Here is a 72,089-nt window from a genome sequence, read left to right on the forward strand (position 1 = left end):
AAAGTCAAGGAAGCCATGTTCATGTGCAAAATTATTTTTAGGAGTAATTGTTTGGCTTTAGCCACCCTTGCCTTAGCCTCTTCTTGAGCTTGTTGGATTTGTTTCTTTGCGAGTTGGTTTTTTTTTGGTTTTAAGAGATGTTCTTGCAAGAGCATCTCTTGGGTTAGGGGTCCAAAATATTTTTTGAGTTTTCTCCCATTGACATAACCCTCCATCTATATGCCATCAATTGTCTCAATTCTAACCGACCCTTGAGGTGTGATCTCAAACACTCGGAAGGGTCCTAGGCCTCTGTATTTGAGTTTCTTTTTCCTGGTGCTTCCTACACCATACATGAGGACAAGGTTCCCCATTTCCAGTTCTTTTTGTTTTAAGTTTTTGTCGAACCAATGCTTTCTACATAGTTTCTCAACCATGAGTCCATGCAATACAATTAGTATGGTCTCATTAAGCTTCTCTAAATCGATTAGCCTTTCAGCTAATGTATTCTCTGTCAAACGTTCTTGCACTACAATCTTTAAGCTTGGAACTAGGTATTCCATAGGCATTACTACCTCAACACCATAAGCTAGACGGAAGGGAGTGTATCCCGTCGCTACCTTATATGATGTTCGTTATGCCGATAGGACTGCTGTCAGCAGCTTATGCTCCCAGTCCGTTTAACTTGCTTCCAAGGTTTTCGTTCAAGATAGTACACAAAATTTTGTTTGTACTCTCTGCTTAACCATTAGCCTATGGATAATAAGGTGATGATTTTCAATAGACTACTAAGAATTCGGAAAGTAAATGATCAATTACCTCATTAATGAAATGTGAGCCACGATCACTAACTAATTTTAATGGGCAGCTGAATCTCGAGATAATTTGCTCATATAAGAATTTTGTTGTTGTGCGTGCATCAACTCGCTTCGAGGCTCTAGCTTCTGTCCATTTGGTTAAATAGTCCGTGGCCACGATCGCATATCGAGCTTGTGAGGATGTGCCGCTGGACTAATAGGTCCAACAAAATCTACTCCCCATTTCTCGAAGGGTTGTCTTACAATAATAGGGTTGCCGCTGGACTAATAGGTCCAACAAAATCTACTCCCCATTTCTCGAAGGGTTGTCCTTACAATAATAGGGGTGAGCGACATCTTGTCCCTTTGTTATGGGATAGCAAATCGCTGACATTCCTTGCACCTTTTTGATAAATTCTATGGCATCCCCGAACAACATAGGCCACCATAATCCTGCTTGAATTACCTTGTGAGCCGTAATCTCTCCAGCAAAATGTCCTCCTACTATTCCTGAATAAGCTTCATCCAATATCGTGATGAACTCTTCTCTCACACATCTTCTTAGGACATTGTCTTTACCTAGCTTATATAGTTCTCCCCCAATTAATTGATAAGGTACAGCAATCTTGATAAGCCACCGCATTTTATCTTTGTTCAAGGGTGTTTCCTATACGGAAAACCATAAGCTAGTGCGCCAATTCATGTGTCTGCTTCAATCAATCGTATGCTTTCTGGCATTTCTCAGTCCATTTAAAGACAATGAGTAGCTTGTACAATGGCTTGGCGATTTCAACATAGAAAATTATGAAGCAGTGGTAATACCCAACGTGGCCCATAAATCTTTGCACACCTTTGTAATTAGTGGGTGGTGGCAGCTCCCAAGATCAACTTGACCTTACTGTCATCCATGGATATACCATTCTTTGAGACAATGTGTCCCAATATCACACCATGTTTGATCCAAAATTAGCACTTTAAAAGGTTAAGGGATATACGATATAATCGACATCGCTCAAACACCTTCCTTAAACAAGCCATATGGTCTGCCCATTGAGAGTGTACTCACAGACCGTCAATGAATGAATACTTCCAATCACTTCTGTAAGTAGTCCTTGAAGGCTGTGCACATCAATCGTTGGAATGTTGTTGGGGCATTGGTTGGACCAAAAGGCATGACTTTGTATGAAAATGTCCCCCAAAAGCTATCTTATGCTGGTCTTCTGATGCTATTGACACCTAATTGTAGCCTGAAAATCCGTCCAAGAAGCTCTAAGCTTCTTCACCAGCCACTCTCTCCAAAACATGTTCCGTATAGAGCAATGGATAATGATCTTTCCTAGTAGTCGTGTTGACCTTTTTAAGGTCGACATATACTCTAAGTTTTCCATTCTTTTTTGGCACTATTACGATTGGTGACAACCAAACCATGTGTTCTATCTCATAGATGAAATCCGTAGCAATGAGTTTATCTATTTCCTCCTTTACAATTGTCGTATACTTAGGATTCATCTTGTATGGTTTCTCCTTGGTTGGTCTTGATCCTTCCATGAATGGAATTGTATGTTGCACTACCTCAAGTGGTACACCCTTTATCTCCTTGTAATTCCAAGCAAAACAATCCTTAAATTCTTTAAGGAGAGTAACGAGCTCGTCTTCTTCAGCTGAAGTCAAGTCCTTAGCAATATATACGGGTCTGGCTTCCTCCCCTAGTCCCATAATATCCTTAAATTCTTTAAGGAGAGTAGCGAGCTCGTCTTCTTCAGCTGAAGTCAAGTCCTTAGCAATATATACGGGTCTGGCTTCCTCCCCTAGTCCCATAATATCAACTTCCTTAACTTTAGCCGAGCCATCGTATGATGTGGATAGCCCATTCTCCTTAACCCTTTTTGCCATCAGTCGGACCACTTTCCATTCGTCAACAATGTAGGTTTTGAAGTGGTCTGGTACTGAGAGCAAGTCTGGTTTCTTCTCATTCTCACTTTTTGTTTTAGCCATGACTTTTCTAGCCTCACACTCGGCTTCTACCAGAGCCTTGTTCCGTTTTCAACACCTAGCTTTTATAAGCTTAGGTGTTTCTAGCTCTTGAAGGATAACTTTCTCCTTATGTTTTCTCTCTAGTGATATCTTACTTAATTCCTCACGCCAATCCTTAGAAAACTCATCGTGTACCTTAGTGGCTTCGAGGTATCTCAGCCAGTGGGTATCCGTGGGTTTTCTTTGTAATAGGGCATTTCGTCGGGCAATATACCATTTCTGTTTTCGCCATCTTCTGAGGCGTTGAGCGTTGGTACAACCTTGTGTTACAGTCCCTTCTATGCTAGAGGCCTCCTCTTCTGAATTTTCATCAATGGTTTGCCAATTAACCATGCAAATAGAGATCGTAGGGATATTTCCAAATTCCATATATTGGGTCCCCCTGGGTTACATCACATCTATGGTAGCTAGCACATGCATTTCATTTTCACTGAAATTCGGAGGAGAAAGTGATGTATACATTTCCGTTTTCTCTTCCTCTGCAATTTTCCATCGTGGGCTGGCATATTTATACGGATGTGGTCCGCTCCGTTTGTGACCGAATCATTACTGAACAGCTGCCCTTCCATGGGGTGTGCTCTCCACCGTGGGCTGGCATATTTATACAGATGTGGTCCGCTCCGTTTGTGACCGAATCATTACTGAACAGCTGCCCTTCCATGGGGTGTGCTCTCCACATTCTCAGATCTATCTTTGAATTTTGTGAATCCCCCTACACACATACACGTGATCTAATCCCCAAATCGTGCACCAATTTGGACTCCCTCATGAAGGGTCTTCCCAATATTATGTCATGTGAGTCGGGTTGGCGCAAGAAGTCCATTACCAAAAATGTATGATGGTAGCAAAACGTAAAGAGATTGAGTTTCACATTCTCCAAAAGTCCAATGGGTCTTGAAGATGTTTCGTCTGCTATTTTAACGATTAGATCTGCTCTTTTTAGATCGGGTTTTCCCTAGTTTTCCCAGCAACGTTTTGTGATGATGCTAACCTCTGCCCCACCATCCAGGATAGCCAATGCCTGTGGTACCCATTCATCATGATGAATCGGATTTGTAGCATTTGTTTCGTCACTTTCGTAATAACGTCCCAATTGATTAACTAGTATCTTGACGACTTGGATTTCCCTTGTGGTGGCAGAACCTCCTCTGTAGTGTCGGCGGGTGGCCTTAGTTCGCCTTCTACCCATTCCTTTATGTCTGTCCATAGGGTTGGTGAATTGTGTAGCAGTTTCCCCAATGGCATTTGCATAGGCATGGACAATATAGCCGTGAGGCTTCCTATGTCCCCTGGGTTCTCTGGGGGGGGTGACTGAGGGTTCCCTCCATGTGTGTGTCTCGTATTCATCCCTAGGGAAGGAATGGATGGACTCACTCTGTGCATTTTCCTCAAACATCCTGGTCATTGTGTTTGCTTGAGATCCCTCTTCCATTTCTTATGGAATTGGAGTAGGTACATTTAATTCTCTTTCCCTTGTTGGCTCGTTTCTTAGATACATTGTATCCCTAGCCCTTAGCTTGGCTTCCTATAGCCGTTGTCATTCTTCTACTAAGGCTCTAGTGTCTTTGAGCTTCCTTATCTCCTCTTCGGCATTTGGACACTCACCAACTCCTTTAGGGGTTGACGATCTTTCCCTTTGCTCCTCTAGATCAGGCTCTTTGTTGTGATTGATCGCTTGATCCCCTTCTTCTCTCGATTGGGTGGATCCGGTGTCGATCGTATCTTCTTCGGATCCATCTTGGATTGTAACCCTTGTGTCACCCTTACCTACTTTTTTCACTCTTCTCCTGCGGGGCCAGTTATGGAAATGGTCACATCTGCTCGGTCCTTCCCCTTGTCTTCCAATTGGGCCTAGACTCGTGTCAAGACATTGAGTGGTGTGATATTTCTAGGCTGCACACTAATGGTTTGGATGGTGGCTTGATTAGAAATGGAAGTCAAACCCCTTGCACGGTATGGACAATCCTTGATCAAATGATCAATACCACATTTAGTACAAGTGGGTACTAGCATGTCATTGGGCGAAGCAGTCAAATGTTGGGGTTGTGCATATGAACCACATTCTTGTTTGGGCACTCAGCGATTCAATGCGGCCCACCACACAGCCAAAACATTGTAACGGTCCTCTCCTCATGTTTGAGTTCATGTCCTTACCCTTCCATTGTACCGTGGTTTGAAACACAATTACTGGCATGTTATTTTATAGGACAGAGAATTCAGGTGTGACCTCCGCAGCTTCCTCATAGTACTCTCCACTAAGTTCTACTTCACGTACCAAATCAATATATTATGATGACTCTTCAATCAATACTTGGTTGATTTTAGCATGTGGTGGTTGTGGTGGTAGAACAGGTGGTGGTAGAGGTGAAGTGTCCTGTACTCGGAACATCCCCCTAGGCAAATAAGAAGAAGAGTTGGGTTGTCCTACAGCTGCAGTGATTTGTCTAGGTGGTGCTAGTAAGGCCAATAGAGTTCTAGGTACCGGCAGCTATGCAACTATTTGGAATCTTGGATATTTGCACATTGAAGTGTCATAATTCCCTAATTTTACAAAGTGTGTGCACAATAGAGCAGTGGCCTTGCTCTTATAACTATGGACATTCAGTGGTAGTGTGATTCAATCTGCACATGGAGCACCACACCAATTCCCTACTACAGGGGTAAAGATGGTTATTCCCATGCCCAGATGTTTCTCTTCCCTCCTTTACCTTTAATTTCTCTAGTATTGCGTTATTGAGCTCATCCACAGTCATGTTTCTGACTTGCTTGCTCCGAGTTCCAATCTCTTGGTGACTCAAAACACGCGAAGTAATGGTTCTAAAGATATTTTGACATCTTCCAGTTGTGGCAATTCAAGCATATTATCTTCATATTCAATTGCCAGTTTGCAACATGCATCTAGAGTGGCTAGTCGGGCTAGTACCAGATAATCATGCACTTGGTGGTCCCTAACTCCCCTCTAAAAGCAAGGCAAGAACTGATCTCGTCAGTTAACCTCTCCCGTAGTTTGCACCTTGAATTTAGGTGCTTTAATCAAGACACATAGTCTCTCATCGACTCCATTTACTTTTGTTTGATATTGTGCAGCTGTGCCACAGGGCTCCATCTGTCATCACCACTTCTAGGGCAAAGCTGGGCACAAACACATTCTTGAGTCATGTGAAGTTAACCTTATCCTCGGGTTCAAGGGTTCGAAACCATTGATGCGCTTTCCCTTCTAGGGTCAGTGAGAAAGCATGAATCATTGTCACATCACCGACCAGCCTGCAGGTTTCGCATGTGGATTCAAAAATCTTTACATGTTGAATAGGATCCCCGTCCCCATAGAATTTTTGGATGAGCTTAGAAATGATGTGTGGCTTCATCTGGGAGGGCCGGGATTCTAGAGTAGTGCCTAGTTCCCTGACCATTCCTCGGTCCATTTCTGCGGCCATATTCAATAGATCCGTCCTTGTGGTTGTATTAAGATCAATAGTTGGATCCACCCTTGGTCTTTGAGGAATTGCTCCCCCCATCCTCTTCCTATGTTGGATCTCCTAGGTATCTCCAGTCCTTGGGATGGTCTTGCCATTGCACCTTGGAATGGCTCATCATTAGTTGCCTCTGTATGCCTTTGTAGAATTAAAAGTTCCATGTCCTGCAGGAACGTAAGATGATTGATCATCTACTCGATGTTCTTTTTGGTGTACAGACGATCCTCCACTTCACCCACCGCTCTTGCTAGATTATCCTCTTCTTCTAGGGTTACAAACCCTTCCTCAGCTCTGGGCTCTTCATTTATGGGTTCTAAGTTTGGAATTTCTCCCTCATTTCTTCGTATGACTGTTTTCGGCTCCTTACCTCGTGATTGGAGTAAGTTTAAACTTCCCATATCCTTTTGTTCAGCTCTTGCCCTTCGAGCATCACGCTCTTGTTTCCTTAAGCTCAACTCTCGTAGTAGCTGTCGTTCCACCTCGATCCTTTTTAGATCTAACTCTAGTACCTCTGAGGTGGGGAAGAATACTTGACCTATCTTGGCCGCACTTTCCATGCCCTATCTCATTCGGGGGGTGCCGGTGTTTGACAGAATCAAATTTGACGTTTGGATGGGCACTTCTTGCCTTGGACCAAGTCCAGCGCTGGTTGACAAACCCATGCCTGTAGATTATGCTTCTTTATCACTCAAAACTAGTTTGGAGACCAAAAAATCCCCAGGCGATATCAATAATACCACTAGATCTGGTTGAGGAGGGTGGTTTCTCCTCTTCCCAAACCCAGAGTATGTCAGCCCTTCTTCCATGGATTCTTCACTACTAGTTTCAACGGTGGTCAGATTCCTTATTAAGACACTCAAGTGAGTGCTTACTAAGTGGCCTGAACCCACACTTTTTGATAGGAAGATCTTGGGTGATTTGATGCACTATCTTCAGGTGTAAGATCGTCTCCGATGAGCTTTCCAGACCTTAAGTGCATGTATGTATGATTTGATAAGCTATTTTAATGTCCCAATTAATTTTTGATCAGATTCTGTCGACCTATTTCTAAGGCTGTGAGATTACAGAGAACAGTTCATGGCATGAAGTGTCAAAAAACAGTTCACGTCGTGAACTATTTTCTGCACTTTCACGTGCTTAATTTTTTTTGCTCTTGGGATTAGAACTCCACGTTACCTTATTATGGATGTCAATTTTTTCAAGACTTCCTTAGCCTTCATATGACTATACCAAGTTTGTGAGTTAGATTTGATTAAGGCGTGAGATTGTAGAAAAAGTTCACGTCGTGAAGAGATAAGGTTTCACGTCGTGAAAAATAATGGGTTCACGTTGTGAACAAAAAATGGTTCACGCCGTGAAGGTTTCTAAAATGGTTCACACCGTGAAGAGTTCTGAAATAGTTCACGTCGTCGTGAACGTATTTCTACACGTTCACGATTCTTAATTTTGTCAGACCTCGTGGTGTTAGAGGTGTCAGGATAAAGCTACTTATTTTTTGCAAGGTAATCCCGCGAATTGCGACGTTAATCGCGGCGTTGATGTCAGGAGTGATTCACATCGTAAAGTTGTAGAAAACGGTTCACGACGTGAACGATTTTCCTGCAGTTTCACGTGGGAACTTCCCTTGTCGACTAATATGATTCTGGGTGCAAAATACTTATCTAACTGTTTCCAAAATGATTGTGCCACGCCTAAGGCGTGTAATACAAGTTCAAGGCACAATCAATGGCTCATTATTTTTTCGATTTTTGTGAATTTTTGAAAAGAAAAAAAACTAAGCACCAACCTGCTCGTTCACATTGATGATTCCAGTGATGTAAATATCAAAATTAACTAGAAAAAACAGTGAAGCTCTCTTCCAAGACCACTCCACCACACACATACACAACGAACACAACCAATTTCTCATGATTTTTTACTACCACACAAATCTTATTCATTCATTTCATACACAACGCACTACCAGAATGCAAAGGCAATCATGAATCTTATGTAATGGGAGTGAAACTCCAAGAGAAAGGAAGAAACAAACGTGTTTCCCCGGCAGGGCGGTGCCAAAAATGTTATGGGTTACCACACCTCCAAGAGGGAACTCAATGCATTCACCTAACGGAAGAGCAATAGAACACAACTGTCATAGGGAACTTACTAATTCTTTGAACTTGAGTCCCTTGAGGCCTCCAAGCTCACTTATTAAGCTCCAAACCTCCGAACTCCACCTCCACGTTGTCACCGTAGAGTCGCTCACACCGTCGCATAAGGAAATCACTCTCTCTCACTCTCCCACACAAGCATGAATCATACAAGCATAGAAGAGGCACAAATGCTAGAATGCTCTCTCTCAATCTCTCTCAAGACACAAAGAAGAGCTCTCAATAGCACAAAGAAGAGCTCTCTCAATCTCTCTCAAGACACAAAGAAGAGCTCTCAATAGCACAAAGAAGAGCTCTCTCAATCTCTCTCAAGACACAAAGAAGAGATCTCAATAGCACAAAGGGGGATTGTGTCTTTTCATTATGAGAAAATGCCTTATATACAATTGGCCCTTATTCACACTTGGACGCCCAAAAACGTACTTAACTAAGGCCTTGGGTGGCCAATATTTAATAATGTACAACTTTTATAGTGCCTTTTCATGACACTTATTAATATCCTCAATTGGAGGAGCATACTTGTTAATCCAAAATGGGATTAACATCAACTGTTTGATGTGCTCCTGCATCATCGAAGACTTTGCAGGATTCATCACCCGCATCTTCACTTCCAAGGAAATCCGCTTCATAGGTGATACCCTGGTATATAGAGAAGCTAAATGCTACCAAATCCCTCTGGCCAACGTCATATGTTTAATATGATTAATCACCTATGGTGTGCAATTAAGGAAGATGAAAGAATACACACGGGCATTGACACGATCCCATAACTATTCCTAAGCTTCCCGTTCTTTCCCCCAAGTAGAGGGTAAAATCTCCCCGTCCTCCAACTTCGACCGTGGAACACCAACCACAATGAAATCAGCCAAGTCATAAGAGTTCAAGACAAACTCCATCATTACCTTCCAGATGCCATAGTTGGTCTCGTCCAACTGTCGATCCACCAGGAATGTGGGGAGAGTAGGGATCTTCATGTGCTTCTCAGCCATCTCAAGCAAATCTGCCATCTCAAGGGTTCACAACGTCTTGTGAAGGGAGGGTGGGAAAAATAAAGAAGAGGCTACAAACAATATGTAAGGTGGCTATCCAATGGTGATGGCCGCCTTCTTCTACCCGATCTCCAAGTCCTGATGAATAGCACCACAAATAAGCAAACTCTCAAGCTCCCACTGTCTCCAAGCTTCAAGCAACCTAGGGCTCTGATACCATGTTGGAATGCATAGCGGAAAAATAAGACAACTGCTATAGAGAACAAAACGTGGAAGTGTAGAGAGAGAGAGAGAAGCTGTATAAACTCTGCTATATACACATGAAACTGATACAAAAATAGGTGTGGGGGCAAGGGTAGTATTTATACCACCCTCCAATACTAGTCGGTCAGGTCAAAACAGTCGACAGGCAGTCTGAGATGTCCACGATTGAAGATGTAGTCGGTCAGCAAAAAATCAAGTCGACTAAAACAAAAATCTAGTCAGCCAAGACAAGTGCAGTCGGCCAGAGAAATACAACCCCCATAACCAAAAAAATAGGGAGAAATATGGAAAAATGGGAAAAAATAGAAAAGGCTCCTGGGCAAGCACACCCACAATAAAGGCCGTCACTGTACAGACAGGAGATGGCTACTAACAGAATATGTGGCTACCAAAGAAGACTGTGAGCTAGTAGAAGAGAAGGATGAGCTTGCAGAAGATAATGTATGTGGAAGATATAATCACATATGGAGGATGACTATCTACTGTTTTTTAGGACCACCCTTAATTAACTAAAGTGCGGCTAGGAATCTCTTGATTTCTAGACTTTTACTTGGAGAGGTGTGGATCTTCCTTTGATATGTTATCTAGTAGCTCCAGGCTCAATTGGTCTATGTATCTTACTTAGTTGTTGTTCCTTCTGATCTCAATTTGTGTGTCATGTGTAAATTATACCTGGTTTGATGCATCTTCCTATATTACCATGTTTGGTTTGGTCTTTGATGTATGCTACGTATCTACATGTATCTGCATGTTGACACATAGTTGTCTATAGAATTTTCTTGTTCCTTTGCACATCAACTCCATTCAAATGCATCATGTCGTCAGAGTTTGTATATTGATTCTTTTTTATGTTGTTGTTTGAAGCCTTACATTTGTTTGGTTTTTTTGATGGCTTTATGGCTTTAGTGAGCCAAGAGGGAAATGATCCTACAACAACAGAGAATTTGAAAGAGAACAAACACTCTATACATGGTATTTTGGTATGTTTAAGAGCCAAGCACTGAAGTTGGGTTGTATTAGGTTTCTTCTTATGGTTTTGTTAAATGGATTCTTCTCCTATGGGTGAGCCCAAGAGCGATGGATCTAGCTATGCAATATACGAAACATTTTTTCTTGCAAGAGAGGCTCGAGGTACTTTACCCCTTCTTGTGATGTGTTGAACCCCTCTCCCCTCTCCCCCCTCCCCTCTCTCTCCCCCCCCTTAACTAATGTACTCGTCACATGAGTTGCTTCTATTGGTCCCATAGACCTCGAGCAGAGGAAATCAATCAATCACTCAATCAATCTCCTCCGTCGCTCTATGTATCAAATTTTCCTCGGGATTTTAACTTTGAGAGTCGGTATCATCTAATCACTAAAAATAGGATGCATTGTGATTGTACAATAGTAGTTTCTCTACATGAAACCCTATTGTATCATTTAATCACTAAAAATAGGATGCATTGTAGTAGTTTCTCTACATGAAACCCTATTGTATCATTTAATCACTAAAAATCGGACGCATTGTGATTGTATAGTAGTTTATGTACACGAAACCCTATCGTGCGGCTACACTTAGCTTCACTTTTTGTCTTAAAAAAACGGCTACCCAAGCACGGTAGGTGTTCATGTTCCATCGCACAGGGGATGGATCCGTTGGTTCGAAGCTGTCGGTGATCTCGCGCAACAGACAATTATCGTACAAAAGTCGATCGATCTAACCGTGTAGCATGGGTCACCATGTGGAGTGGTTGCTGCTTCTACTACTGTGTCTCCTGGGGAGCAGCGGCATAGGATCGCGCAGCCTGGAGCCTGATCAGGGGAGCCGAGATTCCGCCGTTGAGCTAGATGCCACCGCTTTCAACTCCACTCTGTTGGCAGCTCCTGCTCGATGGGCCATCGTGGAGTTTTATGCGCACTGGTTAGTGGCTCTTTTGAACTACAACTTGCAAGGACAATTGTGGATTCCAGGCTTTACGATGAGCGACTGCAACTTGTACTCTTAAAATGTAAAAGATCACTATTACAACTCACTGCATTCAATTATAGAGTGGAAAACCAGCCTTAACTGTAAAAAAAAGGATTTTATGCATGATTATCCTTTGTTAGGCATCCGTTGCACTACTTGATGAACCTCAGGTTTACAACCGCCTCTACTTCTGGTCAGCAAGTGAATGTGCTTATCCTGAAATGCTTATTGCGAGCCAGAAAGTGTGCTTATTGTTCTGAAATTGCTCATTGTGCTTTAGATCCTAGCAAAACACTCCATAAATATTATCAGGCGTAAGAGTTTCCCAGCAGTGGATCTAGAATACCTTTTAAGGCTTAATTGCAGTGATGTGTGCCATTTTGTTGGGCAGCCTACTCCTACCCATTTTGGGCAACCCTACCTCACAGTTATAGCCTCTGTTGTTCCTTTATAGATTAGTGCTAACAACGGGTCTATATTTGAGCTGAACACTAAACATGAGACATATCTAAGTGCTGGAGCTGATGCATGTGGCATCCCATCCTACTTATCTTGAGATCACTCCAATGCTCCTCATAGGTCTTGCTGGTTGGTGTGTGCTACTCCAACAATAGGAGGGTATGGATTTGGTTATGATTATAGATTGGAAAATTTGCTGGTGGTATTACTCAAATTTCTTGTGCTTTTCTTACTTCCAAAACAAAAGTAGAATGGATTGATCTTGTCAGAGCTATTATTGCTAACCAATTTGACAAGATGTGAATGGACTTGGTGGAGAAAGATCTTGGGTAAAAGAAATGGTTGCACTTGTCTTTAGTGACAGTGCATGCAGGTATACTAGGCCCCTTGTGGCACTTTCTAGCCTCTAGCTGGAACATAGTGTCTACTAAGGGGATCATGTAACGTCAGCTATCATAGCGTCTACTAAGGGGATCATGTAACGTCAGCTATCAAATGTCATGTGCATCTCACACTTGGATGCCGTGGACACGAGTGTTCAGGAAAGTGTCCAGCCACACCACGTGTAAGCCCTGTGGTGTGGCTGGACACCTGGTCCCTTGTGGGCCCTTGTCCAAGGACATGTTAGCCAGTGTGCCATCATAGGAACATCAAGGTCATATGTGCACGTCCGACGCAAGTCAATCTGGGCACAAGTCAATCATGCTTGTCTTGCACACTGATGTAACCCTCTTGAATGATGTATTGATGTTCCGGGCACTTACTAGGCTAGTAGCCGGGTGTCCTATGATGTGCATGCCTGTGCCATGGCTAATCTTCAGCATGAACTGGCTTAATCCCTGATTTATTCAAGCATTTAGCCTCAATAATCATCAGCATCAGTATTAGAACTAGCATCATCATCAACATCAGCAGCATCCACATCATCTTCATCCCAAGGAGGGCATGAGCTCTGTTGGCAGCCAGCATAAACCAGTTGGCAGCTGTTCCAGCAGGCAGGCGACAATATCTAGGTGAAGGCCACTTGGTATGGGGAAGACAATACAAAAAGCGCAGCAATAAAAGCATTAAAAACAGTAGTTCCCATGACCAGGCCTGGCCGACAGCATTGGCTACTGGTGGCAGACACAAAGTATCGTGCACCTCCAAGTGAATTCACAGGCATAGTGCAGACATCAGAATGTACTAAATCAAGAACATGCAATTTGCGAGCGACACCAGAGGAATAAGAGAAATTCACTTGCTTTCCATAGATACAATCATTACAAAAGTCAAGGCCAGGGCCTTTTACATCAAATTTCCCCAAAGAGGAGAGAACATCAAGCCCTTTTTCACTCATATGGCTAAGTCTTATGTGCCAAAGTTCCTTTTGAGAGTGAACCTCAGCCACAGCCAAAAACTTGCCAGGTCCAAGAGCCACCACCAAAGATAGTGGAGTAACCCTTGACATCTAGCTGCCCAACTGAAAGTAGACTTTTCTTGAGAGTCAACAACAAGTGCATCATCCATATCAACAATCTCTTCAATAACCACATTAGAAGCAATGTTTACCTTGGGAACTTCCTTGGAAGAAGAGTCATGGTCATCACTTTTAGCATCATTAGCATCCTTTTTCTTCTTACCCTGCTGTTTCTTTCTTTCAAGTTCTTGCTTGTAGTACCTGCAATCGGGCTTTTTATGGCCTTTGCGTCCACATTGATAGCATGTAACATCCTGGGACTTACCCCTGCTCTTGCTCCTGTTCTTGCCTCTATTATTTGCATTATTCTTCTTTTCAGACCTGCCTCTAACATTATATGCTGACCCGCTGCTTTCACCACTGGTCTTTCTTCTAATCTCTTCATTTAGAATATAACCACGTACACCATCAAAGGTCAAAGCAGCATTGCTGCTCAAAGAAACAACCAAGGCTTCCCAGCTATCAGGCAAAGTCATCAACAAGAAAATAGCCTTTAGCTTGTCACTAAAAGGCTGCAAACCAGAGTCTTGCAACTGACTCAAGATACCTGTGAAAGCACTCAAATGTTCAGATGCAGGCTTAGACTCATCCAACTCCATGTTTACAAGCTTACGCATAAGGTGCACTTGATTCACAGGAGTTGTATTCTCATACGTATCTGTCAGTTTCTTCCAGACATTGTATGCAGTGTCAAGACGCTTAATGTCTGTGAGCACCTCATCAGACACAGCCATCTTGATGTAAGCAATAGCTTTCTTATTAAGCCTAGCGGCTAGCCCAATCATCATCTGACAAACATGTAGGTTTCTCTTCCAAAAGTGCATCATCACAATCTTTCAGAAATAAGATTCCCTGCATTCTATCCTTCCACAAGTCAAAGCCAGAGCCGTCAAACCTCTTGATTTCAAGAAGAGACTTTGACTCACCACTCGTAGACGCATTAGAGGCCATTTTGGTGCAAAAGGACCAAAAAATACACTGCTGTAATTTTTGACAGCAGGCTGCAAACTGAGATTTCAGCCTCTTACAAGCTCAAAACTCAGTGTAGAAGAGCAAGAAGTAGTAACACTGCGTTACCGGCACTTTATCCCAAGTGTTCATCAGCAATAAAAAAGGATAAATTTCAACAATAAAAGCTGAAATTTCAGCACACAAACAGGGCATACATCCCTTGCATAAATACTCCCACTTCAGCAGTAAAACCAAAGTGCATATGCAACAACCTCAAATCTGCAAATGGATTAAAAGCTGCTGCACAATGTATGCAATACATCAACTCAATGGCGAGTATTCCGCATATAAGATACATAAATGTGTGCCACATAAATTTCTTGATGCATATAACACCTGCGTTTTCTTGTAATTTCTTGAAAAATTCAAGAATAAAGGTCAAATTCTCTGCTCAATCAGTCCACAAATTGCAATACATTCACGAATGTCTGTAAATTATTGAAATTTCAGCAAAAGCCCCAAATTTTGGCGGTCCAATTTCTGAAATTTCTGCAAATAAAACAAAACCCCCAATTTCTCTCAACCTGTAAGTGCAATTTGAGCTTGTAAGGACTCAATGTGCTGTAAAAATGCTGAAATTTCAGCCACCTGTAACTTTCCCTTTTCTCCTGTAGTCGATTTTGCCTGCTAATCCCTGCTATGTCGCAAATGGGAGACTCTCACAGCCTCAAGCTTTAAAGAAAGGGCATGGGCTGTAGTGAGAGGAGAGAGAAAACATGTGGGCTGAAAATTGAAGAGAGAGAAAGAGCAGGACTGAAGTCGAAGAGAGAGAAAACACCTGCTGTAGGCTGCAAGGAGTGTAGGCGAGTACCTGGACCAGCTCTGATACCAGTTTGAAGGGCGCAGGATGCAGGCGATGGAGGTTCGAAGTGGAGTTGTGTAGAGAAGCAGAGAACGCGATATTTCTTGTGTGCTCAATACACACGAAAAATTCACACACTATTATTATGTTTAGGGTACAAAAGTTATAAGGGCCATTTAAATGGCCTTAGGGGTGGTTCACACCCAGCATATGAATAATGTACAAGTGAGGGCCTTTAGACCCAACAAGCTGGATACTCAGCCGACGTACGGTCTTCCTCGTCGTTGTTTTGGGCATTCATATCATTTGTACTCAGCATTGTACTGCATTTCTCCAAAGAATAATATAAACAAATGCTCCTGCTTGCAGGGGGGGCCTTTAGTGGGTATTGGGACCCAATACTGTGTCGTCTTCCACATTCTCATTCTCTCCTCTCACTCTCTACTCTCTAAAGTTGATGCTAAAGATTCTCACCACATAAAGGTATAAAGAAGGCCCTGTTGTGTGTTATCACGATCAACCTCAGTGCATGTAACATTGGTATCAGAGCATTAGGTTGGTAACCCAACTCGGCTAGCTAAAGAAGTGAGAGCATCCGGTGGATGGTTAAATTGCGGTCCGGAAAAGAAACCCAGGCCTCCACCATGTCAGGAGAGACATCACATCAAGAAGAAAGCTAGCAGGAAGGAATGGAGGCACAAAGCTTCCAAACAGAAAAAACGCTTCCGCCAAGCACAGAAGAGCACCTGAGAACAATGATGGAGCAAATAAGTTCTCTGAAGATGCAGCTTGCCGTTGAAAAAGAGAAGTCCAAAGAAGGCATCTTAGATCTGGCACAGGTCCTCCTACTTATTGAAGAACAGAGACGAAAAGACGATGAAGCAAAAAGAAAAGCAGATGAAGAAAAAGAACTGAGACGTGCGGAGGAACAGAGGGATAGGAAAGCCACACACAAACATGAGTAAGACCAACGCCGCAGAGAGAGAGCCGACCAAGAGTTCTAGCAAAGAATCAACTGGGAGGCTGTGCAAATCCAGAATCAGTAAACGACAGCACAAATTCTGGCAGCTCCACCTCAGCTTGCTCCGAGTTCCTCGTCCTCCACGGCCGCGACCACCACCGTCATATGCACCTCTCCAAATTTTAGTAAGTATGATGGTAAGTGTGATCATGCTGCAGTTACTCAATTTATTCATCAATTTGAAGCACATTTTCCATTAGCTAAAATCACAAATCCACAAGACAAAGTCCATGTGGCAACACCCCAACTCACTGGGGAAGCCGTCACTTGGTGGTAGCATTGGTCACAACTTCACACAGACCCCATCACAGGCCAATTCCGTTTTCATTGGAACACCGTTGTGGCTGACCTTGAAAAAGCCCGTTTTCTTCTCCCCCGGAGTACAGGACCAATCTTGAGGATGAGTTTTACAAACTCACTCAGGGTGGTTCCCCTGTTGACCTGTTGCAATAAGGTCATTACAATGGCCCAGCAGTTGGGCATATTGGAAGAAGATAAGCTCAAGCAGTTTATTCGAGGTTTAGACACGACCATTAGTGAGGAATTTTGAGCCTTAGACTTATGCATGGGCATTGACCCTCGCTCAGAATCAGGAGCTGATGTTGAACGGAAGTAAGCTCAAGCAGGTACAGTCTACCCCAAAGCCCCAACAATAGGCACCTACCCAGCAGTCATCTACCTAGAGTAAGGGGGCTTAGAACAACAAAGACCGAAAGGAGCAAAAGAAAAATTATTTGGGTCCACCGGGCAATAAGAAAGATTCTACGCCCAAGAAGACTCTTGAGGAAAAAGCTAAGGAGGGCATCACTGGGGGTTATCTCGAGCTCGATGAACAGACACGGTACATGGCAGAGAACCGTTGTTTCTTCTGTCACACTGTGGGACATGGGAAGAAAGATTGCACTAAGTTTCAAGCTGAAAAGTCTGCTAAGGCATCCACTTCCACAGAAGCAACCGTAGCATCATCATCCACACCTCCACCATTAGCCTCAAATGCTGTTCAGCTTTTACCCTCTTTGAATTCAGTGCCACCAGTGGTATTTGATGATAAGCAGGAGGGTGAGGTTGAGGGCAAGACAAAGGCTCTCATCCGTGCCTATGGCACTGCAAAGGGACAACTGTTCCTTGTCCTCTTTGACATGGGCAGTTCTGAGGATGCCATCTCTCCGTAGTTGGCCACCAAGATGAGCTGTACCTTGGTTCATTATCATTTAGATGTGGACGGGTTTTCCGCTAGTCTACGTACACACCACTCATAAAGCTCAGCGATTTGAGTTTCAACTTCAGCGGGCCACATTCCAACGTGATTTCATTGTCTCCCCTCTTTTAGGGTATGACATGATCCTCGGGATCCAATTGTTTCTATAGTATGCACTCATTCCTGATTGGAAGCAAGACACTTTCACCATCGTTGAAGGCTTTCTTGAGCCTCATTTGCGGGGATCGGAGCATTCTTGGCATTCCGCTCTTGGTCTTTCGTCTCAATATAGCAACATCATGCTACGAGACGACCTCCCACCTACTCTCCCACCGAGTAGACCTGAGGATCATCGCATAGAGTTGGTTCCTGGTTCAAAACCTCCCAGCAAGTTCCCCTATTGCCTTTCTAAGGCATTGGAGAGTGAGCTGGAGGAGCAGTTAGCCCAACTCCTTCGATCTGGATTTATCCGACCATCTTCCTCACCTTTTGCCGCTCTCATTCTGTTTGTCGAGAAGAAAGATAAGTCCGCATGCTTATGTGTGGATTACAGGGTGCTCAATAAGCTAATAGTGAAGAATAGGTTTCCCATGCTCATAATAGAGTACATCCTAGAACGACCCAATGGTGCAAGGATTTTTTCTAAGATAGATCTTAAGAGTGGCTACTATCAGGTTCGGATCTTTGAGGCCGACCTTCCAAAAATGGCCTTTAGGACCAAGCGTGGCCACTACGAATTTGTGGTGATGCCCTTTGGTCTCACCAATGCACCAACGACGTTCAACAAAATGATGTCTCGGGTTTTTTGGGATCTCATTGGCAAATGCATCTTCGTCTTCTTAGATAATATTCTCATCTTCTCAGGGATTGCAGAGCGGACAGGATTAGTGCCCTCTTGGCACGCCTTTGCCCTTGCACGGATTGTGATTATTTCCTGTCTAAATCCTTGCCCAAGACTCTTCGAGTGGAGGGCAGTTGCCATTTCTGCTAGTGCCGCATCACATCGAGATTGATATGCAGATTGTTTCATGGAACATTTAGGGTTTAGGGGGGCCTCAATGCTTTCATAGATGAGGCGTCCTATGTGGCGAGCTTCAAAGGGCCATAGTGGGGGGACCCATAGATATTCTGTTCCTCCAAGAGGGGCGCACCTGTAGATGCGAGAAAATTCTTCTAGGCAGGAGTCACATTTTCTGGTCCCCATCCTTTGGCCCCTCAGGGACGCAGGGAGGCGTAGCTGCTGCCGGCAGTGATTGGCTCAGGAGTCATTGTCTCCGTACATGCGTAGTGGATTACCATTACTATTGGAGAGGATAGTGTTGGCTTCCTCAATGTTTACGCTCCGAACGCTTTTGCAGGTAGAGCCCTCTTTTGGTTCTCAGTACGGCAGGCCCTCCCTTAGGCTGATTTTTGGTACTTGGGCGATGACTTTAAAACGATAGAGGTAGCAGAGGATAGACTTGGAGGTGGCACGGCCACGATTTCAGGGGCAGAGTACTAAGCCTGGGAGGAGATGATTCTTGCAGTCAGGGGACAGGACCCTTGGCATCTTCCAGAGTTTGGGCATAGCCCCGGGAGCCTTTGCTTCTGGAGGTTGGATAGGAGCACCAGCCCAACCTCTCCACACTTGACAGATTTTATGTTGATGAGTGGGCTTGTAGTCGAGGGGTATGATTGATACTTTGGCAGACACTTCATTTTCAGACCATGCCCTAGTTATTTTGTCCTTAGAGGACCCCTGGAGACATGACAGGCATGTGAGCTCGAGGATTCCGAACAGCCTCATTGAAGACCTCGAGATTTGCAGCAAGATAGAGCATATATGGACAAGATTGGATTTTCTTTCAGGCTCTATTGCGCGCACATTCTGGACAACATCTTTATCTTCTGGGAGGCAACAGCTTCAGCCAGGATGTGGCAGCAGGACCTCATTGTCCTACTCCTAGACTTTGAGAAAGCTTATGATAGAGTGGATTGCAGTTTTCTGGAGGGTACTATGTGTCGGATGGGATTCCCCATGGAGTGGATTTGTGGAGTCTCAGGACTTTACTCAGCCTCACACAGCCAGGTTCTCATTCAGGGAGCTCGTGGCGACAGATTCCCCCTCACCCGCTCAGTTAGACAGGGCTGTCCTCTGGCACCTTACCTCTTCCTATTCGTCGTCGAGGCCATGAGTAGTTTTCTCTCTGCCCAAGAGACGGGGCTTCAGGGATTGCGTCTTCCCCTCCGCATGCAGGAGGAGCTGCTGGACTCAGAGTTTGCAGACAACACAGCAGCTTTCTTGGTAGGAGATGTGGGAAATCTACAGAGATTTGCGGAGGTGATTGAGGTTTTCTGCCTCGCATCAGGAGCACAGATCAACTGGCACAAGTCGTGTGGTTTTTGGGTGGCTCAGCACCAGCCCTGACTTGGCGATGAGTTGAGGATTTCTAGTGGATCCCGAGGGGCACTCCAGTTTGATATTTTGGCTGCCAGGTTGGCATTGATATCTCTCCCGAGCAGCAGCTTGCCCCGCTTCTTCTAAGTATTCGGAAGAAGCTTCTTTATTGGAGCTCGGCGAGGCTATCCCAGCAGGCCGGGTGGTGGTGGCGAACCAGGTACTTCCGGCCACCATGTGGTACATCACTTCGTGCTAGGCCTTTTCTCGGGCTTGTATTGGCCAGGTACAACGATTTATTCAGAATTTCTTATGGGCCGGAAGTGATGGGAGGCCAACTAGGGCCAAGGTTGAATGGAGGTTGATTATTTAGCCTTGTCGCCGTAGAGGGGGGCTAGGCCTCATTGACCCGGCTATTCAGAGCCCCGCCCTGCTAGGTAAGTTGATTGTTAGAGGCCTCCTTTGTGGTGGTGAGCCTCTGAAGGATTTTCTGTTGGCTCGGATTTCAGCCCGCACCTTGAGTCTTGGGCGCCCTTGGCCGTAGAGTACCCGATGGATCTTGATAGAGATGCGAGCCTGTGGTTTTAGCGTGGCTTTTGAGGACAGATTTGCAGCTAGCTTACTTCGTGCTTGGGAGCACCTTAGGCCTGCCCTCAAACAGATAGCTCCAGTTGCATCAGAGGAGTGGCTTCGGCAGCCTTTGGTCTGGAACTCCTTCATCCGCTTCTTGAGCATGGGACCAGCCAGGTCTCTTGGAGATTGGATTGCCCACAGACAGTTACCCCCGAAGGTGTAGAGAGGCCTGACAGGGATCTGGGGCAGAGATAGGCTCAGCATTGACATCGACTCACCTATCCCTCAGGAGTGGCTGACTCCCCTAGACCCGACTCCCCCAGTGTGGCTAGGCGTGTTTACCCGTCATGATATCCTAGTGGTGGTCCATGGAGCAGATGAGGACAGTGGTCTGCTCACTTTCTCGTTTGGATCCCATGGCAGACCAGAGAGATCTGAGCTTCCTTTGGAGGAATTTAGTGACTGCACCTTGTTGCAAGAGAATGGCATATTGATCCAGCACCGGCCAAGGTGGCCACGGAGAGATTATGGTGGCTATGGATATGGGAGTGCTGCCCTCTCACGCGCGTGCAGTGGGATTCGGGAGAGTGGACTTGGCATGATCCAGCGGATCGGGAGGAGACTCTAGGTGTCCCCTTGTGTTTAATGTGGTTGATCACTTGGGGTGTGCAATTAAGGAAGATGAAAGAACGCACACAGGCATTGACACGATCCCACAACTGTGCCTGAGTCTCCCGCTCCTTCCTCTAGTAGATAGTGAAAACTCCTCCAATTTTGGTCGTGGAACTCCAACCACAATGAAATCAGCGAGATCATAAGACTCTAAGACAGACTTCATCATTACCTTCTAGATGCCATAGTTGGTCCCGTCCAACTGTCGGTCCACCGGGAATGTCGGGAGGGTGGGGATCTTCACATGCTTCTCAGCCATCTTGAGCAAATCTGCCATCTCGGGGGTTCACAAGGTGTTGTGAAGGGAGGCTGGGTGGGAAAAAAAATGAACAAGAGGCTGCAACAACCATGCAAGATGGCTGTCTAGCAATGATGGCCGTCTTCTACCTGCTTCTCCACGTCCCGAACAGCCTAGAAATTCTCCAATCAGCACCAAAAGACAGAAAACCCTCAAGCTCTCACTGTCTCCAAGCTTCAAGCCTCCTGGGGCTGTGATACCATGTCGGAACGGGCAGCGGAAATGAGACAAACTGTTGTGAGAAAGAAACGTAGAACTATAGGAGAGAGAGAGAAGCTGTATAAACTCTACTATATACACAAGATCCGATACAAAATGGTGTGGGGGGCAAGACATGCTATATATACTATCTGGGGCAGCCAGTCGGCTAGTAGTAACTGGGCTGATAGCCCCCAAATGGGCCCACGACTGGATAACAACTAGCCAGCCAGTATAAAATGGCAGTCAGACTCATAAATATTGTAGGGGCATTGGTCAACTCGAATGGCATGACCAGGTACTCGTAATGACCATATTTTGTGCGAAAAGATCACCTTCGCGAATGCGAATCTAATGATGAGGCTTCCATCGCGAAGAAATACTGAAGGCAAGGGTATTTAATCATTTATTATGATTTCTAGCCATTGTACTTGTTGTACCAGCATTTATACTTGTTGTACCAGTCCTTGTATTGATTGTACCAGCTTCTGTACTTGTTGTACCACACATTGTACCGGTTGTACCAGCTTTTGTACTTGTTGTACTTGATGTACCAGCCATCGTACCGACTATACCAGCCACCGTACTTGCTGCACCAACCATTGTACCTGCTGTACCGGCTGAATGGAGAGTTGTACTTGCTGTACCAGCTCTATTGCATGAAGACCCGTGGTTTTTGGAGAAGAATCAGTACCCACACGGAGGTATATGGATTATATTGTTGGCTCGGCATTTCTACAGCCTATGTTCCGGCTTGGTTGCCTTGTGTTGGGTTGTGTTATGGCATTTGTATAGGGATAATCCGGCATCTCCCGTGGGGATAGTAAGGCCCCTCAAAGCTTGTACATGATATTATTCTCCTTGGGTAATAAAATACTCCAAGGGGGGGTCGTCCCATTCCGGTCTCTATGTGGTGTCACATGTGCAAGATCCATTTTCAGCATTTGTGGATGTTTTGTTCAGCTTTTATGTTTTATGCAAAGTGATGATGGATGTGTTAAGGCTATGGCCATGTTTAAGTGTTTTAATATGCATTGATGGTATCAACAAGTGTGTAAAAGGTCCTAGTTCCCCGGGCACCCGCCGCGAGTTACATTGGTATCAGAGCATAGGCTTTCTTGGAAGCAGAGGCTTCTTTCTATCAATAAGGAAGAGAAAAGATCTCAAGTGGGGACCACACTTACCATCATTGCTATTAAGCATGGCCAGCCACTTCAGAGCCTATGAAGCAAGAGCATGAGCAATAGACAGCTTGGTCTAAGGATTTATGAATTCACAAAATTTATCTTGGAAGTATGGAGTTGGCTTTATGTGCACACGTTTAGCACTCTTTCCATATGGATATTATGGATTATATTATCAAGCTTACAGGCAAGCTATATGGAGATATATCTTAGGATATCTTAAGGATATGGTGATGAGATATTTTTTTTGGCTTCATGACCAACTTGGCAAAGAAAAGCTAAGTATACTTTGAGTTTGCAAAGTTAGTGCTTTTGCTATGAAGTGTTTTTGATGTTCACTAACCCTTGTATAGCTATGCAAGGAGAAAGGTGTTATTGTTTGCCTTGAAATGGTTTTAGGGAAACATTGTTTATGGCTCCCTTTATTGGGATGGATTATATCTATGGAGATTTCTTTCTTGGACGAGATTTATATAGATATTGGGCTTCACAAGCAATTTCTATGGAGGAATCTGTCCGAGTTTATAGAGAAGAAATCTTTGGATATCTCATGGATATGATGCTTTTATAGATAAAGTCCACCTCTACTCCAAAGTGTTGGTTTGCACGGAGTATGTGGTAAGAGGTATGGTATACAGGTCTATGGATTCCTGGACTTCTTTTCTAGGGATTTGAATTCATCCTCAGGTTTATGGATTATGTTTATGATTCTCTTTTACTGGGATGGATTATTCTTTTTGAATCCCTTTATTTGGGATGCATTGGACTTATGGAACTCATGGTTCACATACCTTGTGTTCTCTTGTCCTACGTGCTCTCTTGAAGATTGTTTCTACCATGTGAGGGTGGAACAATAGAGAGCAGATGGAAGGGAACATGGGCACTTCAAAGGGTAGTGACAAGCACAACATACCCTGTGTAGTGTTCTCTTGTCCTACGTGCTCTCTTGAAGATTGTTTCTACCATGTGTGGGTGGAACAATAGAGAGCAGATGGAAGGGAAATGGGCTCTTGAGAGGGTAGTGTGAGTTGGTGGCCGAAATGCCTACAAACTATTGGTGGTCGAAATGCCTAAAAACTATGTGTAGCAGAAATGCTTATGGAACACCAGGTTATCTATGTCTGCGAGTAATTGTTTTATCTTGTTACTTGAGCCCACCTCTCATCCAAGGTGTGTGGTCAGAGTACCAACACGGAGTGCAAGTGGTAAAGTGGACATGACGGGACTTATGTCTATGCCAAGGGTCATGTGGACCGATGTCTTGTTGGCAAGAGACTTATTTTGTCGCACCCATTTACTTGGGACATGGATTATGATATCTAGACTTATGGGACTGTTTTGTCTCGCCCATTTACTTGGGACATGGATTATGATATCTGGACTTATGGGCCTGTTTTGTCTCGCCCATTTACTTGGGACATGATTATGATATCTGGACTTATGGGACTGTTTTTAGTCTCGCCCATTTATCTTGGGACATGATTTTGATATTGGTATTATGGAGACTTATTTAGTCTCGCCCATTTCTTTGGGACATGGATTCTTCAGTTATATTGGATTTTTGAGACTGTCTCGTCTCGCCGACTCGATGGAACATGATTATATCTTGAAGCTTAAAGTTGCGGACAACTTTTAAGAAGCTGGGGAGGATGTCACCAGCCTGGACATTTCCCAGTCTGAAAGGGGTCTGGTGGACTCTAGGATGTTTAAATATTTGGAAAGTACAAGCTTTGGGAATGGGGGATTATCCTAGAATACAACGGACCACACTCCTAAAATTTAGGAGAGTTGCTATTTTTGGCCCGACTCTGATGGGAATTCTGTACGCGTCATCACATGTGGAATTGAGCAGATACCAAGAGTTGGCAAAGTGCCTATGACAGAATGTCTACTAGTTGGGATATTTTTAGAGGTAAAGATTATGGAAGCACTCATCTCTTAGATTGGGACATGTGGCAAGAAAGTGGACCAAAGTGAGACAAGTGGCCTGACATTTGTTAGAAAGTGGATCAAAGTGAGACAAGTGGCCTCACACTTGTCACTTCAGCTATTGTGTGGCTCTCCACTTGTCATTGTAGCCTTCTCTTGCCATTTTAGCTCATGGGAGGCCCAAATCTATAAATTGGAGCCCTCTCTCTTCATTAATGGAGGCTCTCTTGCTGCACACTAGCCTCTAACACCGTTACAGGCTTCCCTAATGATGGCTACTCTCTTTCTCTCTCACTTGAAGGCTGCCTATGAAGAATACCGGCTGTTGGGGACTGTTTTGGAGGCTTCCATCGTGAAGAAATACTGAAGGCAAGGGTATTTAATCATTTATTATGATTTCTAGCCATTGTACTTGTTGTACCAGCATTTGTACTTGCTGTACCAACCCTTGTACTGGCTGTACCAGCTTCTATACTTACTGTACCACCCATTGTATCGGCTGTACCAGCTTCTGTACTTGCTGTGCCAGCCACCGTACCGGTTGTACCAACCACTGTACATGCTGTACCAGCCATTGTACCTACTGTACCGGCTGAATGGAGAGTTGTACTTGCTGTACCAGCTCTATTGCATGAAGACTTGTGGTTTTTGGGGAAGAATCAGCACCCACACGGAGGTATATGGATTATATTGTTGGCTCGGCATTTCTACAGCCTATGTTCCAGCTTGGTTGCCTTGTGTTGGGCTGTGTTATGGCATTTGTATAGGGATAATCCGGCATCTCCCGTGGGGAGAGTAAGGTCCCTCAAAGCTTGTACATGATATTATTCTCCTTGGGTAATAAAATACTTCAAGGGGGGGGTCGGCCCATTCCGGCCTCTATGTGGTGTCACATTTGCAAGATCCATTTTCAGCATTTGTGGATGTTTTGTTCAGCTTTTATGTTTTATGCAAAGTGATGATGGATGTGTTAAGGCTATGGCCATGTTTAAGTGTTTTAATATGCATTGATGGTATCAACAAGTGTGTAAAAGGCCCTAGTTCCCTGGGCACCCGCTGCGAGTTACACCACCAGTGCCTGCCCACAGGGGCCCTCGGCAAGACTACCCGTGATCTGCCACATCCATGGCTTGAGTAAGCCTCTTGGTCCAAGTCCAGACCACAATGAATCAATAATAATCCAGGAGTCACTTATATAGTGCTTATTGTTGCTATACATAACAGTCTAGTCATAAATAGGCGGATTAATTAAATCTGAACCCTAGCCACGTGAATCGGCATGCTTTCTCTAATCCCAAGGTTCCCCTAACCGTGCTGGATTAGTCCTTGGACTCCGCACTGATGCTTCCTAGTCCAGGGTTACCCAGACATCTAACTTAACCATTATAAACCACAATTAACATCAGATGAAAGATGAAAGGGTACCAACACATTTAAACAGTCATAATAAATATACATTATATTATGAAGTCTTGCCGAGTTACAAAAAATAGAGCTGGGATCACAAAATGACCCTGCAAAATGCTTGAGTATCTTCCATTACAAAGGACAAATCATGACCCTTTCAATCTACATGGACGCATAACTTTGAATATATATCGGTAACTCAGACACAGACTTGTTCCAGATCTGTCCAAGTCCCGCCACCAGGTTCACACGATACACGTGATCACTCGGTTGCATCTTGAGTCCTAGCTTTTGCATTAATGAAGGTGTGAGTGCAGCCAAGGTCAAAAAAGGATGTGCACAGTCTTCCGCATGCTAATTGATTTTTTCAGGGCTTTATTGAGATAATTTTTTTTCTTAGAGAAACGAAGTCTAAAACTGGCTCTCTAGAGGAACTCATTTGTTTGAAAGTTGCATCCACTCAAGTAAAGAAGGCAACATATTCTTTTATTTAACCATTGATTTATTTTGTGTGTAACAGGTGCCCAGCATGCAGGAATTATAAAGTAAGCATGTTGTGTAAAATTAGCCAAATCTTCATTCCCTTTTTTTAAAAGATAAAGAGTTTGTGTCCACTCAGAGCACTGGTTCTTTGGTTTTTGCAGCCACAGTACGAGCGTGTGGCAAGGCTTTTTAATGGTCAAGATGCCGCACATCCTGGTATTGTCTTCATGGCAAAGGTTGACTGTGCTTCGAAGGTGATTGCAAACTTGCTTTCAGGAGAAAGTCACTCACATCCTAGTAAACGTGTTACTGGTTTCATGACAATTTTCATTTGGTACTTCAACACGTTTTGCTGTTATTGGATGGTCACGCAGGTAAACACTCCGCTCTGTGACCAATTCAAAATTGAGCAGTACCCCACCTTACTATGGGCTCCACCCTCAAACTTGGCATGGGTCTCGGGGGAGCATGCTGGTTGGGAAGTGATTCAAAATGGCCGCAAAGCAGAACTGCTGCTTCAATTTATCAACAATAAGATTGGCAAGTATGGCTGTTTTTTGCCACTCTTTTCACAATTTGATAGTGATTTGTATTGTCAAAGGAGCGATTCTTTCATGTTACTGGTGATGAAATGCAAGCCTTATATTGCTTTTGGACAGAGCTTACACATTGGAGGATTCAGTGTCTTTTGAGGATCATTTATTGCAGGGGGATGAACTTGACTTCGGACAGGTTTGTAGAAAAGGTTACTTGCTCTAGGTCTTATTTTGATGCTTATTCGGTAGATGAAGATAGTGGGTTTGTGATGCTCCCCAAAAGGCCACAGTTTTGACAGCATTTGTCCCATGAATTGGGTCTGTGGTAGAGAAGGTGGCTATTTCCAATTATGACATTGAAGAAGCAACTGCAAAAGCAATGGATATTATTTTGATTGAAAAGGTTAGTGCCATTTGTATCGAAAGTAAAGAGAAGTCAAAATTGTAACTTTGCACTTTGTCTTATGTATTTGTCTTCTACAACTGATTTCTCTCTCTCTCTCTCTCTCTCTCTCTCTCTCTCTCTCTCTCTCTTTCTCTCTCTCAGAGTATGACCACTTGAATGCATCTTAATTTCTTTGTTTCTGTTTTTGCTTCGCAATTTTTGTCTCTGTTTTTGCATATCCTTTTGACCTTTTATGGGGTGCTGCTGGCTGTATTGTAGCTCCTAAATCAGAAAACTCGGTCTTCCTTTATTCAATTCTTACAGCTGCTGGTGGTTCATCACCCATCAAGAAAGTGAGTTTTTCTTTGATGCATATTGGTTCTAGGCTGATTGCGGTGGATGCTTTTGTTTTGGGGGTAACCATTTTTGCCTGTGTTTGTTCTCAATCAGCTGCCGAAAAGGCATTGCAGATCTGCTAATGAACCTTGAAGAATTGTGGCCATCTTTTCCAAGACAGGCAGATGTGAAAGTGCAGGAAATTGATAATGATGCGGGTATCCAAGAGCCTGATTTTAAAGCATTAGAAAGCTTCCACATTTGTGGTGATCACATACCTCGCGGATATTGGGTCTGTTGCTTATCCAAAATTTTGAAGTTATTGAGGTGGATGAAGTACTTGGTTTGGATTTCCCTTAGAACGATGGGTGATGTTGCTTGTACATTAAAGTGTGCTTAAATTTTGAATGTGATACAAGTATGACTTTCGTACTTTGGAGGTATGCTAGATGAATTCTTCTTGTTTTCTAAAACAATACTCTTTAGACATTGTTTTATCTTTAGATGTTTCACAAGGTCTTTTTGTGGTTCATTCAGCAATGTTTGCGAGGACTGCATTAAGTCTTCTTCATGATGATGAATAGGTTTGACCCAACATTAAAATTGTGTGTGTGTGTGAGGGAAGGGGGGAGGGGGGGGGCGGACTGGGTAGGGTTGTATGCCCTCCTAGATCTCTGATCTCTGGCAGTGTAAAGATCCTGGTGGGGGGTGGACTAGGTAAGGTTGTATGCCCTCCCAGATCTTTGGCAGTGTAAACAAATCCTATATCCTATGGGACACAGATAACCAAACCCTTGATAGGGGTTTGTTTTGAAATGTAAGGAATTTGGACACACGAAGTTTTCTTTAAGCTTAAATGGGAAAATTTTGTGGGTGCCTGTTTTACTTGTAAGAAGCTTTGGCATATGCAATCAGAATGTCCGTCGCTTTTATTGCGGCCGCCTATTACAGATATGCCCCCTCTTTAAGTTGCTCCTACCCCTTGAGTGCAAACTCAAAAGGGAAAGAATGTAACTCACTTGTAGCATGCAGGTCTGGATAAAGGGAAAGCAAAAGTTGCCACAACAAGCTCTCATGCAGAAAATACGAAAGATAAAGATAGACTTGATTTTGATGCATGGCAGTCTCCCAAAAAAACAATAACCCCTAGATAGTGGCCTATGGTCTCTCGTAATTGGACAGAGGGAGCTTCTACAGCTGGATCGACTACTTTGGTGCCTGACACTTTAGGTAGCATTACAGGAGTAGGTAGGATGTGGGCTGTAGTAGTGAGAGGTGATTCTTTGTTTGCTCATGGTGCAGAAACCTCATTGCGTACAAATATTGTTGATGTTCAAGCTGCAGAACACACTTTACATGGTGACATAGGCAATCAGGTTGTCATGCAAGTTGAGGTGTAGTCTTTCTTTTCACTTGTATCGTAATATTTTCATACTAATCAAGTGCTTTACTTACAATATACAAGGCCTATGTGATGTAAATAAATGGAGGCTTTTTTGTTCATATGCAAATACTATGCGTCCCCATGTGGTTCGTTTGCAGGAACATAACTAGCACAGTTTTGCTAGAAGACAAGGGGTCTTCTCTAGATATCATGTTTTCTGTGCGGGAAACCCAAGCTTTTTTTGACACTCTCATTATAATGGTTGAGCATGAGTTGCAGCCTGTACTGGCTTACAATGATCCAAATGGTCGTTGGCTTGTGGTGCAATGTATGATTGCAGGAGAGCTGCATGAATTTGCAAGTGTATATGCATCGCAAACTTCTGAATATAGAGTTGCGATGTGGCGCTCCTTACGAACATATCCATGGATTTCAAATGCTTTTATTATAGGGGATTTCAATAATTCGCCCAACTTTCATGATAACACCTCTCACTGCTCTCACATGAGAATTCTGCAAAGCACGATTGGGCCCAGACAGTGAGTTCTTTAGATGCATGCGATTTGTGTACACAGCTCATGCCACATTCAAAGGGTTATACTTTTCATCATAATGTTCTTTTGCATTAATGGGCATGCTTAGACAGATGATATCTTCTCAATGTTGCTCGGTATGATGCTTACACATGTAAAATGCGGATTGATCACACACTGCGCCTCTGAGATCTTTCGCCGGTATGGCTTGGCTTGTACTTTGGCATGGCTAACAATGATTGTCCGTTACATCACAAAAGGCTACTTATGATTAACAACAGTTATTTGTTACATGCTCATTTCACTGATTTGGTACGTACAACTGCACATCCCCTTGTCATGCATATGCAAGCAGAGATATTGCTTGGTTCAATTTTGTCCAGCGGTTGTAGGCTGTGATACAGGACTATGGAAAATGGTATATGGGAGAGAATAGAAGACAAGTAGAACAAGACAAAATTGCAGTGCAAGAGTACACTGAAATTAGCTAGTTTAGAGAGCTGAAAGGTCTAGGCAAGTGGAAGTCTCCAAGCTGGGATGGCTTGACTGTGGAGTTCTTTAAAATGTTTTGGAATATTTTGATATCGCCAATTTTACTTCTGGTAAATCATTGTTGGAATGTTGGACAATTACCATGCTCATGGAAAGGTGGTTTGCTGAAATTACTGCCCAAAAAACAACTCAGTGAAGCTATATCAGAATTGGTGTCCTATCTCCTTAATGCCTATCATATATAAATTGGTCATCCAGATGCTTGTTAATAGAATAAAGGGTGTCCTACATGCAGGTTTACATCCAGTGCAATATGGATTTGTCCCTAGAAGGAAAATCATTGATAATATAGCAGATGCATACATAGGCATTGAATATGCCAAGTATACGGAGCAGGATGTTTTGAAGATCTTTGACATAGTGCATTGGGACTTTGTAGCTTAGGTAATGGACATAATGGGCTTTGGGCCAAGAATGAAAAATGTGATTTTTTGGCTTTATCAAGAGGGAACAACTAAATGGGGCACCCACTTGTGGGCCAAGGTGGGGAGGGAAACCCCACACTTAACCCCTTAAGTGTGTGGGGGTGGGTGCATGGCCACCTACCCACACCACACCATGAAGCTGGCCGCCCCCATGCAAACGTGGGGAGCCGGCCAGCTGTGATCGATTAACTCCCCTCCAACATCTACAAAAAAAGGGACCACCCTTCTGCTCACACACACATGATCGTGCGCCTCCATCTCCTCAGGCTGCTCCTCCGCGCCTCTTCCTCTACAGGCTGCAGCCAGGCGGTTTCAGCATCACAGCAGGCGGCTGTGGCTTCTGTACGTGGTTGCGTTGGTTCTCCAGCAGGCTGCCCTCTCCTCTGCAGGCGGCTGTGCTCCTGCAGCCAGGCGGCCGTGCACTGCAGCCAGACGGCTGCTGTACTTTCAGTTGGCGGCTGTGTTGGCTCTGTCCAGCAGGTTGCGCCATCTCCACCTCCTCTGCTGACGGCTGCTCCCTCTGTCAAGCTGCGCCATCTTCACAAGCAGATAGCTGCGCATACTCTCTACAGGCGGCTGTACCTCTTTTCCATCGGCGGCTGCTCCTCTTCCCATACAAGCGGCTGTGTCCTGCTCAACAGTTGGTTGTGCTCCTCCGCAGGCGGTTGCACCTCCCTCCATAGGCGGCTACACCTTCTACACAGGCAGCTCCTCCTCCTCGACAGGCTGCTGTGCCCTGGTGTCCCTCTCAAGTAGCTGCTTACAAACACCTCGGGTATTTGTCTTCCATTTGCGAGCTACAAGTAAGTGAATTCAGATTTAAAGAACTTTGTTATAAATCTGAAAAAGGATTCTATCTACGGCTAACACCCGTTCGTGCCGGGTAGTCCAAGCTTTTGGAGAACCACAGTCCAAAGGTGCCGAGATCGGGAGAGCCAGGCGTTAGTGCGGGAGCGCCTGTTTGTGCGTGGTCTAGGAACACCAGTGGGGCGCTCTCTGCGGATTCCAGTGAAGGCACAGGATCGTAGAGACTGGACCACTCAAGTGGTTGCTCTCCTTCTAACATCTACTTCGAGTCTCTTGTTTAGTACTGCATTCATTTGTACATGGACATCATCTGGTTCATTAAACCCATGGAGCATTGTATTTGTTAAATACTCCCAATAATATATCATATATTGAGGGGGGGTCGGCCCGTTCCGGCCCCAGTGCTGGTGTCCATCTATTTCATTTCAATTTGCAGTTGTTATTTAGTTGTCCATTTCAAATTGTGATATTAAGTTGTGCTATTACGCGTGTGGGTGTCCAACGGAGTCTATTCCCACTTGACGGGATCGGTTTCATTGGTATCAGAGCACGGTTGTTTCCCTCTTCTTAGTGGGGAAACGAACTTGTGTATTGGACACCCCGCTTCTACCACACTTAACACAATGGACAGCCAAGGCAACCCTTTGGAAGTGCCTAATTCGAGAGGCCCATCAAGTGCCTCACGTGGTTCTGATGCTCTACAAGGAAGGCACAAGCCCCTTGAAAGGGTAAATGATAGGGATTCAAAGGGACAACTGTCTCGAGGAAAGACAGTCATGCTAGAAGAAGAGCCTGATGCAATGAGGGCTGAAATGGAGCATATGAGAAAGCTTTTGCAGGCACAAGAGCAAGAGCTAAAATTTTTGCATGAAGATCCCCATGTGCGAAGTGCCATTGAAGCAAGGAAAGCCGATGCAATGGTAGATGTGACTTTTGAGTCCATGGCACGGGAAGTGGACAAGAAGCCAAGGGAGTTGGCACTTTCTTACCTCCTTCGCAAAGGTGACATCAAAGAGGGGGAAGATGGAGAGCTGAAATTCAGAAATCCACCTCGCTTGAAGCATGGAGACCCCGCATCTCAAAGGTTGAGGTCTTTTATGCAAAAGGAAAAGGTGACAATCACCTCTCGTCATGCATTTTCTCCACAAGGCACAAAGCCTGACAGATATATGTATGCTAGTGCTCATGGAGGGCATGATGGTCACATGCATTCAAGACATGTATCCCATGGTAGGGGTGACAAGTCTGCCACTAGAAGAGCTTTGCCTTCTGAGTTGTCTCATGGAGAGACATTGCCTTATGCAAGAAAGTCACATGCATCCGATTCTCAAGTTCGTGGAGCACATGCCACCGTGCTTCATGAAACTTCCATGATGGCCCATGAAGCCCATGCAGATAGGGCTGTCCCGTTGGATAAGGGGAAAAGAAAAAGAGAGGACCATGAGCCTCATGCCAGAAAGCTCAAGGAATTTAAAGCAGGTGACAAGTCTGTTAAGTTTGATGTTTTTCATGGAGAGCATGATGCTTCCAAAGTGTGAGCGTTTGTGGCACAGTTTGACATTGCTTTTAGCGAGGATTCTAAACCTCTTTTGAAAATAGTGGTAAAGGAGATCAACTTCATGATGTATTGGGTTGTCTATAGAGAATCTTAATTCCATGATATTGAAATGAGGGATTCTAAACCTCTTTTGAAAATAGTGGTAAAGGTGATACCTTAAATTAGCACACTCAACACATGCTGGAAGAGGAAATCACAATTTTAATAGCTTTACGCCCTCCATTAGAATGAGAATAACTTCTTTCTTGCTTATTTATTTTAAGATTTTTTTATGTATACATAGCTTGGTTCTATATCTATCCATCTCAAGTGATGCACAATGGAAATGTTACAAATTTCCATCCTAATGGCAATTTTGATCTACATCCGATTTTAAGGGATTTGAGTTTTAATATTGATAAAAACCTTCAAATTTTAGGAAAAAAACTACAAAAAATTTTAGGAGAGCCAAAGGGGTGTGAAAATGCTAGCATGTTTTTGAAAGGGACCGCTGCTCATTGGTGGATCACTGAAAAGATCACCAAAGATTCCATTTGCACCTGGAAGGCGTTTAAGGACAGATTCTATGCTCAGTTCTTGCCACCAAATGCGGAGCAAACTCTCACCCAAAAGTGGGATAGACTTGAGCAAAGAGATAATGAAAGTGTGCAACAGTATGTCAACAAGTTTTGGAAAGTGTTGCTGGAGGTAACTCCTTTTATGCAAATCACTGAGGATGAAAGAAAGAGGAAGTTTTGCTCCGGATTGCAACCAGCTTATCGTTCGGGCATTGAATTGCACCCGAAACATACTTTGCAACAGCTCACAGCCTTTGCTCTTGCTACGGAGCAATTGGTGCTCAAAATTAAGCAGGATCAAGGCGGTTCAAAGGGGAAAGACAAGGCTGTCCCAAATCTGCAAAAAGGTGGACAGCCACCTAAAAAGAACTTCCGGGAGACCCACAAGGGAGGTAAAGCTGAAAATACCTCATCTAAAGATCAGGGCCCAAAGAAGAACAAATTTGGCTTGACCCCGGAGCAAAGAGAGCAATATGCCAAGGAGGAAAAATGTTTTTCTTGTGGTAGCAAAGAGCACATGTTTTGACAATGCCCTGACCGCAAACCAAAGCACGAGGACAAGCAAACCAAGGCTAATGTACATGCAGTTCTCGATGTGCAGGGAAACACAAATCATGATGCAAAAGAGCGGATGGTATGCAAAGCTTGGGGTCAAATCAAGGATCAGTCCGCCTTATTCATGTTTGATGACTGTGCAACCGATAACTTCATCTCTATACAAATGGCAGCTGATTGAAGCCGAAGCTGCTTTTGTTGGTAAAGAGGTGCAAGTTACCCCACTGATAGGGAAGTTGCGCATACAAATCCAGGGCTACCTTGATAATGAACATTTCTTAGTTGCATCATTAAATGGATGTGATGTATTGTTGGGCAAGCCATGGCATCATAGGCTTGAGCCCCGCAAAGAGTACAAGACCAACATGATTTCTTTTATGCATAAAGGCCGCATGCATTTCATTGATGCTGGCAAAGAAGGGGATTCCATCCCACTTGTATCTCACATCCAAATTAATAAAGCAATGAAAAAGAGTCTTTCCGCGTACTTGGTTTTTGTTTGTGATAGCATTGTACCAAGTCATCAAAATGTGGATGCTATGACTTATGATAGGCTGAATTTTCTTCATGCATTCAACGACTGTTTTGCTTTATGCATTGCCAGGTGAATTACCTCCCCAAAAGGGGAGGATCATCGCATAGATCTTGTGCCAGGTAGTTCTCCACCTAACAAACCGGCATACCGTGTGAGTGCCACACAACAAGAAGAGATCATGAAGCAGGTAAATGAGCTTTTAGAGAAAGGTTTGGTTCAGCATAGTTCCTCATCTTATTGCTCTCCTGTACTTCTTGTTCAAAAGAAAGACGGCTCATTCCCCATGTGTGTGGACTATAGAGCTTTAAACAAGCTTACCATCAAGAACAGATTCCCAATTACGCGTATTGATGACATTTTGGATAAGCTTGATGGTTCGGCTTGTTTCAACCGTCTTGATTTGAAGAGTGGTTACTCTGAGACTGCAGCTACATAAGGCCTCTTGGATAATGCATCTGCCACTACATTTTTCTTTCCTGGAGTATGCACGATCTGAAAACGAAACATGGAAAGAAAGTTTGCCATTCTCATCTGCTTCTTCGAAAGCTTTGTTTGAGATAAAAAGTATCTCAAGCTTTAATGATCTGTCTTGACTACAAATTCAGTCCCAGGAAGATAATGTTTCCATATCTTTAAGACATGAATTACAGCCAAGAGCTCTTTCTCATAGATATCCATATGAAGCTCAGCATCATGCAAACGACGGCTCTCATATGCAACGGCATGCCCTTCTTGATTTAGGACAGCTCCTATACAATCGCCACAAGCATCACAATCTACTACGAATCACCTTTGCAAGTCAGGAACAATCAATACGGGTCCACATATGATAGCATGCTTGGGCTGCAAGAAAGCATCCTGTTCTTTTGAAGTCCATTTGAAAGTGGTTTCCTTTTTTGTGAGATCATGTAGAGGGGTGGCTATCATGGCAAAATGCCTTATGAAATGCCTATAATATGAACATAATCCTAGAAAACTACGTACTTGATGTACGTTTTGCAATTCTGGCCAATTCCGAATGGTCTCTATCTTTGCAGGATCCATTGTTACTCCATCCTTGGATACAATGTGACCCAGATAATGTATCTCTCAAAGGAAGAACTCACTTTTCTTGGCATTAATGAAAAGTTTATCCTTCCGCAACTCTTCGAACACTGTGACCAAATGAGTTATGTGTTCCTGCTCATTCTTGGAGAAAACCAAGATATCATCAAAGAATACTCCTGTAAATTTGCGATGGGGTCGGAATATCCTATCCATCATACGATTAAATGTGGCAGGAGCATTGGTGAGACCAAAAGGATTACCAAAAATTCATATAATCCAAAGGCTGTCCTGAATGCAGTTTTATGGACATCTTGTTGCACCACTCGTATTTGGTGTGTACGTGCATGTATTACTTGCCAGAAGGTGAAATTTGACAGGCCAAAACCTCCAGGTTTACTTCAGCCATTGCCTATTCTCTCGCAACCTTGGGAAAGTATTACTATGGATTTTATTATAAACTTGCCTAGATCCCAGCATGGCAATGATGCTATTTGGACCATTGTGGACAGGTTTAGCAAGCAAGCTCATTTCTTGCCCGTCAAGAAAACCATTAAAGTTGATCATATGGTAAAGCTTTTTCTTGCTAATATTTTCAAGCATCATGCCTGGGTACTAAACTTGAGTTTTCATCAGCTTATCATCCCCAAACTGATGGCCAAAGTGAAGCTGCAAATTCAGCCGTGTTGGATTTGTTGAAGTGTTATGTGGCAGATTAAAAGACTCCATGGGAGAGGTATCTTCCACTTGTTGAGTTTGCTTACAATAATACGATCCATGCCTCCATGGGAAAGGCTCCGTTTGAGATTATTTACGGTAGAGTGGTTTTGCCACCCATCCTTCGTACAAAGGATGAGATTTTTGCAGCTGATGAATACGTTCGTGACTTGGATGTAGCCTTTGCTCAGGTACGGACAGCCATTGCAAGGTCTCAAGATAAGCATAAAATGGCTGCTGACAAGCATAGAAGAGACATGCAAGTCAAAGAAGATGATTGGGTTTTGCTGAAATTTGAGAAGGCTAGGCTTTGGAAGAGGCCAGGACGAGAAGGATCATACCCTAAGCTTTCTCCTCGCTATTATGGACCCTTCAAGGTGATTCAAAAGATCAATGAAGTGTCATACAGGCTTGCTTTACCTAGTCATTGGAAGATTCACAATGCATTTCATGTGAGTCTTTTTCGGAAATATGTGGGGCCAACGGTTTTAGGGGTAGCCAACCAAGGTGGCTAGGCCCACCGAAGTCAAGCGTACAAGGCCGCATAGCCAGAGTGGTGGAGCCATGTAGGCCATGGGCATGCCAGGTGCATAGAGGTGGCCATGGGCCAGCCAAGCAAGCCTCTGCTAGACGCGCAGGAGGCGGCCATGGGTAAGTAATGGCTAGGCACAGAGGGGCCTTTGCGCACAATCCGACAGGCACAACCCGGCCCGCGTAGAGAGAGAGAGAGCGCCTGTGCCGAGTGAAAAAAGAAGAGGGCAGATGTATGTGTGTATGGGACACTCGCACAACAGGTGAGAGCATGCCACATTGGTGTCCCAAGACAAAAACACGCTGTGCTTTTTTTTAGAAAAGCACGAAAGGATGTTTTTTTTAAAGGGACAAAAAAGTGGGCAAAGGCTTAAAAAAGCCTTAGTTTGCCTTTTTTTTTTTTCACAAAAATCCAACACCCGCCTTACTCTAAAGCAACATGACTGTTGTAGCTTTTTCTCCCCTCTTCCGACCTCCTCCTTCCTATCTGCAGGTATTTTCATGAGCAAGGGTTTCACACAACCCCTCACCCTCATTCTCCTTCTTCGCATCACGAAGCTTTGCCTTGCCGTGAACCTTCTCATCTACCCTGCCTACCTTTTCTTTAAACTTTCACTACCTTTACAATGGTGAATGAAATGGCTCCTTCTACTCCTATCTCGACGGCCATGGCATCCGTTTCAAATGACAACAACTCCGGTTCCTTGGACCCTAACATGACTATATCCTTCACTGTTAGGCATTAGCAGAGGATGGATAATATTTTGAATGCCCTCAATTCACGTCTCATAGCCCTTGAAACTAGGCTTCAAAACTGGATTCGATTCAAGCGCAACAGGCTACGATGCAGTTTCAAGGTGTTCCCTTTTCCGGAGAGAAATGTGAGTGGGTTTTAGCAGGCTGTGCATTTCTTATTAAAAATCAAGGGGAAGGGGAAAGGTGAAGCATTTGAACACCTTCAAGACGGATGTGGGGGCTTTTGAATGATGCAAAAATGCTAGTGGTATGTTACTGCAGATGGGTGCGTTTACTTGCTGTGGATGCTTTTCGCTGGACTGGTATAAGCCAAGCACTGTTATGGTGTGCAGTCTATGAATGAAGCTTGTGAGATGTTTTGCTTGAGGACTTCTGAATGTTGTATGGGAATTGGTTGGACCAGTGGACTACTTATTTTGAGTTGATTGGTGCACCGATGATCATAGGATACCTAGGTCCAAATGTTCTTAAAGAACAAGGCTTATATCTGGTGGCAGGACGTACAACCGAAGCTGGTGACGTGGGAAGAGTTTGTAGATGCGTCATGTAAGTAGGTTGCGGTGATAGACACTATGGTGGCCTATTGAAACTGCACAAAAATAACATGAAGAGTGAGATCTGAGCTATCTTATGGTTCATCTTGTTCCTATGAGCTCATTCTTGGAGCACAATTGTTTTTAAAGAACTTACATCCGCTGAGTGTCAAGGACAGAAATATTGCAAGGTAAATTGTAATATCTCCAAAAGGGATGCATTCAGCCAAGCAAGTACTTTGGGAGATATACCAGTGGCTCTAAAATCTATCAACCAATCTATACACCACACCCAAGCACAAGTATCCCATACACTAGTACCCACTATCCAAGTGTCCAACTAGTGATTTTTTGAGACATGCCAATCCCTAGAGATCAATCCCCACTGCAAATCCATAATATATAAAAGCCAAATTATCTCGCATCCCTAGATACCAAGGTCATGGTTTGTCATGACTCATTGAAGTAAACCTTCCTTGCCAAGCCTTAGACACTAAGTATGTGAACATGCCAAACACCAAAATCCATTCCAAGAAAGGCAAGTTGGTCTTCCTCTTCCCTACCAAAAAAGTGAATCGGACTTCCACTTGCACCCAAAGCAAAAATATATTCCAAAAAAGCCAATCTAGCATTAAGATATCAGCCATCATGTTTAAAGATTATTTTTATAACGTGTGTCCACAAAAAATTCGATCAACACACCTTTCCAACCTCAAGGTTTAGAAGCCGTGCAAAAATACAATAAGTCAGTAATTATCTACTCAGGAATTATCTACTCACACCAGAAAAAGTAGCTCTCATAGATGGTAACCACGACCCTCCATTACAATTAGCTTTTGACTCGCAAAAGCTACGTGTCATTACCCGAGTAACATAGCATACTTGCCAGCATCCGCCAATTGCAACATAAATGTCATGAACGCATAATGCTTCAAATCCATCAAGCAAATGATCAAGGACCTCACATCCATGTATGCCTCTTGGATGATGTTCTTTCCAATGAAGAACTTAGAAACCATTTTCCATCCTGCTTAATTGATGCAAGCTTGCCAGAGGTATTTTTGGCAAAGTGTCTTTGGTCTTTGACTATCTGGTTATGAGAGATCAAGGTTTGCATCTCGAAGAGCTTGGGCATGCGCAGCACACTTGAAATTATTGGACTCTTGTGGTATGGGATGCAAGGGTTGTGGCTAGGGACATAGCTTGTTTGAAGAGATTACTTTCCCATTGCAAATTATGTTTGAACTTCAACCATGAGTTTCCTAGATCATTTTTTGGCAAGCTTTGAGGTGGGATCATTTTAGCTGATGGTGTGGCAATGGATCTAGCCAAGGCAGAGGTCATTTTGCTTTGGCTGGTTCCTATGGATGTGCACAAGCTTTGGAACTTCTTGGAATTAGCGGTGGTAAACCTCTTTAAATGTTTTTCCCTTGATTAGAGGAAGATTAACCTAGCCGAAGAAAGAAATGACTTGGAATCACCCCCGTAATTTGTTGAGATAATGATCGTAGTACGAAATTTGTCCATCCCTTCTTAACAGAGGAGGTTTATATAGAATTTATGACAGGAGTTTCAATTACCCCCCATCTTGCCTGGAATTACCCCCCTCTTGGAATTAACCTAGCCGAAGAAAGAAGTGGCTTGGAATTACCCCCCATCTTGCCTGGAATTTGTTGAGATATTGATCTTAATACGAAATTTGTCCATCCGTTCTTAACAGACTGGAGGCTCATCTGGAATTTATTAGAGAAGTTTCAATTAGGAAACTTTCTACACACCCCCGCTTAAGATAACAAAGACGAAGTGATTTCTGATTTTGACAGAGGTTTCGTTCTTTTTAGGCTGGCTTCAGATAACTTGTATGCATGTTTGCTATTAGAAATGTGATTGAGAAGTTCCTAGTAATGTAGTTATGTAGAAGAACACATTTCCCTCTGCTTTCGAAGTGCGTGTGAGCTCTTCTGTCTAGTTTTTATTTTCATCTCTGTGTATTATACATGCTTTATTTTGCCTGAAGGCTTCTTGTCTTTCCTTGTTTCTTTTGGAATTTCAAAACCATAAGGCACCGATCACTTAATGAAGCCTTTGTCTAAGTATGCTTCTACCTTTAGAAAGCTAGTTTGGGTCTGGGTTTTTGGTGTTTTATGTGTATACCATCTTGGTGGGTTATAGGCTATCAAACTGGTGCATTTGATATGTGGGTTGCTTCTTATTGCAAGTTGTAATATGCTTTCAGTTATTTTTTAAGGATTTTGCTGACATGCTGGCTGTGTCTCATTATAGATGTTTTGCCGTGGCAGTCGAAATGATACACGAGGCTACAGGTTCTTTTCTCTGTACATTGTTGTGTTGAAGAGAGGCTCAGTAGTTTATACATGTTTCATTTTCCAAAATTTTTTGCGAAGTTAGCAAATGATCTTCTCAGTATGCATGAACATAACATTTGAAAGGGTTGTACAGGTGGGATGATTTTTCTCTTTGAGTTTGTAGGCTTTTCTAAAAATTTATTTGAAGAATGATCTTAGATTTGTTGTAATCACAGTTGCATAGAAACGCGTTTCGTACAGGTTTGAAACGTATGAAACGTTTCGTCCTGTACGAAACGCGTTTTTTTTCATCATGGATATTATAAAAAACCTACGCATCGAATCGTTTCGTAGGGTGTACCGTGTACCTTTTTCGTTTTTTGCGTTTCCCAGTGGCGGCCGCCTATACGTTTTCGCCGTCTTGTGTGCTAGCTTGCCATCACTCGTGTTAGCGACAGCCCGCCTGCTCCTTGGTGTCCTTGGGCCTTGTGGAGGTCTTCCAAAGGGATAATGTCATGTTTTGCTTTATGTTGGTTTTCTCTGCACAACTCACAAAGCAGCACACTTTTTTCTCTTCCATCAATATTTATGGCATATCTTCCACGGTCCACCCTTGCTCTATTGAGGCCTAACTTCTAAGGCTATCTACCTTCTCTTCCCCTTGCTCTATTGTTGGCCAAGATGACAGTTAAAATCATGAATCATATAGTAAGATTACTTTATGTTCTGTGTTGCACTTGCAGGGCCAACAATCTGCATTTATCCCCGCCTTGTAGGATGCCTCGAACAAGTGATTCTCTTTGGAACAATGTCACCTTCGAGTCTAGATATGTTGGCTCGGGCTCTGGAAAGTGGAAATGCAACTTTTGTGCTGATAAGCACCATTGCAGTGTCACCAGGCTGAAGGCACATTTGTCACAAACAAAGGGTTTTGGCATCGGGCCATGTAAGCATGTGCCACAAGAAATCTATGATAGCCTAAAGGCTTGGAAGGCCATGCAGCTAGGTATCCCCCTTGAGGATATCCCCAATCTGGGAGAGCCTGAAGCACGTCAAAGTGTCTCCAAGAGGACTCGCAGTATCAGAGAGGAAGATACCAGTGGTGAGGTTGCAGGTGGTGTTGCAGGTGGTTCTAGCTCGGCACCTCGAGCCAAAAGAACTAGTCTTTCAGTGTTCAAGAAAGGACATGTGCAGGTAGGGATGCAAAAGGCTGCCATGAAAGAGGCAACGAGGGAGTTGATGAAGTTGTTTATTCAATGTGGATTATCCTTCCACATTGTCAGAACTCCTCGATGGAAGAAGGCAATGAGAGCTTTCTCCCGCATTGGGTGTGAGTGGGATGGTTCCTCCTACGAAACATTGCGCACTACTGAGCTTCGCAAGGAGCAATTGGTTGTGGAGATGGAGATGGAGCCTCTCAAGGCCACTTGGGCAAAGTATGGTTGTACTCTGCTTTGTGATGGATGGACAGATGTGCGGAAGAGAAATGTGTACAACATTCTTGTGTCCTCCTGCAAAGGCACAATGTTCATTCGTGCCATATATGCATCGGTGCCAGGGATAGTGGTTACAGGGGAGTTCATTATGTCCCACATGCGCCAGGCAATCAATGAAATTGGGCCTGATAACATTGTGCAAGAGATCACGGACAATGGGTCCAATTGTATATCCATGGGCAGGATGCTAGAGGAGGAGTTCCCCAAGATTGTGTGGACACCTTGTGCAGCACACAACCTTGACTTGATGATTGAGGATGTGGGGAAGCTTGATTGGGTGAGCCATGTATTTTAAGCTGCATCTACCATGGTGAACTTTGTCACAACGAGGCCAAAGGTTTTGGCATGTACAGGGCCAATAGTGATCTTGAGCTTCTAAAGCTCTCCAAAACTCGGTTTGCATGTGTGTTTATTGTGGTGGAGAGACTAGTGAGAGTGCGACATGGCCTATTACGCACTATTATGTGTCGTGAATGGACAGCATGGGAGGACAAGGATGAGCCCAAGTCTATAGCATTCTCTCGTATGGTCATGAGAGATACTTGGTGGCAGGATGCAGAGGGACTTGTGAAGGCTCAGACATGGAGGGGAGTACCATTGGGCTGCTTTATGAGATGAGATTTGATGCCTATAAAAGCAATGTATATGGTGGAAGTATTACCATATTTCATTCATCATTGTGTTGTGCAATCTCTCTCCATTGTGCTCCTCTCTCTCTCTCTCTCTCTCTCTCTCTCTCTCTCTCTCTTCGTCTCTCCTTGTGCATCATTGTCATGGATTGAGCTTCCATCTTATCTCTCTACTTGCACTCTACTCCTACACACCTATCATGGATATCTTTCATCCTCCATAGCTGCATTTGTGTGATCCTAAATACCAATATGGTATCATAGCACGTTCATATGCTTCATGCTATTTTTCTGATTGCTGCGTTTTAGGGTTTTCTGCTCATCAACCATCTTCTACCCATCTGTATGCTGCTGCACGCCTGAGATCTGACCATCACAGCTGCAATCTGTACATTAATATCCATGGCTGCATTTTCCTTTTCTCTGCTGCCCCACCATCAAACCTGCATTATTGCCTTCACAATATCATCGTCAGCCATGCCGACCAGCACTGGATGGCCAACCAGTTCATAGTCTATAGTGCATGAGACATAGAGTGATAACTGCCTGCAAGGGCATATTATGGGTGGAGTCTCTCCATGGTGATGTGATTGAGAAGCATCTCTTGATAGCTCCAATTCCGCATGGATTTTAAGGCATGCTCATTTGTTCTCAAGAACAACACTTTGAACAAGGTCGCCAAAGAAAGCTAAGTATACTTTGAGCTTGCAAAGTTGTTGCATTTGCTATTTGTTTCAAGTGCTTTTGAACACCTACCAATGCAAGGACAAGAGTGGTTTGATTTCCTTGGAATTGTTTCAGGAAAATTATGGATTGCCCTGGATTTATGGACAATTTTTGTGGAGCCCTCGTTGCTCACAACATCATGGAATTATGATATATTCTTCTGTTTCTCTATGGCCGAAACGCCCAGACCCATTGATCAGAGTTGGGATTGTTGGGAGAACAAGGGGGACCGTTGGAATTGGGAGTAGCATAGTAGGACCAGTATCCTTGAAGATTTATGGGAGAACCAAGAGTGTTCTAGCTAAGGGTCGGTTTACCCTAAAGGGGATTTCTTATGGCTATCTTCGACAATTTCAATTATCATTGTTTAAATTGTTTTAATATCACCTTCGATTAGACTAAATTGCTTGGATTAGCTAGTGGACTCTTCCTCTGTAGAGTGGGATGGATATCCAAGTAGGAGTGTAATTGGTATAGAGTCGCCCGATTTTGGTTGGGAGACACATTGGCAAAGTATTTATCACCAAATGTGACCGCATTATGAGTATTCTTGCGTATATGGTTCTAGGTTCTATCCACATGTGGACATACCTGCTTCAGGTCCGTCTCTTATTGCTGCCATAGCTGAGTGGCAAAGTGATTTCGAGAGTAAACCTTTAGCATAATGTTATAACACGTAGTGTATGCTATGCAGCTTTGTGAATAGACTCTCACAGAGTCAAGATCGCATTTGTCAATTCTGGGAATTGATATGAACTTTCCATTGGTATATCTTCTGCTGTATTAGTGGACATGCAGATTTGAAACTCTTTGTTCCAAGCTGCAGCCAGCGGGCTTAGTTTTGTTTAATCCACTGTTTGACCAGTATTAGGCATTGTATAGCCACATGATTCCAAGGGGATTATCCTGTCAACGTGATTCCAAGCATGTGTATGTGTTTATAAAGCCATACTCCTATTGCTTAACCTCAATTCATTTTTCATTTGCAGTGGGTTGTATGTGACATGTTTGTCTGATCGTCTTTATTCACTTGTTTGACCGCCACTCCAGTTCTTTTAAAGTAGTCCAATCTGACTTCCTCAACGATTATTTTACTGTCCATGAACCCTTGCAAAAGAAATGGGGCCTTTTTCTCGTTTTCAACTTTTCACTTTTGTACAGCTGTGGCCTATGGCTTCTATTCCATGCAATCTCAGTAAGAGTTGAAGACAGATTGGCATCTTCCACTTTCCGGACGATTTGCAGTTTTGTTGCCACTTTCTTCAATTGCAAGGAATGCAGGGAGCATTTTCTTGGATTTTGCTCCAGGTACACCACTAGAATAGCCTTCTCGCACCCTGAATTTTTAGATGTCATAATTTGATGGTGCTAATCAATTGGAAGCTTGTTTTTTGGGTCATGTAAAGTGCCAAGACAAAGGTTTCATCACGGCGTCAATTGGTGCTATGGTTATGGAATGTCCATAATGAGGTATGTTCTATCTGCTCTCATCGTTATACACACTTTGATGAAATTAAAGAACAGAACTCAGGATTGAACTTTGTTACAGGTAAATGATAGGGTAGGGAAGGAGGAGACTTCTTTAGGTACTGGTGATCCAAAGTTCTTAAAGAACCCTTGGCCTCCGGCAAGTCTTTGCAAGCTGTGTTGGAAAGCACATGATGTCAAACAAGGAGTAGATAGCACATTAGAGGGCAAATTATTTTCATTTTCTGAAGTCTATAGTTTCCTTTTGAAATTTTATGGACATGCTCTTTCCCCTGCAAATCTGACTGTTTCCCCTTCAAGAACTCCAGTGAGGGGAAAGCAAGCTGGGCTTTCTAATGTGCCGGAATCCACCACAAGAAGTGCTGTAACTGTTCCAGTTGGTGCTGCTTTAGCCATAGCTTTTGCTAGTTGTGGTTTTGGAGCAGTAGCCTGTATTTGGCGAACACGCCAAAAAAAGAGAAAGTACGTTCTTAATCCCTCCTGCCATGGATCTTAAATTTGGATTACAATTTTGTGGAAATTGTGTATTTTAGCACAGTTCCTAACTAGCTGAATGGCAGGCAGGTACGGAGGCGTGCTTAACAAATCTTGATATCAACAGGTTTCATTTTTGGATAGCATCGCCTGAGAATGGATGTAAAAGGTTGCAAGGTCTTCATGTGTACTGCAGCTGAATAGATTTGAGAGCCTGTAAGAGTTTCGTGTGTTGTGGCTATACCAACGTAGCAGTTGGTTTTTGCGTACATCACAACATAATTGTGAGTTGAGTCTCATGTCTTCCGTATCCAAAGGAGTGCAAGCATTGATGAGTGGGAAGTCTTGTGCAATTTATTCATCTGGGACAACCATTGATAATGAATTTGAGGTCAAAAAGTTATCGTCACACCCGGTTGTGAGCGAAGCCACTGTGGCAGTGCTTAATGAACTCTAGAATGAATTGTAAAAACTGTTGAGGACTCCCTAAATGATGGGTTTCCTCTGATCTGTAATACTTCAGAGATGATATTTAGTTTATACTCATGTACAAAATATTCATTTTAAAGAGAAAACAAGGAGAAGTATCCTTGTTTATTTGCTGCAAGGCTGTGGATTGTTTTTCTATTACTGCTTTTTATAGGTAAGCACACAACAGAACCCTTGAATTTTCATGCGTTTGTTATTGAAATGTCAATTATCTTCCTTTTTTATGGGTTAAAAAAAGTTTTTGAATCAAAGTCAGTTAATTGCTAACCACTACCAAGGGAAGCATAATTTTTTGTGACATGTTAGCAAACAGATTTTTCTGAACTGAATGGGCAAGTGAAGAGCTCTTGTGGCACAAATGCAATTGTACTCTCTGTCGTAACATATTTATGTAGTGGGCTCGGCAGTCTCCTATATGTTCATGGTACAAGGACTGATGTGATTGATTTAGGTCAAACTGGCAACCTTATTGAAAGTGCATGTTGAGCTTTTATCATGTATTAAAACCAGCCTTGCATTCAAAGTACCTTGACAGGTAAACTCCCAGGCTGCAAAAAATTGTTCTTTTACTCCCAATAAATTTTTTCAGTATTCATTTTACTACAGTTATGATCAAAGTAGAAAAAGAGGCGTTTCTTGAGTGGCTACCTTTTGTTCGTAGCCTAATTACACGTGGTTTCATTAGTGTGTGATGTTTCCATGTGTCTTGCCCAGGCATCACACATGCCATCTATGATTTGAGGGTGTTTCAAAGGTGTGAGCATGAAGGTGTCAACTTCCATTGGTTGATTTTGGTGGAGCTTGTGTATGGCCATTCAAAAATTTTACCGACAATTTTGGGTCTTTTGCGTGTGGACCAGAAGGTTTGCTGTGGATATCTGTTTTAGTTTTTGGGCATCCTCCACGGAGAGTGTCATGAAAATTGCATTATCAGCATAAAGAAGAAGAAAGATGACTGCTCACCCTTCAGAAACGCAGGTCAAGAGGAGCAGACAGCGGTTGGATTCCAGGCTCCCACCCCCATGCCCCTCCAGCTTGCGCCTCCCCCCTTCTTCCCGTGCCCGGTCCCTATTGCAGACTTTGTGCCTTGCACGGTGCCTCCTGTATGCCTCTGTATGCTCCCTCCTGTATGCTCCCTTCCATTGAAGGACTGCATGGAATCCGCTTCATAACCCAAGACTGAGACCGCGTCAAACTGTATTTTTTCATAAGCAGATATGCAGCTCCTGTCGTCAGCAGTTTCCTTGTTTGCAGCCACCACCCTGGACAAGTTTGCTGGGGCAATAGACTGGCCTGCAGGCGGCCTGCAGGCAGATCAGGACTTGCTGTAGGCCACCCACCCTAGTGGGCCAACAGGGATGGATCATTGATAGCCGGTTCTTGTGGTTATAGCAGTTAGGCGCATAGGACAGATTCGGTCGTTGAGGCCTCAGCTGCGGGTGAGACAGATGCTCCAGCCACCCTCCAAGCGGGCTGGGGGCCTATGTGGCACCCCTAATGACCAGTTGGTTCGGCACCTGGTGAGTAAATGGAGGTTTCAGCAGGGGGCTCCTCCCGATCAATTTATTTGGTTCTCGTGATGACACTTTCTCCTCACACGACGCCTAGCAGCAATCCATGGTGATTGTATTGACACTAGCTCCAAAGAAAATAGAATCGTGTCAAGACACCCGTAGAAATCATGTGAGGGTAAGAGCAAACCAATGTTGTCATCCCATGTAGCATCTCTTGAAAAGTCAAAGACATCATCCACTGTAGCATCGACAAGACCGGTGTCTACCATTGATGATGGGGTTCTTGAGGCCGCCTAGTAATCCTTGTCATTATGTTGCCCACAAGGCTTCCCTAGGCCTCCTAGTAATCCCTGGTGATTATGTGGACACTAGCACCACCATCGAGATTGTGCAGACCATCTTTCCCTTATAGAAACATGCAATATGGCATACATTTTATCATCTCTTAAAATAGTTTCCTAACTTGTTAATGGAGACTTTCGGTAGTCCTTTGGTCTTGGAAGAAGAGCATAGAAGGAATTTCATCTTCATTTGTAAATATCCTTGCCATGTGATCATCCCATAGTCACAAGGGACGGGGGACGGTGACGGGGGACGGGGACGGGGACAGGGGACGGCCATAAGTAGGGAACGGGGACGGGGGAGGGAATGGCACTCAAAAAATACTTTTTTTTTAAATTTTCTACTCTGCACCTATTCTACTTTGGAAGCACATTAAAATGAGCACAAATTTACACTAAAATGCTAAGATTTTGAGTCATATTAATAATTAAGTAGATACAAAATGAGTCATGACTCAAGAGTCAGGACTCAGGAGTCAGGACTAAGCCTTAAGGAGGCAAAATACAAGGACGGACTCAAATGAGTCAATGACAAAAAAGTGCTGAAGACTAGAGGCTAGAGGCTAGAGCTAAGTAGTAAGGCCCATGAATCATGATCCATGAATGATCATCCACGTGAAGTGCTCGCCTCATGGTCATGGGTAGCTTGTGCGGCTGCCAAAGAAGCATCAAGCTCATCCTCAGTCTCATCCTCACTGGCATGCTGCTCTTGCACCTCATCCTCCCGTTGCTCTTCTTGTTGACTCATCTCCCACTCGGTGAAGGAATCTGCCTTCTTGGTCATGCTCTTGCAAAGCATTCGCAAGTTCGCGCTGACGAGGACAAGGTCATTGGCACGCTCTACCCCGAGTCGGTTCCTCTTCCTAGAGGCAATGTGGCTATAGGTACTCCAAAGTTGCTCCAAGCAAGAGGAGCTGACGGCCTGGCTAAGTATGCGGATGGCAAGCTGCTGCAGCTCCGGTCCATCTGAACCAAAGTCCTCCCACCATAGAGTAGCACCAACTTTGGAGCGGTCAACCTGTGCATCATGACAGCCATAGGAGCCATGAAATGACCTGTACATCGAAAGCTGGTCCCTGATCTTGCACCTAACCGATGCATCAGGCACAAGACGATCCAAGATGATCCTCCATCCAGCGCTCACCTCCCGGTCGCTCTCCTGCTTGTTGCCTTGGAATTCTGGGTCCACCACATAAGCTGCTGCATGCAATGGAGAGTAGTAGGAATTCCACCTTCCTAGACACAAGGCATGGATCTCCTCGTATCTGTCTTCGTCAGGCACGAAGTCTTTCAACTTCTCTATCATGCGATCCATGGCCTCGTAGACCTTGCCTATGCATGGCTGCATAGCGTCTACAATCCTCAACAGGTGGACTATGGGCCTCACCATAGCATCTGTGGTCTTCACACGCTCCCACCAAGAGGCGTCATCCGCCTGTAGCCTACACTCTTGGCCAGTGTTTGTATGGGACTCTTGCATGGCGACAAACTCGTCGCTAAGGAAAAGCCCCCTCAAAGCACCACTACAATCCTTCAACCGGCCCAACATGAGAAAGTTGTAGGCAAACCGGGTGTCGGAATATTTGAGGAGAGAGAGACAGGACCTCTTGTTGAACTCATGCCGAAGTCTTTGGTGGTTGAGGACAAAGGAGACCATGGTGTTGCCCTCCTCAATGAGCGGGCTGATCCATGGTAATGCCCCGATGTCCTTGAGGAGGTTGTTTAGGCATGAGCCATACAAAAGGACACCGTGACATGTCCATACATACTTTGGAGAATAGCTCCCGCCGCCCTATTGGAAGGCTCCCCATCCGCAACAAAGCCCACTACATGCTCGGGGCCAACGATCTCCATGGTGGTAGCCCACTCCGCCGCAAGCACATCCGCGCTCTTCCCAGTGCCGGATGCATCATGAGATGAGATGAAGTACATCTCTCCACGGGGCAAGAAACTCAAGGGAAAAGTCCTAGAGCCAACACCTCTTCATCAACCAACCTCACCAAGGGAGAAAGCTGCAAGCTCAAAAACCTCAACATCAGTAGCCACCACTCCACAAGAGACCCAAGCATCACACAGTTGCAGGCCAAGCTAAAGAAGGCCACATCCCAAAAGAAACAATGCTCTAAGCACGTTGCCACAATGAAGATCGGGTTAGCATCTACACTGGCTTAACAAAGACCACATCCTCCTCCTCTAGGAGTGATGATTATGTGGCGAACTGCCACTCCCCCATGCAGCCCACCAAAAAATTCACCAAACGGGAAAAACGGCTTGCCACATATCCCAATGCCATCCTTGAGAAGCAACGTCTTTAGGAGGCCCAAGCACTGGTAGAGCAATACTAGGCTCAACTTGTACCACTACCCATTTTTGTAACCTTTGACCCGGTGCCTACTAAGTGCGCGTTGTCCCCCATTGAACCTAAACTTCCGCACCAACTAAGGTAGGAGCCCCCACAACCGCTCAAGGCCAAGGAAGATCCGTTCGCCAACATGATGTTGACAAATGAAGATTTTTTCCCTCATGTGCCTCCTCATCCTCCAGTGCCTATTCCACAAAGGGCCAAGCCCAAATCCCACGTTCACATCGAACAACTCGATGAGAACAATGACATACAGTCCAACAAAGACTCACGTGATGCCCACACACGATTTACTGAGGTCTTTCACCCTCCTACGGTACCCAAATCTCGATCTCCACCCCTGTCAAATAAGGACCAAATTTAACTTCCATATACTATTGTTGGTCCACCTTATGATCAAGGCCCCATACCTCAGGAAGCTACACCGCACCAAGAATTTGAGTAAATGCATGGGCCACTACTTTGAAGGTGATGACACCAACACAGCCTTGCCCATTTCCTATAATGGACATATGGTCAAAGGCATCCTAGATGGAGATGTTGGCATAAGAATCCTCACACAAACATGCTGGGAAAACTGGGGCCAACCGTGCCTTGATCATACCACATTGGTGATCAAGCTTACCGAAGAACGAAAAATCTGCAAAACCCCTGGGCATAGTGCATAACCTCAAGGTAAAAGTCTATGACATGACATTCCACCTCACATTTGTAGTCATGGACTTTCATAATGCCGCATATGACAGCATCTTGGGTAGACCCTTCATGCGACAAACACAACTGATCCATGATTGGGACACGCATCATGTCTACCTCCGCAAAGGGTCTCAAATGCTTAAGGTCAATTTATATACCTGGCACTCACATCCCATGACTAAAGCTCCCTTTGTTGAAGATTCTGTGACCACCGCCAGGAGCAACGAGCTCTTTGTTTGCGATGCTTGTCATCAAGCCCTTGATGACACGTGGGTGCCATGCGGGATCACTTTTGTCAATAGTGACAAAGTCGACAATGACTGGGCTGAAAATACTTGCTACACTTAACACCCTCCCTAATCGCAAACTTGGCACACAATTCGTGCTCCCAAACGGCCAGACCCTTCATGAACCCTATAAGGCCATTTCCTTGCTTAACACCCTGAGTGTAACTGTAGCTCGACAACCTGAAACAACTGAACGCTACAAGTACAATCAACCCAACTGACAACACATCTACCCTCAGGCTTCCCCAGGGCAAGGTAACAATGATCCTCTAGAACAGGAAGAGCATCGCCTCTAATCCTCTGCCCCCACCAACTGCTTCCACGGTAGTCTCACTCCCCCCACAATATCTGTAAGTCTTCCACTGTCCCTGAACTACCACCAAAACTCAACCCACCAAGAATATGGATTGGACTCCCAACCGCAAATGGTGTACAACGATGGCAAGCCCACATATATCCCATAGTCCACACCAATCTCATATTCTTGGACGCGTGAAAAACTCTTGGAAAACCCACACTAATAAAAGAAAACACTTACATTCAAATCTCACATGAAATGCATCTAATGAGTGTTGGGTATTTCATTCCTAAAATTTCTATTGTAAATAACCAGTTGGAGTACAGATTTCATGTTATAGATATAGGAGCACTCCAAGTCCAGATTATCATTGGAAAAGAGTGGATTGATGCCACTCACTCCCAAATCACTTGGCGGCGCGAAGAAACAGCCACCATGGAAATCAACGACAAAAAGGCATTGTCCTCTTGTGTCCCCAAGAGGAAATCATCCACACACCCTCACCCTCAACTGCCCATCCCCCTCACGCCCCATCCTCATCACCGGCAGTCTCCCTTCTCACCACACCCCATACCTCACCAAATTCGGTCAATCGGCCTCGACACCATCCACCAAGAATAATCAAGCTTTGTCTCGTTGACAATCCCCCTAAAATCTAAATCCTCGACCACCCCCACAGCAAGCACCCTGACCTCTTACCTTTATCATGACAATCAATGGTGGGTTCCCAAGAATCTTCTTGCAACTCAAGGCTTCTATGATGGCTACAGAGAACTCTAGATCCCCAAACAGCCATCTTTGAAACCCGCAAAGACATCAACTAAGCCAACAAAAACCAATCCTAAGTCCAAGCTTCAATGTTGGCTAGTCCCCGACTGTGCCTGTATAGGCACAAGGCTACTATGAAGGCACCATTTGCCTCTAGCTACCCAAGCATGCCACTTGTGCCCATCCCCCACCGCAACTCCCCAAGAAGCCATGACAAAAGGTCCCACAGCCATGGGTTAGGCAACCCCAAGAACAAAAAAGCCAACAACGTTGGATGCCTACTACCAATGTGCTTAAAGCTCTAGGCTTCCATGAAGGCAACACACACCTATGGCTCCCTAAGACCCCATCAAAAGCTTGTCCTCGGTGTCGACAACCTACGCCTAGCTGAAAGCCTTGTCGACCAAAAACCAAGAAGCCTCGGCAGCATTCGATGCCCAAATGTCTCTTAGAAGCCCAAGGCTTCCATGATGGCAATTCTATCATTTGGCTCCCACAGCATACCCCTCAACAATTCGCCTAAACCACACCCACCACTCTAGTGCCTATCCAATCGACAAAGATGGTTCAGCGACCAACGAGCAAGCACGTCCCCTCCTCCTTGTTGACAAAATCCTACAGACTTTCCCACATTCAACCCATGGGCACTCAAAATCTTAATTCACCCACCCCTTTTTCCCAACAGAGTCTCCTTCACGAAGCTGCACCCTGCTTGTCACCAAACCAAGGAGCAGTGCTACAAATGACTGAGTTTATCCAACCACTCAAAGATTAACTCAAAGGTAAGCTCACAAATGACCCAAGGTGCCCAAAACATAGTTACAAGGCTTTCCTCTATGGTTTGGCCAACTAATCAAGATCCTCTTGTCGGAGTGTTCTCTCTCTCCCTCTCTCTTGCAACTCTAATCTAGCATGTGTGGTGTGCTTAGGGTTAGGGTTTGAGATTAATTAGTGCTAATCACTTATTTCCTCGTGCTTCCTCTTCCCCTCTTCCTTGAGTGATTAGGACTACCAACACAATTGTCTCTCCTGCTGCGGAGATCCCACAAACAATCTTTGCGAGAGAGGTTACATCACCCGTTAGATTAGAGCAACCGCCTCGATGTGACAATGAGTGCGGGAGGACGACAGTGACGAGCAGTTATGGTGGAGCTCTTGAGCCTAGCTCGAGCTCGCGACAGGTAGGCAAATTCCCATGACACGTTAGGTTAGGGTTTCCTTAACACAAACCCGCAACCTAAACGCCAACCTTTGTGAAGGAGGGCCCAAACCTTCCATTTCAGCCAAAAAGAAAACTCCACCATGACAACCAAAATCAAGGTATCTTAATGATATCAAAATGTGGGTGGAGAAGCGACTACTTGTAGCTCAAGGCTACTACAAAGGTGCCAATCCAGTTTAGGTTCCTCGACAGTCAAAGCCTCTTCCTCAACGTAAAATTCAAAGGCCAAAGAAGAATAAAAGTACTCCACAACATTGTCCACAAAAGCCTATGGGAGTTCCTCAAAGAACAACAACAACTCAACAAGTGTAGGTACCAAAAAGGTTACTACAAGCTCAAGGGTACCACCAAGGTAATATCGAAGCTTGGATTTCCAAGCACATCAAGAAGTGTCCCAAGCCTACTCAAAGAAAGAAGCCTCAAAGGCATCAACCATTAACTCCTTATGTTCAACAAAGATGGGTGCATGTGCACGTGCTTCAAGAACAAGAATATTATGATGGAAATCCCATCATACGGTTGCTAAGATCGAACACAGTGAAGAAAGCCTCACCACCGACTTCAATTCCAAAAACTTCACCTAAAGTTTGACAAGAGTGGAGGCCCAAGCAACACCAAGTAAGCTACTCAACCCCTCTTATATAGACAACACATACACAAGAGCTTGCTTGTTCAGTTAACACACCAATGGCAACCAACCAGAAGCTGTACCTACCACCTAGACAACACTTGTGCCACAAATTCAAGAATCAATCCCCACGTCTGCCACACTGGAGACTTATGAGCGTATCAAGGACAAACTCACAATGCTCTTTTCACCCCTCTAGATGAAAAGCATGAGTGCAGAAGCTACGCAGTAGACATAAGAACCTATTCTCTAAAAAAAGAGAGTAGCCACAAGAACCTGTTGCTCGCAAGGTGGTAACAAAAAAAGAGAGAAACACACAAGGGAGTCACAAAAATGGGCTACCTAAAAATGGTAGAATATCATAAGAAACTCCCAATGATCTTCAATAGCCATTACATTTTTGTTAAGCTTATAGCTTACTATTCTTTTGGCTAAGTTAATGTAGCAACTTCTCTATGAGTACATATCCATACTCATGCACTGGAGAACATTTGCACCAAAGCCTCACCACATCGACAACTTTCCATGTACATCTCTGGATGGGGGGGCCATGGTGGGCGAAAGCCTGGTCAATGGTACAACCCATCGCCTGGAATTTTCCTTCAAATTGAAAACCTCTCCAAACGAAAACTACAGTCTTCACAACACATTGGTCTCTAATCCTTAGTGAAGATATCTAAATTAGCCTTTCAAGTCTATGTAATTATTTCATGCCTCACCAGCAATTGGCTACTTCAACAAGTAGCAACTCAATAAGAGTCCATTTGACTCATTTAATGTACTTCATGATTATCTGCTTCACAGAGTACTTGAATATACATAAAAGCATAAAAAGCACAAGAAAGAAGCATGCAAGAACATGTCCTACTCAACAACATTCAACATTTGACAAGAATCCTGCCACAAAAAGGGACATCATCAAGTGATAAATGTCACTTCAATGAATCAGATAAGGAATTGAGAATCATAATATCGTTCTGATGATTTTGTCTACGTTCCTCGGGATCCTTCCTTCTCTTCTCCCCCATTATTAACACCTCTTAGATTCCCAACTAACACAAATAACATGTAACTTTGCTTATGATTTCCAAAAACAAAGTGAGCAAAAAATTATACCTCCAAATAAAACAATTTGCTTACAAAAATATAAAAATGCAATCACTCGTTAAAAGCCCCACCATCCCCATCCTATTAAGAATTCCCGATACTCTCTAACCTTTTCATTTAATAACTAGCCCTTCTCATTCCTCCAGAGGAACAAGGACCATTGAACATTCCTTAACATTAATAACCATCAAAGCTTGTCAATTCTCCCCACACAAAGGTCTTCAACGCGATCACGAGGATGCGATCAACATCAGGAAGGGGGAATGTTAACCCACTTCAAGGGTTAACAAGAGCTACTGCCATTATCTTACATCAAGGAGTCAAGGTAGATACACTAAAAGGTTATACATTCAAGATATTAAGCAATGGTGTCCAAATCTACAACTTGGATGGGTGCCTGTAATGGTCCAACGGAATACTTATGGTAATTTTTACCTTAAGAGCATGTGGTAGAAAGTTAAGAGCAATTTTTGCTTTAAGAGCATGTGGTAGAAAGCTAAGATGAAGTCCCAATTTACTTCATGGATATATTATGAGAGTAGTCATTGTAATAGCATTAGGCCTCTTATGAGCCTAAAGTGCTCGATCGGCCATAGTTTAAGTTCAGCATCATAGAAATCCATTAGGGTTGGATCCTCTTCCTTGTAGTATGGTATTGTCAACTTTGTGTCGTTGATCATCATGATGACTCTATCGCTAGCAAAGCACAGTGGTGCTTGGGTAGCAATAGTACATCTATGCCCCAAGATCAAATCTGCTTTCAACACATAACCACAAAAAACTTTCACGTAAGGGTGTAGAATTCAGGGAATGAAAATTCCGAGATCAAATTCTCTTTATCCTTTGCCTCACTTGGTTTAGATGAGGAACATCTCATATCATGATCATCCTCCATCATGTTGTCATCTAAACGTATTGCTTCTTTATAAAATTGATCGAATGTTTCCGGATTGGATACAATGATCAAGTTATGTAAGTTTATTTTTCTTTACGCCCATCGTCCAAGGTTTTTATCCGAAGGATAAAATCTCTAATGGTATCGTTTTGTTTTCGCTCAATCGAATAGAGTTCTCTTGTTGCACTCCACCGATCACCTTGCCTTGAAAATCTGTGGATAAATGTTATTTTCAAGGTCTTGAAATTCGCCTTAATTGTAGGCATCAATGTGATGAACCATTAACTAGCCTTTTCCACTAAGCAAAGGTTCAACGAATGTACCTTGAAGGGGCAGTTTGGATTTCCAAAGGCTTCACATCTCTGTTTAAACATTTGTATGAATTGAACAAGATCGGTCATTCCATCGTACTTGCCCATGATTTTGGAAATCTATACATCCGTGTTTTTGGATGAGTCACTAAGGCCGTGTGTAGGTGCTAATGTAATTAGGACCTCATTTAGTCCTTGGGAAACCCCCCTTCCTAGATTAGTCACAATATATCCAAGATTTGGGAATCTAGGGGTTTCAAAGGGTTGGTACCTGGCCCTTCTAAAGGTTTAGGACTCATGGTAGTGCTAGGCAAGGGACCAAATCCCGGAGGGATTGATGTGACTGGGGGTGTAGCGACGATGACAACCTTGTTGTTGGCATGGTAAATGGTATTGGGAGTTGTATTTGGAACATGGATCTCAATGGCTCGAAAATTTCAGCCATTGAGTTCAGTTTGGGTATGAGCCCACGTAATCCCTCTATTGTTGCCATATCTTAATGTTGCCAATTGCTCCTTAATGAGCAAGTGCACATGTTTTTTTTTTTTGCTTTTTAGGTTTTCTTACAGCTCATTACAGACTCAGGAGGTTTGGCGCACCCTTCTCTGGGTCAAATGAGGATTTGTTTGCTTTAATTTGCTTAGGCGCTAAGTGCATATGAACGACCTCTTAGAGATAACTTTTTGAAAAAAGTGTGCCGGCGGTATCCCAAATGGAAGTCGAGGTCTCAAAAGCGCATGTGAACACCCTCTTAGGATAAACTTTTTCAAAAAAAGTGCATGCTATTAGCATCCCAAATGGAAGAGGTTTCAAAACCTATTTTCTATCACTGTCTCAAGATGGAATTTTTTCTGGAAAGCTTTTTCTTGTTTTGCGACACATTTTTGAATTTGTTTCAAAAGGAATTTGAAAAAAATTTTGTATGAGAGAGTTGTAGAATTTTTGGAGTACTACAACTTTTTTTCTCTGATTTTTCATTTACTCAAAAAGTAGCCCGAATATGGTACACGGTCTTTTTTGGGCTATTTTGGGCGATTTTGTGTTATAAGGCCTGTTTTTTACCTCAATTTTCAAGTCGAATTTGGAGACTACTGGTTGGAGGCCAAAATGATGGATTTCACCTCCTCGAATGCGCGAGACCAAATTTGAGGAGCTTGATATAGGCTTTCCAATGAGCATTAGAACGCATTCATCGGCCTTACAGTTTAGGAGATATGAGTCTCCAAACAGGGCTTTTTTTTAAAAAAATGTCCATGGACCCTTTTCACGAACATGAATGTAGAGACCTTTCGCGCCATGAAATGCATCTCACGCATGAAATGTATTTCACGAAATTTTTTTCACGTGGGCCTGTTTCACGTCGTGAAAGTCAGGACGTCGTGAAATGGGGTTTCGCGATCTTCTTTTCTTTTTGCCCACGGACTCTTTTCACGAGCATGAAAGTGCAGAGACCTTTCACGCCATGAAACGCATCTCATGCATGAAATATATTTCACCATTTTTTTCACGTGGGCTTGTTTCACGCCATGAAAGTCAACTTTCTCCCTTTTGGATTAATTAAGAGCTCTAATTAACTATTAATCACTAATTAATTCACACCATTGAACACATCAATGAATAGGACATGAAATTGCTAAGCTATGTGTATCAACTAATGTGTAAATTAGTCTATAATTAGAGATTAATTAAACTCTTAATTTTAGTCTCTTCTCTTTTGCAAAATTAAGCAAAAGAGAGTGAAATTCTTCCAATTGATAAAGAAATTGATAGAATTAGGTGTTTTGATGCATCTAGATACTCTTAAGACACTCGAGAACACTAATTTCGACCTCTTACATGATCAAATTGACCTCGAAAAATATATTTTCTTGTTTTTTTTACCTCTTGAACCGGGTTAATTATCCCTTATTGACAAAAACCAATCAATTAAGAAAGATAAATCAATTTCAAGAGTTTTTAAAAGTTTTTGTGAACTTTTTCAAATGATAAAGCTACCCCTAATACTTGCTAACACTCTAATGCATACAAATCAAACAAAAACCATAAAAATCAAGCAAAAATTAATGATTCTAGCTCTATGCCTAACCCTAGAGAGAGCTAAAAATCACAAAATTGCAATCCATTACATTGTTTGATGCAATGGATGCAAACTAAACTTAACCTACTCTATGTACACACTTAACAAACACTAAAAACTAGATTAAAGCTAGCAAAACAATACATTTCAACCAAAAAATCATTCTTTCAAAAAACAAAAAAGAGAGTTATTTCTCACATAAATCTCCATCAAAACCACATCTTTTTCAAGGGAAACCACTAATCAAGATAATGAAAAATGGATATATGTAGATTAGAGAGCAAACAGTGGAAAAAGCCAAGGGATGGCTCCCTGCCAACGGTGCCAAAAATGTTATGACTCACCCAAATCCCCTTCGAAACACATCCAAGAAGATTACCTGGTGAACCGCAATTGTCGTGGAGATCTTTCTATTGGCCGATTTCGTAATCCTTGAGGTCTCCAACCTCTACAGCTCCTTGAGAAGCAATTCCACCGTGCCTCTTGTGAGTGTTGTCACATCACTGCGTTGCATTTCGTGTACTTGTCCCTCCTATCACCTCACTTCACTCACACACACTCACTAGCATGCAGTACAGACAGATTAGCAAGAACAAGACTCTATTGCACAATGGGAGAGTTTTTTATATTATGAGAGATATTTACTTATATACATGGCCATAAGTGTTCACACTCACTTAAACTATGGCCGACTGGACACTTTCTTTAGACTCATAAGAGGCCTAATGCTATTACAATGACTACTCTCATAATATATCCATGAAGATATCACTTGGGACTTCATCCTAACTCTCACTATACCACATGCTCTGGAAGCAGAAATCACCATACGTAATCCATTGGACCATTACGGGCGCCCGTCCAAGTTGTAGATTTGGACACCACTACTTCATATCTTGAATGTTAACCTTTTGGTGTGTCTAGCTTGACTCCTTGACATAAGATAATAACAGTAGCTCTTATTAACCCTAGGAATGGGTTAACAACCATCCTGGATTAGAACCATACACTCACCCACCTTCTTTGGCCTGTTTTGGAGGCTGAAATTGGGCTTTGTTCTATTGTCGGGCTTGGTGAAATATTTAATGGAGTCACTATATGTCTAGATTGTACACTAGTCATTTGAAGACTTGTAGTAAGATTTCGTAGAAGTTGAAGCCTCTCTGCTTGATTTCTAAGGATAGTCTTTCAAAGGCAGGCGTCACCACTCAGAGTAGGCCCCTAGTGTGGCTTCTACCTTTATATTAGCAAGGTAGCCTTCCTCCAAGAGCGGCCAACCATGGAGTAAGCACCGCTATATGTTGTGTTTCTTTACTGTCGTAGGAATGCAAGTCTCTTTTTAACTACTTAATCTAGACCAGCTTGGGCGAGAGGACATCCCACTAATGTATATTTGCACTTTACAATTGACGTATAGTGGGGAACCTCATTTCAACCACATCACTCTCACGGAAGTCAAAGGGCATTATCCTTTATTTCACACTCACTCACTCTCACTACATGATCAAAGTGGAACCTACTGGCTGGAGCTCAATTTTTTCAATCCATCCAATGTTAGTTTGCATTCTTGTCTCTTCCTTCTTGAAAAGGTACATTGCCAAATTTAAACATATCTTGGACCAATCCATACTCTCTCCCATCTAGTTGGCATTTCAGCCTTCACTTGAAATTCTTGCAAGCCAATTCATCTGCCCTATATCTTTAGTGTAACATGTCATGTTGCCCATGCTTCTTTACATCTCCTCAAGCACCCAAGATCTAATGTCTTGGTGTTTTGTAGCATGCTTATCTAGTACCTTCTTGGACTTTATGCTGCCTATGCTTCTTTATGGTAAAAGTGGAAAATATGTGACATGAACTGATATGCTTTGTCTAGTATTGGTGTGAGGCAAAGAGTCGTGTGCTGCAAGTCATGTTTTGTCGAACAATTTGGCGATCGATTTTAAAACATATTTTACAAGGCATCCTTGATTGTGAAAAGACGCCCTTTGCACAAAGCATGTGGCTGATCATTCCCTAAAGATTTCTTAGGGTTTCTTAGAAAATTCCTTGATATCTTGGCTTGGTTTGAAGGTGAGAAAAAACGTTTTTGCTGCACTCTTGGTAAAAACGAGTTTCCGCACGCACTATCCTTTTGAGAGTTATCATTGCAATTAATAAAATTCTTTGTCGCATCATAGTCAAAGCATTTGTAAACCTATCACACACATAGTGTGTATGTGTATATATATATATATATATATGTATGTATATATGTATGTATATATATGTATGTATGTAATAAAATTGAGAGTTGGTGAAGGCTCCTACTTTGAAGCCTCTCCTTTTCTTGTGATGGATGCAATACACAATTCTTAACTCTTAACTTGGAGACTCCTCCTTTCTTTGTGAAGCTTTACAATCTACATTCTTAACAAAAGAACCATCAGAGTCATAGAAAGAATACTCCTTCCATATCTTGGAATTTTTTTATTGTGAATGCCATGTGTGTAAAGAATTCTTACATCTTTTGAAGATATTATGTGCAATCCCAAGGTAGTAGTTGGTAAAATATTTTCCACATCATTATACAAGATGGCACATTTTGTGGAGGAGCTATATCACAAGCCATGACCTTTGGACATCAACATTCTTCCAGCATGAATGGACTAAAATGAAATGAACCAAGTTGTTCGTTTTACTTCCTCATTGGTTGGGAATTTTTACTTCCTCCATGGTCTGAGAATTTTTCTTCCTCATTGGAGAAGCGAGTGACTCATTCAGTCACGTGCACAAGATAGAGCATGAACACTTTATCATCTACCCCACCCTAGTATTTGGATATAGTTTCTCTAACAGAAACCATATGTTGAGTTTGAAGAATGTCTTTAAATGAATTGAATGGAGAGGTGAGCACTTCAAAGATGTATAAGAAATACAGGAGCTAGCACCATCAAATATTCTACTATTTATTTGCATATCACAGGAACAAAGTATTTTGCAAGAGCATGGAACATACTCATCACAAAAAGGCTCCCTTCCTTAAAGGTTGAAGCAGTCAACGATGGAGCCTACACCTTTGACAAGGGTAGTGAGGACATGGTGTTGTATATGAAGCCTACACTACCAAGAAACTACAATTTTTGCATTTGAGAGTTTTCTAATGAAAATGTTATTTGCATGTACAAAAAATGCAGGAAAATAAAAGTTATGGACATGCACTACATCACGTAAAATTAATAATGCGTAGTGCAAAGGAGAGGGGTGGTCAAAGATCCTAACAATTGTAGTAGTTCTGTAGGGCATCTCCCCTCAAAGTTCATCTGATAATTCCTAGTTAAGATAATTAATATTTGTCAATGTATGAAAGGTATTGGCATTTGGTGGCAATACCAAATGTATGAAAGGTATTGGCATTTGGTGGCAATTGAACCTCATACCAATACAACCTTTATACAGAGGATGACATGGTTGGTGCAGAGGAAAGATGATGCTACCATATCTATGCAACGACACATAAAATGTGAAGAGTACAAAAGCTAGGACCTCCACATATTCTAAGAAGGATATCATTCAGAAATTTAGGACCAACTACAAGTGTAATCAGAGGACATCTTTCAGATATGTCCTTGTCATTCACACCATGACAGAGCTGTTGGAAATGATTAAGGAGGATGTGAAACACATAGCAGGGATTGAAATACAACTGGAGAAGGAAAATCAGAAATTGATGGTGTAAAAGTTTCAACACATGATGGTGGCATTCCATAAAGCTAAAATTTGAATTTTGCAAAAGTTGCAATATGCAAGATCTTATGGTGTGTTGTTATGCATGAAGATTATCACAGATTTCAGGAGTGTCAGATAAAATTAGGATACAAAACACTAAACCTTATCAAAAGTAAATGAATTACAAGCGTGTTGATAATGATTTCATTTAGGCAATTGGCAGCTCCTACCATTATTGAGGGGAAAACAGCTAACCCTCCATGCCTCTTATGTTTTTAGTCCTAACAAAACTAGCAGCAGTCTCAGATAGTCAAAACGAATTACACATCTCAGAATACTTTGCTTCCCGGGAATGTAAGGTGGATATCGGGCCGCAAAATCACCCCACGTGGCCCTGCACACAACTGGCTTCATGTGGCTGAAAGTATCAAAGCTATGTTTCCCATGATATGCTCCCATTCCACTCTCTCCAATTCCTCCAAAAGGGATCATACTCAACCCAAACTGCAATTTACAGACGCAGCATGCTCTTAATATCTAAAATACTACACACAACAACGTTTTATCATTCTGATCATAACTAAGTCCTAAAGAAACATGCTCAGATAAGGAACCTGTATGAGCTATCCATTGAAAAGTTTTGACAATAGCATGGGAAAAATAGCCTTGCCAACTTACGTGCACGACTGTATCATTTACAAGCAGGGCTCCAGCGGAAGTTCCAGTGAGCACTCTGTTCTTCAAACCTTCATCATTTGTGAACAGATATAAAGCTAACGGTTTGTCCCTTGAGTTAACAAAATCTATGGCATCACTCATTGTTTGAATCTGTCCAAACATTCAATAATCAATGACAAGCCCAAAAAGAAACAGCACCAAATAGGCTTCTGCCACACAAGGGGAAGGACACACACTCACCCAGAGAGAGAGAGAGAGAGAGAGAGAGAGAGAGAGAGAGACCGTTACTATCGGGAGTATTGGGCCAAATATCTCCTCTGTCATAACTGTGGAATCCAATGGAGGATCGAGCAAGATAGTTGGTTCAATGAAGCTGTAAGAAAGAGATCACAATTGAGAAGAACTCTCTAGGCAGTTCTATGGATGGACATTTAACAGTGACATACATTACCTTATTTTTCTGCATGGGGGGTGGTGGGGGAAATGCACATAGTCAAGCTAGCAATGAGGTAGAAAGACATTTGGCTCTTACAGTGTTTTGTCATTGCATTGGCCACCGTAAACAACTGTTTTAGCAATACTCAGATCCTCCAAATAGTCTTTAAGCCGCAAAAAATGCCGTGGATTCACAATTCTGGTAAGATCAGGGCATTTTTCCAGATCCGTGCCATAAAACTCCTTCAATGTTGTTGTCAGTACCTCAATCTTCAACCATAAATTACAGAAAAGAGTGAATCTACTTCAATTTCAAAGGCATGCAAACCTCAAACGTGTCATAATAAAGATTTTCTTAAGTCAACACTATTGCCACTACAAGCTGGCAATCACAGAAAAGAGTGAACCTACTTCGAATGTTAATAAACTTTGTGTCTCTGTGCCTAAATTTTGAAGGCATACAAACCTCAGAAGTGTCATACAACCAAATAAAGATCGTAATTTTCTCAAGTCAACACTATTGCCACTACAAGCTTACATATACTCAATATAGACAAGGACATAGCCCACACTAGCTATTTTTCCAAGGATGGCAACATTTAAACAAATAGCTTACTAGCCTCTGGGCGGCTTTCTCTTCAACAAGAATGTAGTCGGGAGCAAGGCACGCCTGACCACAATTGATCCCCCATTTTCCACTAGCAATTCGCCTTGCTGCAACCTAACAATGATCACCAAGACCCAAGGCGTTGTAACGAATGAGTTAATATAAACAATAAATATCATTGCATAGAACTGTGGAAAAATGCAACTCAAAGAAACCAATTTCCATACAAAATCTATCAGATATAGATGTATGTACATTGTACATGCAAGGATGCTGTACGATGAGAATCATTCTCCCCTTGGAAGAACACAAGAGTTACAAATGCAGTGAGATTGGACCTGAGAAAATTTACCTTGAAATCCACTGTGGAATCTAGTATTGTTGGACATTTCCCACCAAGTTCTAACGTAACAGGTGTAAGATGCTTTGCAGCAGCTGTCATCACTATTTTTCCTACTTGGATACTGCCTACACAGGAGCGTACACATGCATGTCCACTCTATTAGGGTCGCACTGTGAGAAAGTTCTAGGAAATTCAAATCCTGTATGTACAAAGGAATGCTTGGAGGAAACCAAAATTCAGCAGTTCTAGTGCACAGATCCTCTAGCACTCCATATGGAAACCAAGGAGCGCCAAAAGGCCTACTCACTACTCACACACTTGCAAATAGCTTAAACAGAGATCTGCACACCTGTGTAGAAAATTTTATCCCATTTCTGTTTCAATAAATCCTCACTCTCGGGAATGCCACCCTCCACCACTTTAATTGCACACGTGTCCAGATACAATGGAATTAGTTTAGCCAATAAAGTTGATACTGCAGGTGCAACTTCTGAAAGCTTTAACACCACAGCATTCCCTGCTGCAATTGCTCCTATTAAGGGCTCAAAAGCCAGATCTACAAAGAATACAAAAAGAAAATTTACACCATAGTCTTGGATGACATCAAAAATCATGTCTTGGATGACATCAAAAATCACACCATAGTCCATCTCAAACACACTTGTGTAAAGTGTGTGAAGTTAGATGAAATTTCAAATTACCTGAGGTGCAACATCTGCAAACAATATCATATGACCTTTACAAATGATAAAAATAATCTAACTCATCACATGCTTAACTCACAAACACTGTGAAGCGCAGAAAATAACCAGAAGCTCCCTTTGCTCTCATGTGCTCCCTCCTGCCAACAACCCATATGATTGTGTGTTTTCTAGAATTACTGTGACAAGACATGGCTAAGAACACGTTTTCCATGTGGTTGCATGTGGTTGCATGCAAAAAGAACACGTTTTCCATGTGGTTGAATGCAAAAAGGAACTGTACATTATGCACAAAAGAAGTCTAGCGTTTTTAATCGGCAGACATGAGATGGTTCTTGATGTTTAAGATGGAAAACTTCAAGTTGGCAGCCAACATCATGATTTTACAAAACCTTGTTTGCACATCTTGCTTCATGTGAGGTCAGAAGAAAAGTTGCTTCAACTTCTCCAAAGTAGGGCCTTCATTACAGTGTCCTGCTGTAGGGACATCATGCACTCATGCAAAAGCATATGCGGTGAAGCGGTCCATGTAGTACCACCACCCATCCCAAATGGTCTCTGAATTGTAGCAACAGGAGCGCTCTGACTTAAGGGCACAAATACTCAGTCTCAGATGTGCCACCACCCCTGCTAAAAGCTGACGCTCAGTTTCTTTGGAGACATTTTCTCATTTTGGGAGGCTATGGAATGGGCCAAAGCTGGTAATCAGCCTTTAGCCATTCTACTTTTGAATTTTGAGAAGGCTTATGATAAAGTGGATTGGGACTTCCTTGAGGGACCTCTTAGCCATATGGGTTTCTCTCAAAGATGGATCAAGGGAGTTTCATGCATGTATCGTGATGCCCACAGTGGTGATAGAGGAGAGCGGTTTCAGATCTCTCACTCAGTACGGCAAGGATGCCCTTTAGCCCCATTATTATATATCATAGTCGCAGAGGCCATGAGCATCTTCCACTGCTGGTATTTCTGGATTGAGGTTGCCTCTGCGTATTCAGGAGGAGCTGGTTGACTCTGAGTTACCTGATGACACAGCCGTGTTCTTGGAGGCCTCACACATATGTTTATATTCCTTCCAGGTGGCACTGGAAGAGTTTTGTTTGGCAATAGGGACCCTCCTTAATTGGCACAAATCTGTTGATTTTTGGATTAGCGTGACTAGCTGAGAGTTGCTTGGGGTGGAGACCTTGGTTTTACTTGGATCAGTAGAGGATGCACTACTAGATATTTGGGATGCTAAGTTGGGGTTGATATTTCTCCTGTAGAGCAGTTTGCTCCGGTACTTATGAATATTCGGAAGAAGCTTCTTTATTGGAGCTCCAAGAGATTGGATTTAGCCTCCAGAGCATTGGTGGCTAATTAGGTATTGCTTGCCTCGGCTTGGTTTATTGCCTCTTGTTGGCACTGCCCTCGTCCGTGCATTGCTCAGTTGCGGAGGTTGATCCGCAATTTTCTTTGGTCGGGATTGAACGGAACCACAGACACACGTGCCATGGTAGCTTGGCTCACAGTTATTCAACCCAAACCAGAGGGAGGACTGAATATTATTGATCTGGATGTTCAATGCAGGGCATTGCTTTGCAAGATTGTGGTTAGAGGTTTCCTACTAGGCACTCAGCCTTGGAAGGATTTTTTCTTATCTCAAATTTCCGGATGTACACCTTGTGTTGGGAGAGATTGGCTGCCCAACACACGGTTTTTGTTCACGGAGGCAGACATCAGGGCACCATCTTCCCCTCTTATTGTAGCCATTGTCAAGGCATGGAGAAGCATGAGACCATTCTTGCGACAGAGGCTTCCTAGGTCTTTGGATGAGGCTGACCAAGAACATATTTATGTGGAACGAGTTCGTTAGGGATGAGGCCGGTCGGCCACTTGGTGCATCTCGTTACATGCAGTGGTCAAGATGGGAGAGATGTGCATATACAGTTCTTGCTTGGAAGACCTTTAAGAGTCTTCTGGTGGATTGGAGAGCTGCATCCATTCAGCATCTTAGGGGCTCTAGCATACGTATTGATCATATTGATGCAGCTATCCTGCATGAGTGGCTATCTGGGACCTTGCATGGAGATTATCATCCGAGATGGCTCAGAGTTTTTTCTCGGATAGGGTACCATTGCAAGTCATTGCTCTCCTAGGCCAAGAGGCTACAGATTGCATCATCTATTCTATCATGCTTGGATGGAGATTGCGGAGATGTAGCATGGAGGGGATCATCCCAGATACCAAGCTTAGTCCAGTGAGGATTGTTGGTTATTCGGCGAAGCACTGGTTCATGGATCCTTCTCCTCAGATAGTGACTCATGGCTCTTGGTGTTTGTGGTTGTATGGTGGTAGTCCTATTAGATATCTTCAATGGGATCCAGGTGAGTGGGAGTGGATTGATGCCTCCGATCCATTGAAAAGCCTTCCTTTTTTCAGTTTCAAGGTCCAGAATGCTAGGCTTCTCATCACTCGACAGATGCATAGGATCCCTACTCTCAGGCCTCACCACTTGAGCTATCACCTCATTGGCTTCTTTTGGTTATTTTTTTCATGGTGCCCTCCCCACCAATTAGTGGATATCGATTTTAGGTGTAGCACCTACCTGCCCAAGATGTACGGCAAATTCCTAGACTGTACATCATTTTTTAATGGGGATGCAGCACTGCACAACATATTTGGGGTTCTATAGCCCAACTTATGGGCAAATTGAGTGGCCGCACCATGTATGTTACTTAGGGGGCAGTTGCTTGGCTTTCCCAGTCTCGTCCATAGCTTTTCTACGAGGGAAATGATACAGGCACTGCTATTTTCATTCGTAGAGGTATTGCCAAGCATGGTTTGTTGTTGCAAGATTGTCCCTAACTCACATTATACACCCCCCAGACAAAGGATTGACACCAGTTGGGAGATTTTTGCCAGTATTACAGCATGGCAGATTTGGAGAGCTAGATGCACGAAGGCTATCGAGAGTGTCCAGATTTTTGAGTCTCAGTGCATTAGCACTATATGGGGTGATATCATCCATACTCTCATGGCTACTTGCACTCGTATTCAGGGGTCCTCTCATTCCACGCAAGCAAAGCGCGTCGTATTTATGCGGGAGTGGGACCATGGCATTTTCTTTTCCTCCAGTCCCCCAGGTCTTTCATGGCACCATGATGCTCCTCAGTGGTTGAGATTACCTTACATATTGGGGTGATTCTATTCTGTTCAGGCTTATAGCCGTGATTGTTGTATGCCTTTTTTCATACTTAATAGACGTCTCTTTCCTGAAAAAAAAAAAATTCAAATCCAAAGCTCCATGTCATTCAAATAGTGTCTCCATTTGTGAAATGCATGTACAATTAGCACTAAATCTTGGTCATGGGAAAAACAAAAAAATTCAGCTCTGCATAGTTTCCCGCTCTATATGGAACTCTATGACCATACTGCTACAACATATCACAAATCTTGCTTCCACTTGCATCACAGATTACAGTGAAAGGCTTCCAAAATTTTGGAAGAGGTAGTGTGGGTGTTGACAACATCAACACCTTCAGCTTCTCAAAACATGCTTGTTCCAATGGTGTCCAACAAAATGGAGACCTTCCTTGGTTTGCATATTTAAGACACTTCGTGTAGCACACGTCTTTTCCCGGCACGCGTAGGACAGTGTACACCACAGTGAACACAAGATCCCCTTTAGGACAGTATGCCCTCAGGAGTTGTCACAAGCTAGGAGAGACGTGAACTATGGGGCACAGGCATGCCTCACTAGCATAGAGAACACACAAACATGAGCAAGAACACAGATGAGCAAGGACACAGATGAGCAAGAGCAAGTAGATGAGCAAGAACAATGAGAGTGGTGAGAACACTAGAACACAAAAATAGATGAGACTAGTATTGCTAGATGATCCCCATCACACAATCCCATATCCCTTTGTACAATGCCGCTTGGCCTTTGTGGACTGGTCCAAGGGTGACCATCAAGTGGCCCTACTGTCACTGCCGAGGAGCGTGGTGTTCATTAAGTGAGCACAAGAGACAAGTGGTGCATCGTTGTAGTGTCAGTGCAAGTGGTGCGCTGGCCCAGGTGTCAATGCAATGAACTAGACCGGTCCAAGGTAGCTGGCACTTTTGTCCGGTCCAAAAGTGAAGGACCAAGGTGGCCGTAGGAGTGGGCAGCCTGGGTGGCTACAAATTGCCCACCACTAATCAATTCACCGTCCTCGGGAAATGGTAGAGAAAAGTCGATGTTGAGGATGGAGAGGCTACCTCTATGGGAGGGCCCATTCATCGTTAAGCAAATCTTGGATCACGAAGCTGTTCAACTCACCACCATGGATGGTCAGCCTCGCTCATTAGTCAATGGATCCCAGATCAGTAGCAGCAGGCACATGGTGACGCCCACAACGGCCCCAATGGAGTGTGATGAAGAGCCCGGTGCACAAGGTGCGCTGGATGTGCCATGGGGGAGGCTTGTGAGACAGCGTGCCAATAAGAGTTTTTGGGAAAAGTGTTGGGTCGCCCATTCCCAACCTGAAAAATGGGTCTCCACTGCAGCTCCCCATTTTCCTGGGGAAATGGTCTCCCTATGACCATTGCCTCTCTCATTAAAGCCAAGTTCCCAAAGCAGGAACATCATCTTCCTTGGAATGTCCCCTAAGCTACCAAGTCCTGAAAGCATTTTCTTGTTACACAAGGCCTCATGTTCTTCTGAAATTTAGGCTTAATGCATGATCTTGTTTGCTCAATCATACAATTCTCCCAATGAAAGATGTGTGATCTGTTTCTGCCCTGCAATCCAATTTGTAGCAGCCTCGTCACACATGATCCTTAAAATTCTGTTTTGTGTTAGTAAGAAAATTATATATGTACCTCTCACCGATAACTCATTAATGCATCCCAAGTCAACTAAAACAGATTTGTATTAAGGGCCCCATTAAATGTGTGCCCTGTTAGACTATTTTTTCTCTGATTATAATCATACCTCACAAAATCGATTATAAGGGATTAATAATGACCAAGACTCACGCATCCTAAAGATATCTTAAACAAAAATCCAAAGTTCATCTTCTATCAAGCCAAACAAATTTCAAAAACTAAAAAGCTTACTTATCGGAAAATTCCATGTTGAAAAGATAAGCACAACACCGAGAGGCTCTGCGATAATTGCACCCGATGCGGGTTGAATTGGAAGAGGTAAAGAAATCTGCATACCCACAAAACCAGGAAACCTACATATATAGCCACCGTTTGAAAATCCAGCATTAAAACATTCTTTGTTCTAGAAGACAAAAGTAAAATTCGAATAGCGACTAAAATGTCTACGTCCACGACAAACTTACAAGCATCTAATAGGGTCATGTATGCGTGCTAGGACAAGACAACTGGAGCTCGACCCCCTCCCCCCCTCGTAACCCTGCGTGTCTTTGCCCCCCAACCCCACCCTTCCGCTTGCCTCCCCACCTCACCCACCTTTCCCACTGGCGTCACCCCCCCTCCCTTGCCCCTCTTCCACCACCCCCCTCTTTTTGTCCCTCCCGTGGCCATTCTTGCTTCGCATCCACCCACCTTGCCATTCCTTTCCTCCCTTTTGCTAGGCTTCCCTTCTTTCTTTGTACATTCTCTATCTTGTCTTGCTCTGTGACATAGCGGAAGCCTTCATGCCTTTCATCGCAGCCCTTAAGCAACTTGTAGGAACCTTAATGCAAAACACATGAGAGAGAGAGAGAGAGAGAAAGAAAGAAAGAAAGAAAGAAAGATTTTATTAACGTCTTCCAAAAGACCGAACTCGGCCTATGAGACAAATCGGAGTACCTGTATGGGGTATCCTCTGTCATCCCAACAAAATGAAAAAGTACTGAATAAAAAAGGGCTGAATCTGGGTGTGCAGGGGATGGAGCTCTATTACTAGGAGAATGCAGAGCTATATGCATGGAGTATACAATCATGATATGCAACCTAGCTAGCTCCATCCTGTACCATACTGGGGGTATAAAATGGTATACATCAGTGAAGGGGGTGTCCACAGCTCCCTGAAGAACATGCCTGGGTGTGCTCTGAAGCGAGCCAGTCGCTCCGCACCCTCTCTGTGAAACTGAGCTCTGATCTCTGTCATCTCTCTCTGGTATAGGCGTGGTGTCCGAAAGCCAGGTGTCCTCTGTCTCCTGCGGGCTCTAAGTGTCTCTGCTCTCTGGAGAGTAATTCCCTGCCGTGTAGGGGCTGGGAGGGGTATGGATCTCTGAAAAAATGTAGTAATCTGTGTCTGTCGCCCCCTCTCTGGAGCTGTCTGAGCCTGTAATAATGTCTCTCTGTGGCGCTGTATGTCTAGAATGTATCTCCCCAGTATGCGCTGGTCTGCTGTCTCAAAGATCTGGCGTAGGGAATGTGGCTCTCTGAATAAAATGGGATATCTCTCTCTGATGGCTGTATATGCTCTGCATCTGCATACATAATGCTCCTCACCTCCACCTCCTCTCTGCACAATCTGCATACCCTCTCCTCTCGGGGGATCCGTGCTGCTCTGCCAGTCTCAATCTCCAATCGGTGTGATGAAACTCTGAGCTGACCAATAGCCACTCGGGAGCCGTGTGGTAAAAAGCCCTCCATGTATCTAGGCCTCTCTATAAATCCATCATCAGTGATACTCATGAAGTGATCTCTGTAGTATAGCATCTTCGGTGGAAGAGGCTGTGTAGGCGATATCCATGTCTCTCGTGTATAGAGCTGCCATAGATCCTGTCTCAATACTCTGTTCCTCTCACTATGAGAGAGACGGATATGTGGTGCATCCTTGTCATACTGGAATGGTGGTAGATGATCCATGTCTAGGCCATGCTGTGAGAACCAATGTGTGACCTGTGCATACCATGATCCTCTGTCTCCTGCCTCAGCCAACTGTCTAGATGCCTGAAAAGCTCTGTATGATAATCTGTCCTGTGGCATCTCTCTGAATCTGTCTAGCAGGCATATAGTCTGAAATATGGCCTCTACCATCATAGGAGGCGCAGCAAACTCTGCTCGGATAATGTCATGAGGTACTGACGGTTTGCTGCGTATCATGCGTGCCATCATGAGGGCCTGT

General features: G+C 43.5%; 2 protein-coding genes across 4 annotated transcripts in view; one reads left to right on the forward strand and one right to left on the reverse strand.

Moving 5' to 3' along the window:
- Positions 1 to 11,235: 11,235 nt before the first annotated feature.
- LOC147620638 (sulfhydryl oxidase 2-like) lies at positions 11,236 to 46,178 on the forward strand. Of its 2 annotated transcripts, none has more exons than XM_086824898.1 (13): positions 11,236 to 11,589; positions 26,746 to 26,770; positions 26,870 to 26,962; positions 27,083 to 27,252; positions 27,368 to 27,440; positions 27,579 to 27,647; positions 27,909 to 27,982; positions 28,080 to 28,257; positions 40,736 to 40,776; positions 44,771 to 44,917; positions 45,016 to 45,079; positions 45,159 to 45,559; positions 45,662 to 46,178. In XM_086824898.1, the coding sequence occupies exons 1-13, from the start codon at positions 11,399 to 11,401 to the stop codon at positions 45,687 to 45,689; spliced, it is 1,554 nt and encodes a 517-aa protein (XP_086681024.1). In that variant the 5' UTR covers positions 11,236 to 11,398; the 3' UTR covers positions 45,690 to 46,178. The 2 variants fall into 2 exon arrangements, with proteins under 2 accessions (XP_086681024.1, XP_086681025.1); XM_086824899.1 differs by having other exon boundaries at positions 11,239 to 11,589; positions 45,658 to 46,178.
- A 16,243-nt stretch (positions 46,179 to 62,421) lies between these two features.
- LOC147620639 (aldehyde dehydrogenase family 3 member H1-like) overlaps positions 62,422 to 72,089 on the reverse strand; it is a 51,760-nt gene continuing 42,092 nt past the window's right edge. Inside the window, exons 3-10 of one of the 2 annotated variants that reach the window (XM_086824892.1) lie at positions 70,118 to 70,214; positions 64,687 to 64,893; positions 64,347 to 64,462; positions 64,004 to 64,108; positions 63,485 to 63,657; positions 63,235 to 63,325; positions 62,953 to 63,102; positions 62,422 to 62,778 (exon numbers count right to left, since the gene is read on the reverse strand). In XM_086824892.1, coding sequence (XP_086681018.1) covers positions 62,542 to 62,778; positions 62,953 to 63,102; positions 63,235 to 63,325; positions 63,485 to 63,657; positions 64,004 to 64,108; positions 64,347 to 64,462; positions 64,687 to 64,893; positions 70,118 to 70,214 — 1,176 coding nt within the window. In that variant the 3' untranslated portion in view covers positions 62,422 to 62,541. The remainder of the gene's footprint in view (positions 62,779 to 62,952; positions 63,103 to 63,234; positions 63,326 to 63,484; positions 63,658 to 64,003; positions 64,109 to 64,346; positions 64,463 to 64,686; positions 64,894 to 70,117; positions 70,215 to 72,089) is intronic. The other variant, XM_086824893.1, reaches the window with a different exon arrangement.

The sequence above is a fragment of the Cibotium barometz genome, chromosome 31, assembly GCF_041138505.1.
Source record: "Cibotium barometz isolate CiBa-2024 chromosome 31, ASM4113850v1, whole genome shotgun sequence".
Classification (NCBI taxonomy): domain Eukaryota; kingdom Viridiplantae; phylum Streptophyta; class Polypodiopsida; order Cyatheales; family Cibotiaceae; genus Cibotium; species Cibotium barometz.

What these genes read in the sequence shown, in the direction of transcription:
- LOC147620638 (XM_086824898.1), top strand. Translation starts at nt 11,399, where the DNA reads ATGGGTCACCATGTGGAGTGGTTGCTGCTTCTACTACTGTGTCTCCTG. An exon ending in ATATTATTTTGATTGAAAAG is followed by an intron (nt 27,648 to 27,908) that starts GTTAGTGCCATT and finishes GCTGTATTGTAG; the next exon opens with CTCCTAAATCAGAAAACTCG. An exon ending in TATGGAATGTCCATAATGAG is followed by an intron (nt 45,080 to 45,158) that starts GTATGTTCTATC and finishes ACTTTGTTACAG; the next exon opens with GTAAATGATAGGGTAGGGAA.